Source organism: Leucoraja erinacea, chromosome 9 (genome assembly GCF_028641065.1).
Source record: "Leucoraja erinacea ecotype New England chromosome 9, Leri_hhj_1, whole genome shotgun sequence".
Lineage (NCBI taxonomy): Eukaryota > Metazoa > Chordata > Chondrichthyes > Rajiformes > Rajidae > Leucoraja > Leucoraja erinaceus.
Genome location: NC_073385.1, coordinates 35,160,390 through 35,232,478, shown reverse-complemented (window position 1 = coordinate 35,232,478; position 72,089 = coordinate 35,160,390).

Genomic DNA, 72,089 nt, shown 5'->3' with positions numbered 1-72,089 from the left:
TGGGATGTGGGAGGAAGAAGGAGCACCCGGAGGAAGCCTATGTGATCATGGGGAGAACATGCAAACTCCACACAGGCAGTAATGAGGCCAGGATTGAACAAGGGTCTCTGGCGATGGCTCTCTGCTGAGTGGGGAGACTGTAGCAATACATTTCACTGGGATAATGACTAGGGATCCACAAAGTTGCTGGATGAAATAGGTGAATGGGAGGAAGTGGAAGAGAGGCAACAATTCAGACTAAGTGTTCCCCCCCACTACTCAGGGCCATATCAGTAACAGGTTCCCATGCCATGTTTTTATATGACATACACAGTGCCGGTATCAAACCTGATGACTATGAGTGTGTAACTGAATGATTCCCCGGACACCCCGGACACTCCCTGTTTGAACTGTTGCCGTCAGGCAGACGGTACAGATCTACAAGGACAAGGACGAACAGACTAAAAAACAGTTTTTACCCCACTGCTATAAAAGCACTAAATGTAGCCGCCAAGGAACGCAGGGGCGAGACATACTAAGGGACTGTGGTACACTGTGAAATCGACAGAAGGGTGGAGGGTTGGGTGTTTATGCGTGCTATTTTCGTGATATTTATTTTAGTTATTTATCTTTTAATATTTTACCTTGTATGTATCGTTAGCTTTTAGAAATGTTTGAATGGTGCACTGACTGGCTGACTTTTTTAAATTTTGTTGTACATGGTTCATGTTACAATGACAATAAAGAAACTATTCTATTCTATTCTAACACACTATGCTTACAGTTACTATGCTCTGAGAGCAGATGTGTTCCTTAGATACCCGAGAGAGGAAAAGCAGCTTGAGTAGTTTATGAGGGAGGAGAGTGGAGAACTGAGGAGGGAGGATGAGGCAGGTGAGGGGAAAAGTGTGGGAGAATGAGGAGCTTGGAGAGACGAAGGAAGTGAGGGGAATGAGAAGAGTGTAGGGATGAGCAGGGTGAAGGGGATGAAGAGAGTGAAGAGTGAGGAGAGTGAAGAAGAAGAGGGTGAGGGGTGAGCAGGGCGAGAGAGTGAGGGGAGTTAAGAGGGTAAAGGAGATGAGGAGGGTGAGGGAGGAGAGAGTGAGGGGAGTGAGGAGGGTGAGAGGGATGATGAGAGTGAGGGGAATGGGGTTCAATCAATCGATCAATAGTTCATTCAATGGTTCTTTATTGTCACGCATGCACAGCACAGTGAAATTATTTTGCACAACCCACAAATGCACAATCGTCAGATGCACAATTGGTACCGTTTGCAAAGGAAAACTCTAAGTTTCAAAGTCCAATGTCCAGTCCACGTTCTTGATGTCCAGTCCCCGATCCAGGTGAGCTCAGGTAACCCCAGGCTGCTGCAGGCATGCGACCCGACGTCCCTCTCCTCATCCGACCGCCTTTGTGTCCCAGCAGCATCACCTACAGCCGACCGTGAAGGCAATACCCCAGTCCCCATCCTACTGGCCCACTCCTTGCGTCCGTTGCCACCAGCGGCTCCCTCCTTGACTCTCAGGTCTTCAGGGTGTCCGAGCTTCTTCTGCAGGCAGCAGCCCACCAGGGTCTTCTTCACTGCGGTGAACCAAGCCTGCAACTGCACGTGGCCATTGGTGGCCTGCTGGATCTTCGTTCTCGGTGGGCGCAGGACCGTCCTCGTTCTTGGCGGCTGGCGGTTCTTTGGTCCGCCTTTGCACATCTCCATGGTGCCGGAGTCATAGAGTGATACAGTGCGGAAACAGTCCGGTCGGCCAAACTTGCCTCCACTGGCCAACATGTCCCAGCGACACTGGTCCCACCTGCCTGTGTTTGGTCCATATCACTCCAAACCAGTCATATCCATAGCCTGATCCATCATAGCCACAAGGGCCACATGTAGATGTGGCCCTTGTGGCTAAGGGGATCAGGGGGTATGGAGAGAAGGCAGGTACGGGATACTGAGTTGGATGATCAGCCATGATCATATTGAATGGCGGTGCAGGCTCGAAGGGCCGAATGGCCTACTCCTGCACCTAATTTCTATGTTTCTATGTTTCTACCTGTTAACTGTTTCTGAAACGTTGGGATAGTCCCTGCCGCAACGACCTCCTCTGGCAGCTCGTTCCATACACCCACCACACTTTATATGGAAGGGCGAAGGGAGCGTGAATGGTGAGGGGAATTAGGAGAATGGATGGGATGAGGAGGTGAGAGGAATGCATGAAGCATGTCCATGTGATATGCATCTAGAAGTCAGAAGAGTTTGAGGAAGATGTGGTAGGGACAATTAGTCATGTGGATATTATTGCCTGGATTATGGGCAGGCTGTATCCTAAATGAGAAGTAGCAACATTTGGAGAATTGAAATACTGATCATATGCCGAGAATATGAGAAGCAGGCAGTTGATCATTGTATTACGTGTGTAGAATTGAAAAAGGATAACACCATCAGATTTTATCCAACCAGTCAATTGTGCTTTTCATCAAATTGTTGTGGAAGTAGTCAATGTTAACGCTGGATTCTGTTTACCATCCCGTTCCCTTAATTCCTTCACTTTAAATACACACTTTTGAGGCTCAGTTGATCCTCAGAGTTAGGGAATCATAGATCAGAGGCAAAGAATAAGAGAGAACAGGTAAGGTTTAATACAACGTAATCTTTACTAACTTAACTCGAGTAACTTAAACTGCATGCAAACAATTGACTTCTAATAACTTCTCATTTACTTTACTATTTCAACTTATCACTTCTTAAACTAAATCACAAAACTCATGACTTAGAGTCAGGTATTACCTGTATGAATGAATTGGCCAGATTCACTCTGTTGGTAGGGGGTAGTCTTCTCTGAGCTTCGAACTCAGGTCCATTCTTCTTGCCATAGTTGTTCCCTTGTTGTTGCCCCCCCCGATGTCTCGGACCGCCCTTCTTTTATACTAATTTTCCTTCATGTGTGAAAGGAAACCTTTGTTCTAACCCAAGTCTCTCATGATGTTAAAGTCAATTATTTCAAGTTGTCACTCCTCCAACACATATTTGTTCTTTATCAGGCTAGAGAGTTCTTCTGTTGCTTATTCATATTTCCTTCTCATTATAGTTATTTTGCAATATGTCCATTCCAGGCACCTTATCTTCTCGAGGCTGTATTGCTGAAGTTACCTTGAGCTCTGCTCCCACCAGATGTCAATGACGTGACTGTTTTCACTGCGCTCCTTTATTCTCCTGGCTCCAACATTTTGCTCTGTCTGTCTCTAGCTAGTAGCATCCTTCCAAAGCCTGTCAGGATACTTGACATCCAGTCCCTGGCTATATATCCCCCCTTTGATCCATTGAGCCTTGGCCATATTTCACCTCATAAATGTAAATATCTAATATTATGCAAATAGTAATTAAGATTATTATGCTACACTTAAAGCATAATTTCCCTCATCCTTTACCTTAATGCCCCTGTCCCACTTAGGAAACCTGAACGGAAACGTCTGGAGACTTTGCGCCCCACCCAAGATTTCCGTCCGGTTCCCGGAGGTTCCCGGAGATTTTTGTCAGTCTCCCTACCTGCTTCCACTACCTGCAACCTCCGGGAACCGCACGGAAACCTTGGGTGGGGTGCAAAGACTCCAGAGGTTTCCGGTCAGGTTTCCTAAGTGGGACAGGGGCATAACTATACATGTTTGACCCTGCTTGTTGCCTCTATAATTTTTCAGTTCACAACACTTGACGCTTCTGATCTTTGATCATGCATTTGAATGAACAGTTTGAAGTTTAGCTTTCTCTCCATTCCCACCTTCCAGTGTTTCAACATCGTCAATACATACATTTGATATATTACAATTAAAACCATCACAATGATAGCAATGTTGGAGACAATATTCACCCACGAATGAATTTGTACATTTGCACCCCAGTTCCAAATATCATCCCACCAGCTAGTTTCCTTCATTTTTTAATATTTATCTCAATTTCCCCAGTGTGCTGGATGACCTTAATGAACGTACTGTGGGCATTAATTAGCCATAGTAAATTCTCAGGCAAGAGCCTAACTTCAGTAATATATTATTGGAAATATTTGCGTAAATCTTCTTTTATTCCTTTAGTTACTTCCATCGTGATTTCATTACGTTTATGTATATCAATCAACTCGATTTTACCAATTCTGGCGGGTATTTGTGGGCTAATACAGATGGTTGTATTGGTAATAGGCAATGTCTGAACACCATACTGATATTCCTTTAAAGAAGTGGCTATGCATATATAGGGTATGGACAGACAACAATCCTGTCAGTGTTATGGCATTTAGTCAGGGCTGTACCTGCCAATCCTTTCTTTCCTATGGCATAAGGCAGGACTTCATGTCCTAGCCATATCCCTTCGCTAATAATGCCTATATTTTCTACTTGGTAAACTTCCAGCCCACGTTTATCCTGAGGGATTATTAGAAGTCGCAGTATCATTCCCATAGCTTTATTAGCAGCTCCCCTCAACCTTCCTTGAACTAGACTTTACTTATTTGGTGGAATTGCTTCCTGGTATCCTCGGATGTATTTCTCTGTTGGTTAAATTCCCCAATTGTTCATCACTAATACAAGAGGAAAAGCTTCCTTGGCTGAGCCACTCAAGATTTCTCTCAGTTGTTCTCACATCTAATTCCCATAGATACTGCAGAGGGCCCTGATTTGTGGGAGTTCGGCTTATCTTTGGTCTTTTCATTGATTCATTGTTTTTGCATGGCTTTCCAGAATTTGACCACTTGGTCTAATGCATTTTCACAGAATATGCTAGCATGGTCCAATCTCTGAGACACAACGCCTCAGTAAGGCTATATATCAGTCCGACACCTTGAGCTGTTCCAACGCTGATCGGTATCCCCTCTGTTATCACTGCAATCAACAATTTCACTTTGCAGAACATCAATTATCTGCAAAACACAAGTAATATCTGCTCTTATTTACAGTTCTTGGTACAGGCTAATAAGTCGGCATTTTAATATGTCTTGACTTTATTTTTTTGCTTGCAATGGATGGGAGTCAGAGACAATGTCTCACATGCATCCACCAGGATGTGGTGCTGGTGGTTCACTGAATGGTTTTAATTGATTGACATGATACCATCCACTTCACATGGAATCGTTCTGTTGGTCAGTTTTCTGAATCATGGTTTCAGGGTTCTATTCATTCTTTCAATTATACCATTTGACTGTGGATGATATGCTAGGTGGAGTTTCTGATTTATTCCCAATAAGGACATTACATTCTGCATGACCTGGGCAGTAAAATAGTGTTTTATGTCGTTATCCATACTTGGCCACCAGCACAAGGTTTTAATTCATCCAATGCAACCCTGTTGTCAATTGTTTTAGTTCATTGTCTGTGGTCTGAGTCTGTGTCAGATTTTCAATCTTAGCCTGATTGATTGCGACTGCATCTAACTGTTCACCTTCTGGTGGTTACCATGCCCCTCCTTCTTGGACACCTATCTTTGTCAATTCATCTACTTGTATGCTCCCTGCAGGGGAAAATTTATGGTGTGCTTTTATTTTAATGATACCATATTCTCCTCCTTGAACTTCCTGAATGATGTATTTGAAGAAAGAGATGCAGATGGTAAAGGTTTACCATCTGCATCTCATCTAAAGGTTTACCATCTGCTGACACAAACCCCCTCGCTTCCCATAGTGGCAAAAATCAGTTAGGCTGTTACATACATATTCTGAGTATATGTTGACTGTTGGAGAAACTTGTCAGGGTGGCTGACCATATAGGCTACTGCTGTTAGCATTCTAAGAACTCTAAGAACTCATTCTAGCTGGTAGTTTTAAAGCTATTTCTGTTAGCAGTGTGCCTTGGTCATGCCACATCCTGTCTTCCTGATTCCCTCCACTATCCTAGAAAATCCATCAACAAAAATGTTCAAAAAATGGTCCTTCCAGTGATAAATGATGCCTAGCCCCTTCTCTCATGCGCTCAAGTGAGATGCTCGACTGTCTCTAATCCCTCTCGACCACAATTGTAACACTGACTCTGTTAACTCGGACCCTCATTCCAATCAGCTCTCTGATTTTGGTTTTGTTCCCTCCCTGCCAGGGATCTGTATTGTGATGGCGAACCCCAGTAACCATTGCCACCTCTTTCTCTATCACTTCCCTCATTTTCCCATACTGGACCTCTGTTTTAATAGGATTTATTCTTCCCTCCTTGTTCATTTTAAACTTTGCAGCTTCTCTAACCTCCTTTCCCCAAGCCCGTACCAAACGTCTCAATACCCATGCGTCTGTGTGAGTTGGGTCACTTGGCTCAAAGCTTTCACATGCTTGTTTACTACCGTCTGCGCAATGTGTTACCAGGGTCCTGGTCCATCTATTATCATAAGTGTCGCCGGTCCAGACCTGGCCGGTATACTTCATTAAAATCTACCCAGAATCGGCTGGCATAAACTGTAGGGTGTTCCCCTTCTTTCTGTCTACATTTATTCAAACCCTCCACTGGATCTGTTCTATCACTGACAGAATGGCTTCTTTCATGACCTGCAGGCTACCTCCGCCAGTGTTCTGAGGCTTGGGTAATGCCGAATGGATGATAGGACTGAGACATGCAAGTAGGAGTTTTTTCTCTTCCTCATCATCTAGCCCATGCAGATCTTTTTGCTGGTGGACACGATCAAATAACTCATGACGGTTAGCAGAAATTTCGAATGCTTTTTGTTATTCCAGACAGTTGTGCTACTGTTAGTGATGTGCTAGTTGTTATTTCCCTGTGATCTGCCTGTGCCTGAGGATCTGTCCGGCGTGTGGTAAATGGATTCATAAGGACGGGTTGGATGGACGGTGTTATGCTCTGACCTTCATCACAGTAGGGCTGAGGTCCCAAGTCCCACTCTGGCTCTCCAAATCCCTCTCCATATCTCCGGGCTATCCCATCCAACTCTCCCCAATCTAGTTCATTTTCCTTTTCAACTTCTTCCGCAGTTCCGAAGGTGCGCATCATACCTCTAAGGACTAAGAGCTGCGCCTTTAACTTGCCAATTTTATGTTGGCACTTGGCATGATCAGCTGGTTTATACATATCCGCCCTTCCTACCTGGTGGAGGGCTTTTATTGCTACCTGCAGATTTGTGCATTGTTCTGCTGCTGCTGCAGTCTCCTGCTTAGCAGTCTCACACATTCAGACTGTTCTCCCCTTTTCCTGATAAATCTGATCAAACAACGTTTGAAATTGATTCTGGTGCATCAGATGCAGCTGATTCTTCTCTTCCTCCTCTGCTACCTTCTCACGTAACTTACTCACTTGGTGTTTTACAGCTAATTTCTGCTTTAACTGGAGCTAATTATTTTGTGCTCCTAATTCCTGCTTTAACTGGAGCTGATTCTCTTGTGCTTCTTGATTTATGATTTCTAATTCTTTCTTTAACTTTGAATTCTCAATTTCTTTTCCCCATAACTCACTCATACCACTGGCTATTGCTGTAGCCTTACAAAGCTTTGAGGCTTGTTTTGCTTAACTTTTCCTGGCTTCTTCCCAATACTTCTGTCCTACGGGTCACGGACCCTATAATATTTTATCTGCAAACTCAAACCACATGGGCCATTTATGATCTAGTTACTCCCGGAGCACTTGTTCCCAATCTGGGCACTCGCCCATTATTGTATTGTTTCTCGATCCTATCCAAAGAGCCAGGGAGGCGACTGGGGCAAGGGTCTGCTGATTCTGATGTGTAGTCAGGAAGGTGTATGGACGACCTTTGAAACCTTAGTGACCGTCTTCCCTGCTGCATCCCGCCCAGTCCCTCTACTGTTGTTCGGCTGTGATTCGGGCACAGTGGGATCACATAAATTGACCACCCAACCGTGCCCACCCAGGGACGCCAAAATATTGACCCTATTACCTCTATAGGGCATCAACTGACATGTCGAACAAAAGACTCTAAACCAAGGTTTAGTACAACTTAATCTTTATTAACTTAATTTTTATCACTTGAGTAACTTAAACATGCATGCAAACAATTGATTTCTAATAACTTCTCATTTACTTTACTATTTCAACTTATCGCTTCTTATACTAAATCACACAACTCACAACGGAGTCAGATATTACCCGTATGAATGAATTGGCCAGATTCACTCTGTTGGTAGGGGGTAGTCTTCTCTGAGCTTCAAACTCGGGTCCCTTCTTCTTGCCATGGTTGCTCACTCGTTGTCGCCCCCCGATGTCTCGGACCACCCTTCTTTTATACTAATTTTCCTTCAATGTTTGAAAGGAAACCTGTGTTCTCACCCAAGGCTCTCATGATGTTAAAGTCAATAATTTCAAGTTGTCACACATCTTTGTTCTTTATCAGGCTAGAGAGTTCTTAATCATGTGTTCAAGAAGGAACTGCAGATGCTGGAAAATCGAAGGTACACAAAAATGCTGGAGAAACTCAGCGGGTGCAGCAGCATCTATGGAGCGAAGGAAATAGGTGACCTTTCGGGCCGAAACCCTTCTTCAGACTGATAGGGGGTGGGTGGGAAGAAGGAATGAAAAAGGGGAGGAGGAGGAGCCCGAGGGCAGGGGGATGGGAGGAGACAGCTCGAGGGTTAAGGAAGGGGAGGAGACAGCAAGGGCTAGCAAAATTGAGAGAATTCAATGTTCAAGCCCGCCGGCCGCAGGCTACCCAGGCGGAATATGAGGTGCTGTTCCTCCAATTTCTGGTGTTGCTCACTCTGGCAATGGAGGAGACCCAGGACAGAGAGGTCAGATTGGGAATGGGAGGGGGAGTTGAAGTGCTGAGCCACCGGGAGTTCAGGTAGTTTCTTGCAGACTGAGCGGAGGTGTTCGGCGAAACGATCGCCCAACCTCCGCTTAGTCTCACCGATGTAAATCAGCTGACATCTAGAGCAGCGGATGCAGTAGATGAGGTTGGAGGAGATACAGGTGAACCTTTGTCGCATCTGGAACAACTGCTTGGGTCCTTGAACGGAGTCGAGGGGGGAGGTAAAGGGACAGGTGTTGCATTTCTTGCGGTTGCAACGGAAAGTGCCCGGGGAGGGGGTGGTATGGGAGGGAAGGGAAGAATTGACAAGGGAATTGTGGAGGGAGCGGTCTTTGTGGAAGGCAGACATGGGGGGAGATGGGAAGATGTGGCGAGTGGTGGGGTCACGTTGGAGGTGGCGAAAATGGCGGAGGATGATTTGTTATATTTGCTGGCTGGTGGGGTGAAAGGTGAGGACTAGGGGGACTCTGCCCTTGTTGCGAGTGTGGGGATGGGGAGAGAGAGCAGTGTTGCGGGATATGGACGAGACCCTGGTGCGAGCCTCATCTATGGTGGAGGAGGGGAATCCCCGTTCCCTGAAGAGCAAGGACATTTCCGATGCCCTGGTGTGGAACGTATCATCCTGGGAGCAGATGCAGCGTAGACGGAGGAATTGGGAGTAGGGGATGGAGTCCTTACAGGGGGCAGGGTGGGAAGACGTGTAGTCCAGATAGCCATGTGAGTCAGTGGGTTTGTAGTGTATGTCGGTCAGAAGTCTATCCCCTGCGATGGAGATGGTGAGGTCAAGGAATGGTAGGGAAGTGTCGGAAATGGTCCAGGTGTATTTGAGTGCCGGATGGAAGTTGGTGGTGAAGTGGATGAAGTCAGTCAGTTGTGTGTGGGTGCAGGAGGTGGCCCCAAAGCAGTCGTCAATGTAACGGAGGTAGAGGTCGGGGATGGGGCGCTGGTACGTATTGAACAAGGATTGTTCGACGTACCCGACAAAGAGGCAGGCGTAGCTGGGGCCCATGCGTGTGCCCATAGCTACGCCTTGTGTTTGGAGGAAATGGGAGGAGTCAAACGTAAAGTTGTTGAGGGTGAGGACCAACTCCGCTAGGCGGAGGAGAGTGTCAGTGGCTGGGTATAGGTTGCTCTTAATCATGTTGCTTGGTCATAATCTCCATCTCATTGTAATTATTTTGCAATATGTCCATTCCAGGCGCCTTATCTTCTCAAGGCCATATTGCCTTAGCCGTGAAGTTACCTTCAGCTCTGCTCCCACCAGATGTCAATGACGTGACCGTTTTCACTGCATCCTTTGTTCCCCTGGCTCCAGCATTTCGTTCTCTCTGTCTCTAGCTAGTAGCATCCTTTCGGCCCGAAACGTTACCTATTTCCTTCGCTCCATAGATGCTGCTGCACCTGCTGAGTTTCTCCAGCATTTTTGTGTACCTTAGCAACCTCCCAAAGCCTGTCGGGATACTTGACATCCAGTCCCAGGCTATACTATCCTCTGAATGTGTTCCCATTTGGGAATATAAGGAACCCAATAACTCTCGAGCTTGTATTGAAGACCAGATCAGATGTGTAGTTCTGAGGCAGATACCAGGAAACGAGGTGGTGGCGTTGAACATTGATGAAAGGTTAGCCTAGAATACAATATGCAGCACAGAGACACAGCTGGTAGAACTGCTGCCTCACAACTCCACAGACCCGGGTTCAATTCTGGCCTTGGTGCTGAAGGTGTGCAGTTTGTATGTTCTTCCTGTGACTGTGAGGATTTCTTCCAGGTGCTCTGATTTCTTCCAACATGTGAAGATGTTGAAGTTAAGAGGTGAAGATTTTAACACAAGACGTGAAGATTTTAAAGTTAATTTGCTTCTATAATTTCCCCGTGTATTTAAGGAGTGGATGAGAACTTCTTTACGCAATGTAATGTCGGTGACATCTGCGCTAGAGTTGTTTGGGTACCAATGAGATACCCACTCATTAATTCATCAGTGTGGACATTATTCACAAATTAGTGTAATTGAGTCAGAGTCATACAGTGTGCAAACTGGCCCTTCAACCCAACTTGCCCACACCACAATCTACAATAGTCCCACTTGCCTGCGTTTGGCCCATGTCCCTCTAAACCTGTCCTATCCATGTACCTGTTAAAGAAGGAACTGCAGATGCTGGAAGATCGAAGGTACACAAAATTGCTGGAGAAACTCAGCAGGTGCAACAGCATCTATGGAGTGAAGGAAATAGGCAACGTTTCGGGCCGAAACCCTTCTTCAGACTGAACTCAGGTACCTATCCATGTACCTGCCTGGTTGCCTCTTAAACATAGTCCCTGCCTCAACCACATCCACTGGCAGCTCATTCCATACATCCACCACCCTTTGCATGCAAATGTTACCCCCCAGATTCCTAAAAAAACTTTCCACCTTCACCTTAAACCTTTGGTTCTTGATTCCCCACACTGGGCAAGAGACTTAGTGCGTCTACTCGATCTATTCCTCTCATGATTTCATACACCTCTGTGAGATGACCCCTCATCTTCCTGCGCTCCAGGGAATAGAGTCCCAGCTTTATCTATGGCTCAGGCCCATGCGTCCTGGCAACAATTTCCTGAGATGCAGATGTTCAATCATGTTTGATTTAGGCATCCCATCATGGGAACAGAATCATGCAAAACTCACAATCCAGCTGGAATAGTGCAATGCAGCCAGAAATTAATGTACAAGTTTTTTTGCTGTCACATACTTATACCAATCATAAATCATTTTCTTCAGTCCTCGACACAAATTGACCTCATTAAATCTGTCAGAAAGATAAAAGGAATTTCTGGTGTAATGAGAAAGAATCCCTCTGGCAGTCAAGCCTGTTTGAGAAATGAGCCTGTTCTTTGCAATATTCTAATTTTGAGCTTAGAATTGCAGTGGTAATTTTGACACTTAGATGTTTCGCACAAAAGTTTGTATTCAAAGCCAAGTCAATGTCATGGGACCACCATCACATTGATCCCGGTGGCTCTTGGAATGCATGGGGGTGGGCAGGAGGCGTTAGCTTCACTAATGTATGAGATCTCACAGGAGCTCTTTCAGTTATAATGCCAAGCATGCATCGAGTCTATCGACCGAGGGTATGAGGTTGAACAGAAAGGCAGAGGAGGCGTAATATTGTTGGCGACCTTGTAGGTTGCGTAGAATTAAAAGAATCCTAGACGAGTTGCGGACCCGTTGGGCTCGTCCCTAAGGTAATATTCCAAAACAGACCCATAGCTCCCAACTTGCGCAGCTGAGGTGTTCCCGTTGTGACGCCAGAGATCCTCGTTGTGACGCGAGTCACGGCAACCCTCCCCCAAGTGCGCCTCGCCATCCCTCTTCCTACCCCTATCCTTCTCCATTCCCCCTCATCTCCTAACACTCCCTCCCCCTCCTCGTCACCCTCCCTTTACTTTCCCCTCTCCTCCTCCCCTCCCTCACTCCCTCCCTCACCTCTCCCTCCCTCTCCTTTCCCCTACCCTCAGTCACACCCTTCCTCTTCCCATAACCCCTCTCCCCTCCATACCACCCTCCTCTCCCTCTACCTCCTTGCTCTTCCTCTCCTGACCTCCCCCATCCCACTTCTGACTCTCACTCCTCACCTCCCCCACTGCCCTCGTCTTCCTCTATCCTCCACTCCCTACCTACCCCACTCCCCCCTCCTCCCCTACTCTCCCTCCTCACCTCCCCTAATTTCCCCTCTCCCCTCCCTACTGTAAGTTATTGGGGCAAATCCTCCAAAATTCAGATAAGGACATGGATATTTTAAAAGGACAGATTTGCTGGCTGCAACGGAAAAAACCCCAATCCACAGAAAGAAGCAGTTTCAAGTTTCAAACCTGTCTGGCCTGTGGACTTGGGCATCACACAACCAAGCGAATGGTGGGGACAGGAAAGGCTGAGACGGAGATAACGAGATTATCTTGGATACACAAAGGAAGGAACCAAGCCTCAGCAGATGGTGGTAAACAGGCCAGCACAAGCGCAATCACCATCTCGGATGACCCATCCATCGAGACAATAGGAGCCCATCCAGGCGATGGGATAACGATCAGGCTGAGGGATCATGACATCAGCAAACCCCTTATCATCGGAAGCCTATTGCTCATGCCAGATCGAAACTGGGAATCATCAAAAGAACCCTTTTATCCAGAGGACCACCTGGGGGTTTCAAAGGAAGCTCAGGTATAAAAACAGGAGTCAAGCCAGAACTCTTTCTCTTTCTGCTCTGCTGGGCAGCTCGTGGGCCTGTATCGACCTAGCTGTGAGTATCCCGGGGACCTGGTGAAATTCCCGAAATAGGATAGAGGTTGAGAAGATCAAGGGAAAGGGGGGTAAAATTGTGTAAAGTAAGTTTTATGACGTGCCTGATAGTTTTCCGTCCATAGTCTTAGTTTAAAGCATAAGTTTAGCCACATATTATGTAGTGTTGGTGAGATTCGATTTCTCATTGATTAATAAAGCCTGTAAATTTTAGACTTGCTTTGAGTCCATCTTGGTTTCTGTTTTCTCTCATCGACACACTCTGGTCAATTCAACCTTTTTATCATATCCCACAATAATTCCGAGGTCTAGAACCTAGGGGAATCCCTTTTGTTGTATTCTCTCTCTTGGAAACCGCTCGAGTGGAGTGGTGGCCGTTTGACCCTCCGACAAGGGAGAGAATAACTCGGGCAGTTGGGCCTGAAGTGGAGTAAAGGGAAACGCAAAACCCCTACACTACCCCTTCCTCTTCCTCTATCCCCCTGCTCCCCCACTCCTCACCTCCCTCCTATCCCACCCCCCCACAATGAAAATCGTGGTGTTTTTTTGAAAAACCTAAACACGATGTTAGCTGTTAATGAAAACGGAAGAATTTGATTAAAACTGATTTTTTATTTAATCACGATTTTTTTATGTAAATGAGATTCGGGATCCCATTGTGGCGTCATTGTGATGTTGAACTCGGGTGACAGGCAGGGCAAGGGAAAAGAGGTTTGAAAAGTGTTTTTTGTAAAATTTAAAATGTTAATAACTTGTAAAATATACTGTAAAGAGCTCAAACTCACACGGGTTGAAACACAAGCATCTTTTTTGTTCAGGTCATTAACTACACAGCAGGTCATCACACGTTCACACTGCTACTCAGACTGGCAGACAGTGGGCAGGATCTTATACTATGAATGTTACAATTAGGCGGGGTTATAATAACTAAGCATTCTAATTGGCTAACATGCTATAGCCAATGCTACACTCCTTCGTCTATAAATGAAAAGTAGATGCAGCGTTATCACTATGATGAGTAAATAAATTTGTAAATGCAAAACACTACATCTAAGAATAATGCAGTTAAACATATTCGCCGTATCTATCAGGCGGCTTACTAACCCACCCGGTCCGCGTACGGTAGTGAGCTGCCTCATCAACCTTTTCCTCGGAAAAGTTAAGGGCACGTTTGGGTGAAGCAACAGGGTTCTGAGGGGACAACATAGGGGAAGACAGTCGTGGGGGTACCGGTGAACTGGGTACAAGGGCGAGTGAGGGTGTAGACCAATGGGGGAGGGGGTGGCAGTTGCACGCACTGGTGCGACTGGAACAGCGATCACTTTAAAGTTCAACGGAGGAGCGTCAGGACTCTAGAACGCTGGACGTCGTTCTTTTACTGGAAGAATATGTTGACGGTTGCGTCTATAGATGGTGCCGCCGACATTGACAAGGTAGGATTGTGGTTCTTTTGCGGGGCCATGGATGAGCCCCAGTTTGGTATGTCCTTTGTTTGTCTATAAACAAACCACTTGGCCTTGGATTAATGGCTTAAGTTGCTTGCTGGTTTTGTCATAGGCACTTTTCTGCGTGTGTCGTTTGGATTGAACGCGCGTTTGAATTAGAGCAGGGCAGAGAACTTTAGGTTTTAGGTGATCCTGAGTCACGGTCAGTGGGGGTCTTGTTCGCCGGGACATCAGTCGTTGGGCTGGAGAGCCTTAAACACTGTCTCTGGCAATATTTCTCAGATTCAGCAGGTCTAGGTAGACATCAGATTTTGCCAGGAAGGAACATTGTTTAGCGCTGCAAACAGCGCGTTCGGCAAGTCCGTTGGACCGTGGGCACTCTGGGCTGCTGGTGACACGTTTAAAGTTCCAGTGTTTGGCAAAGTCTTTGAACATTTGGCTGGAGAATTGTGTCCCATTGTTAGTCTGAAGGCGGGCTGGAATGCCATATACGGAGAAGTGCTGAGTTTCAGGATGACTAATTCAGAGGAGATGTTTGGTAGAGAATCAATTTTAAACTAATTTGAGTACGAATCCACCAACACGAGATAGTGTTTCCCGTGCCATTCGAAAATATCGGTGGCCACTGACGACCATGGTAGGGGCGGAGCCGGTTGGGACAGCAACGGTTGTTTTTGCTGGTATGGCGTTTGCCTACTGCAGATCCCGCACGACTACGTTTTTTCCCAAATGTACCTGGTCATTCCGGGCTAGTAAATCATTTCTTTGACATGTTGTAGGGTGGCCTCAACACCAGGGTGGCCACCGTGGATCTCCTCTGTCTAGTGGTCACCGTGGATCTCCTCTGTTTAGTGGTCCCTCTGTCAAACAGAGTTTGTGAACAGCAAGCCCAAAGTAGACCAAACCCAGGTCATCAATGCCTAGAACTTGGCTGAACGATGTAAAATAATAAATCCTTGGTCTGTTCATTGATGGTACATTTGAGATCGGCTTTGCCCAGTGGGTGAAGAATTTCCCCTCTGTAAGCATGTAGAGTGGAGGAGTCCTTTCTCATGCACTCAGTGGTTCCTATCTTGTTGAACACTTTGTGTGACATGATAAGACAATTAGCAAAGTGGTTGGGTTTTTTGCAATTATGACATACTTTCCCATGAGCTATGCAAAATTGGCGCCCCTTGGGGTGGAAATAGTTATAGTTTGTGCATCTCATGTTAGGCATGTTCTGAACCTTGCTGGATGCATTAAGAATTTTTATTAAAAGCATATACATATCATGAGCAAAACACGATGTGTTTACCAGTTTCGTATATTAACACAGCTTCTGTTTATTTTTTATATATTTTTTTGAAAGATAGAGCTATAGAAAGAAGAGAGGGAGAAAAAAGAAAAAAAGAAAATAAATAACCAATAACACAATTTTGGAGATAGGTTCGTAGATTATAAAGTGTAATTATTCATCCAATCCTGGATTCAAGTTTCAGTCAAGCTTCCGTGCTGGGCCAATTTATCCTTTTCAGAAAATCAATAAATGGAGACCATATTCTAGCAAATAATTCTGATTTGTCAATTGACAAGTCTATTTTTTTTTCCAAATGTAAGGTCTCAGACATTTCCATAAACCACATTTTAATTGTGGGGGTTGTTGGGCTTTTCCAAAATTTTAATATTAATTTTTTCCCCAATTATTATACTATAATCAAGGACATTTCTTTGGTTTATGTAAGTTTTAAGATTTGTTCTGATATTCCTAATATTATTAGTTTTGGATCAGGATCCAATTGGATATTAACAACTTCAGAAATCATTTAAATAATATCCATCCAGAAATTTTAAATTTTAGGACAGTTTACAAAAGTATGAGTTAAATTAGCTTCTAAATATTGACATTTGTCACAGATAGGAGAAATATTTGGAAAAATTATTTTTAATTTTGTTTTAGAATAGTGCAGTCTATGTAGTACTTTAAATTGTATTAAAGAGTGTCTGGCATTTAACGAGCATTGATGTATATGTTGTAAACTTTCATCCCATATACCTTTCATTATGGGTTGAGCTAATTCATTTTCCCATGCTTGTCTATATGGTTCTGTCGACAGGACCTCACTATCTAAAAGAATATTATAAATGTGATATATTAATTTATCTGTGTTAGGATGTTTATTCAAACATTCGTCAAGGATCTCTGGCTCCCTAGATCTATATTCTTGTGTATGTGATTTAACATAATCTCTAAATTGTAAATATCTAAAAAAATCATTTGAGTGTCGTCCATAATTCTGTTGTAACTCCTGAAATGAAAGAAAAATACCTTTTCTATAAAGATGTCCCACCTTTTTAATTCCATAATTTTTCCATTGTACAAAACCTTTATCCAACACAGAAGGTTTAAATGAAGGATTATTTACAATGGGGAGAAGGAGTGATAAATTATCCAATAATTAAAGTCAATGTTAATTGTTTCCAAGTTCCTATACCACTATATATTATCGGATTTTCACTATAAGATTTTTAATTCAATTTTGTGGGGGTTAACAAGATCGAGCCAATTTCAAAAGGTAAACAATCTTTTGGTTAAAGATTGTTGTGAGATAAAGAAACTTTCACTACTTGTAATTAACTTAACTTTATTTAAGCTTTAAGCAACTTATTTCTGCAATACACAAACTCAGAAACGTCTGGCAAACATGGCTGATTCTGCAGGCTTTTTCCCGCCCGAAATACTTTGCACATGCGCACACTCCCGAAATGTCCTGCGCATGCGCACTCCGGAAATGTCCCGCGCATGCGCACACTCTAGAAATGTCCTGCGCATGCACACACACTAGAAGAGCTCCACACATGCGCACATGCGCCCACTTCATTCTCCCCTCCTATTTACGTTGAGACGGTCAGGAGGTTTAATACGTCTTGATGACCGTCGCAGCACTGGAGCCTCAGGAGATACAGGTGTTTCAATAGCCGAGGGTAGATATATTGCTTGGTCATCAACTTCACTCATATTGTTATTTAGATTTTCAATTTTAGAATTTCTTGTAGAAGTTTCCATAGAGGATGCTGGAAGTGTTGGAGGAAATTCCAGATTAGTGTTATCAAGAAGCGACGGAGCTGACAGAGGAAGTTCTCGATTAGTGTTATCAGGAAGTGACGGAGCTGATGGAGAAGATGGACATGGTGCAAGGTCACGAAGTGAGACAGTTGACTGACGTCCATCCCGATACTTGATAGTTGCATAAGAAGGGTTGACATCAGTCAGTTCAACTTCATCAACAAAAGGTTCATTCTTATTTAATCGGACATACCGACGAAGCAACACAGGCCCAGGGCTCGTCAACCATGATGGCAGAGAAGTACCACTAGAAGAACGCCGTTTGAAGTTAAAGAACCGCTCGTGTGGAGTAGTATTGGTAGCAGTTGACAGTAGAGATCTGATGGAGTGTAATGCATCTGGTAGAACACATTCCCACTGCTGATCTGGTATATCATTCGACTTTAAAGCCAGTTTCACTGCTTTCCAAATGATTCCATTATACCTCTCAACCTGACCATTTCCAATAGGATGATATGGTGTTGTTTTACTTGTTGCAATTCCTCTCTTAGAAAGGTAGTCCTTTAAATCTTTTGACATGAATGAGGTGCCCCTATCAGAATGTATGTAACTTGGAAATCCACAGAATGAAAACAGTTGATCTAAACATTTGATAACCATAGCAGCTGAAATATTTGGACAAGGAAAGGCAAATGGAAACCTCGAATATTCGTCAACTAAGGTAAGTATATAAACATTTTGAGAGGAGGATGGTAAAGGCCCTTTGAAGTCAATACTCAAACGTTCCATAGGTTGAGTAGCTTTGATCAATCTTCCTTCTTTAGGACGGAAGAACCTTGGTTTTAATTCAGCACAGATTCTACATGAAGCACACGTCATCTTCACATCTTCTGTAGAGAAAGGTAAATTTTTGGAACGAACCTAGTGTAACAGACGAGTGACTCCAGGATGACACAGCCCATTGTGAAGATCAGTGAGTGCAGAAGAATGAACAGAGGCACAAAATGCTCGAGTTAATGTGTCCGGAGCAACATTATCCTTACCAGGGTGGTACTCAATTGAATAACTATATGCAGATAATTCAATCCTCCATTCATGAATTTTACTATTTTTAATCTTCGTTCGTTTCCGATTATCCAGCATAAAAGCCACTGAACGCTGCTCTGTTATCAAAGTGAAGTGCTGGCGAGCAAGGAAATGACTCCATTTCCTCACTGCTTCAATAATTGCTGTAGCTTCCTTTTCGACAGAAGGGTAGTGCAATTCACTACCTTGGAGAGTACGAGACATGAAAGCCACTGGTCGTCCTCCTTGATTTAATGTAGCTGATACTGCTAAATCAGAGGCATCACATTCAACAACAAAGGGGAGATCCTCATCGATGGCGTGCAATGTCGCAATTTACTATGTGCTATGTGCTAAATCTTAACTTTATTTAAGCTTTAAGCAACTTATTTCTGCAATACACAAACTCAGAAACGTCTGGCAAACATGGCTGATTCTGCAGGCTTTTTCCCGCCCGAAATACTTTGCACATGCGCACACTCCCGAAATGTCCTGCGCATGCGCACTCTGGAAATGTCCCGCGCATGCGCACACTCTAGAAATGTCCTGCGCATGCGCACACACTAGAAGAGCTCCGCACATGCGCACATGCGCCCACTTCAAAGATGAAATCTGGTTTAACCCCCAACGCAACCCGTTTCCAACACTCACCCATTCCCCCAACGTAACCCATTGGGGGTTATATTGTGCAATATTCCACCGTTCACCCATAGCCCTGAACTGCCCACACCCTATCCCCACACGTGTGTGTGTGTGTGTGTGTGTGTGTGTGTGTGTGTGTGTGTGTGTGTGTGTGTGTGTCTCTTTGTAAATACCATGCTAAACAACAAAAGCAGATTAGTATGTAACATATAATAACAACCCAAAGACAAAAACAATGCTCATAAATCTACGTAATTCAGTGCTTATTCGGAGGTTGTAGTGTTTAATAGTCTGATGGTTGTAGGGAAGAATCTGCTCCTGAACTTGGACGTTACAGTTTTCAGGCTATTTTACATTCTTCCCCATGGCAGGAGTGAAATGAGAATGTGGTCAGGGTGGTGTGGATCTGTGATGATGCTGGCCAATGGTTCGACGAAGGCCAGGGATGAAAAGACAAAAGGCTGTGAGAAAAGGAGATAAGGATAGAAGGAATGTGAACTGTGAAGTCAGAGGATGGGATATAGGTGAAATAAGATGGGGGGTTGGGTCCAGGATTGTGGGAAAAATCAGTGTGCATTCAAGTGAAGAGCAGGGTCTAGAGGGGCAGAAAAAGCAGGGAGATGGGGGGTGTTTGTGGATTAATTACCAAAAATTGAAGAATTCACTGTTCATTCCATTGCGTTGTCAACTACCTAAGCGTAATGGTTCTGTAAATTAGGTTCTAATACTCACGGGGTATGAAATTTTGTCAAATATGTATGAAATATTGGATGTCACAGTTTTAAGATGGCCCATGAGCAAAGATCTCAGTTTACAATTTGAATTTAATAATGAAATTTGCTTAATCCTACAGATGGCATTGCTTAAACTAGGTCACATTTTGGAGTTTTTATAGGAGGCAAAGCTATGTATATTCATCGCCTTTCCTTGCGATTGAATGTTTAATTCAAATTTTGATTCAATTTGTTCATCCAAGCATGTGCTTGAAAGAACCACAACATCACGTGTGCAGATATTATTTACAGTTTTAAGTGAGCCATCAACAAGTATAATTATTGTGATACTAGATCAAGATGCTGATGAATATAAACCAAAATAATGCATTGTAGATGTCTTTTTGGTGAGAAAACAATCTTACATTGGCAGAATGCAACCTTATGCCATCAGATAACATGTATTTAACTAACAGCTTGGAGTTTCTGGTGTAAATTTGAAGATGTTGAGTGTTAAGCTGACGATTTATAAAAATCAATGAATGGCCAGATGTTGCCATGTCAAAGCCTTTAAATCAGATTATAAACATTAAAACTGCAGAACTCATTTTTATTAGAGTCCAATATTAAAGGGATGTAGTAGATGTAGCAAATTTTATATATTGCACAAAGAGATAGTGTCCCTCATTCTCACAGTTCTCCAGGCAATAACAGTTAATATTTTGGGCACCATATATTTTTATTCAGATATGCTCAGTTTAACTTTTTGATCTTGAACAGCCGGCACTGTAGAATTGGCTCACCTGTCTCTAATTTTGGATATCTCACTTTAGAATGCAAGGATTTCAAAAAACAATTGAAGCAACATTTACAGCACTTTATTAATGCAAAATATACAGTTCAGACTGCAGTTCATTAGCAGTTTCACACTCTCTAGTTACCCCAGATGTACCCAATTAACATTGTATAAGAATATTAGAAGCTCATGTTTATGGTTAGTATGTTTCTAAACCTGCTTTCATGCAGAACTATAACCAATGAACCATAACTAAAATTAGCAACCATTAAACTGGTGGGATCCTGTTGGAGGTGGCGGAGACTTGATCTCACAGTCTCCATCACAAGAAATAGACTATTGACTGACGTATATTACAAACCCACTGACTCCCTCAACTACCTTGATTACACTTCTTCCCACCCTGCTTCCTGCAAAGACTATCCCCTACTCCCAATTTCTCAATCTACGCTGCATCTGCACCCAAGATGAGGTGTTCCGTACTAGAACATCCAAAATGTCTTCATTTTCTCGGGTACGGGGGTTCCCCTCTCCCATCATAGATGAGGCCCTCACTCGTGGTCTCCTCGGTACCCCGCAGCTCCGCCCTTGCTCCCCCTCCCCCTCATCGCAACAGAGACAGAGCCCCCTAGTTCTCACCTTCCACACCATCAGCCGTCGCATACAACACATAATATTCTGAAATTTCCGCCACATTCAACGGGATCCCACCACTAGCCACATTTTCACATCTCCACCCCTTTCCGCCTTCCCTCCACAACTCCCTGGTTAACCCATCCCTTCCCACCCAAACCACCCCCTCCCCAGGTACCTTCCCCTGCAACCGCAGAAGATGCAACACCTGTCGCTATACCTCCTCCCTCGAGTCTGTCCATGGACATCGACAGTCCTTTCAGGTTAGGCAGAGGTTCACTTGCACCTCCTCCAACCTCATCTACTGTATCCATTGTTCAAGATGTGGTCACTTATACATTGACAAGACCAACCGCAGACTGGCCGATTGTTTCGCAGAACACCTACACTCAACCCGCCTGAACCAAGCTGATCTCCCGGTTGCTGGACACTTTAATACTGTTTCCCATTACTACACAGACCTTTCTGTCCTCAGTCTCCTCCATTGTCAGAGTGAGGCTAAACGCAAATTGGAGGTCCAGCATCTCATATTTCGCTTGGGCAGCTTACAGACCAGTGGTATGAATGTTGAATTCTCTCACTTCAGGTAGCCCCGGCATTCCCTCTCTCTCTATCCCTCCCCTACCCAAGGTGCACTAGCTTCTCATTTTCACCCTACAAACAGCTTACAATGGCCTGTTTCTTTTATCATCGTTACTTTTTGCATATCTTTCATTCATTGGTCTTTATATCTCCACATCACCGTCTATATCTCTCGTTTCCCTTATCCCGAACTAGTCTAAAGAAGGGTCTCGACCAGAAACGTCACCCATTCCTTCTCACCAGGGATGTTGCCTGTCCCGCTGAGTTATTCCAGCTTTTTATGTCTATCTTCAGTTTAAACCAGCATTTGCAGTTCCTTCTTACACAAAATAAAAACAGAAATATGTATAATAAGAAAAGTAATACAATTGTTTAATTGGTCATGTATACGTGTCAAGAATCTTGGAGCTGATTTACTTTTCAGCATTTCATAAGTTTAAGAAATACTTATTAAATTCCAATACGTCTACAAAGATCATCTGAATATCCTGTTTGATCTATTTACCCACTTTTTTTCAGGATCGTCTATATAAAGTTGATTTAAGTGGTAACTTTGTATTCTTATTAAAACGTGTATGAAGATTTCTGACCGTATTAAGTTATCACAGCGAATTCACCACAATTTGTTTCTATTTAATCTGCCTCAGCTATATGCACTCTCTGCTCCAAGGGCAGTCTCTGAAGAAAGGAAATGAATAGGTTCGGGAAAATAATTGCAGAGTATTTCTATTTTAAATTATTTTTTCTGCTCTTGCTTTATATTTGGTGAAGTTTAGTTTACAGATACAGTGCAGAAATAGGCCCTTTGGCCCACTGAGTTCGTGCCGACCAGTGATCCCTGCACACTAACACTATCCTACAGGCTAGGGACAATTTACAATCTTTACAAAAACTAATTAGGTCTTTGTAGTGTGGGAGGAATCCGGATATCCCGGAGTAAACCCACGCGATCACGGGGGGAACGTTCAAATTCCTTACAGACAGCACTCATTGTCAGGATTGAACCCGGGTCTCTGGAGCTGTAAGGCAGCAACTCTACCACTGTGCCATCATATACACGGGCTGCAGATAGAAATGAATACTTGAGATGGACTGTTTATTCGGTCAAGTTGGTGATGATGTTTGAAGTTCTTGTCACATTCACCCAAACAGTAACATATCCTTTTATTCCCTTTCCTTTCATCCAGCTGGCTACAGTACAAGCATGTTGCTTCCATGACATTCCTCTCACATCCCCCTCATTATAGCAACACAAAGTACCAATGTGCTGCACTGAGAGCAATCATCCTTTGTGAAATTGATCCTACCTTTATTTCACAATCTTATCTCTCCAGTTACATGGTAATATATTCTTCACCACAGGTTTGAAATTATCTGGATTTTCTTTGCCTTCTGCATAAATAGGAATGACTGGAGTCTCTCCAGGCCTTTCATAAATATTCTGCTAAATGAAGCCCTGCAGTATAATTTCCAAGTCCTTTGGAACGCTTCCCATTCAGAAGTGGTGTTAATCATACAGTGATACAGTATGGAAACAGGCCCTTCGGCGCAACTTGCCCACACCGGCCAACATGTCCCAACTACACTAGTCCCACCTGTAGGACCATATACCTCAAAAACCTGTCCTTATCCATGTATCGTGTTCTATCTTCAGTGTAACCATCTCATTTAAATTTCTATTTTAATTTTGCTTGTCATCAGGTCAAGTCAATTTTATTTCTATAGCACATTTAAAAACAACTCTTGTTGACCAAAGTGCTTTACATTGCAGGTGTAAAGGTGCAGGTACTAACATGCTACAAACAGTGCTACATAGATCAACAATAGTTACATAGTTACATAGATACATAGATACATAGATACATAGATACATACATACAGCGCTCCCTCAGAGGACCTCCAGAAAGGCTTGAGAGTAGAAATAAGTTTTAAGTCTAGACTTAAAAGAGTCGATGGAGGGGGCAGTTCTGCTTGCCCTCCACTATTTGAGGGTTCATTTCCACTACCATATCTATTTATTTGTTCAAGACCACTCTAATGTTATTTTAATCAGTAATTGACAGTGCTTTGCATTCCCTTTTCTAGTTCTCTTTTTGCTGGATAATCTGATATAAAATAATGTATTGTTACATTGTTTATCGTTTATTTTTTTGTTGCACACTGCCTCTAATGTTTTCTTATCATTCTTAACCTTTTGCTATTCTTCTCATCTTTTCTTTATATATATTATATAGGCCTACGAGGCCTTCACTTTTCTCTGCTTTAATAAGAGAAAAATTAAGTAATAGTTGTGAGTAAGTCAATCAACCTCTTGAACCAGCTTCACCATTCAGCTGGTAATCTATTAGCTCACAGCACCAGAAACGCATATACAATCCTGCTCTCAGATGCTGTCAGTGTGGGGTTTGCATGTTTTTACTGTTACTTATCATATGATGCCTGGATCCTCCTGAACAAACATACAGATCTTGACATTAAATTTGTAAACTGCTGAACAGATTAATTTGATATTTCCTTGCCAACATTACAAAGGAAGAGTAATTAGATAGGGAGAGAGAATGGGGGGGGGGGGGGGGGGGGGGGGGGGGGGGGGGGGGTAGACACATTTGGATATTGAAATATCAATAGATAGGGAGAAAGAGAGAAAAGGAGGAGGGGGAGTGGGCAAAAATATGGATTTTGATAGATTAATAGATAGGGAGCTAAGAAGAGGGAGAAGGGGAGAGCATAGAAATATGGATATTAATAGCTCAATATCCATAGATCTAGATGATAGGGAGAGAGAGAGTTATGTATATTATTATCATCATGTGCACCGTCAGATAATACTATACATAAATACAATCATGTTAAACTCAAGTACAGTAGGTCGAGCAAAGAGGAAGATATAGAGTTCAGAATACAATTCTCAGCATTGTTAAGCATCAATTCCATAAACAAAGTGGAATCTCTGCAATGGATTAGAGGATAATCTGGCTGAACCCTAGCTTATGGAAGGACCATTCAGAAGCCTAATAACAGAGGGGAAAAAACTGGTCCTAAGATGGGTGGTGCGTGCTTTCAGGGCTTCTGTATCTTTTGCCTGATGGGAGCAGGGAGAAGAACCAATGTTGGCTGCTTGGCTGAGGCAGTGTGAAGTGTACTGTAGATGGAGCCAATGACGGGGAGTCTGGTCTGTGTGACGGGCTGGCCTACATTTACAACTCTCTGCAATTTGTTTTGTTTGTTTAGTTTAGTTTATTATTGTCACCTGTACCGAGGTACAGTGAAAAGCCTCAATTTGCATGCTATTCAGTCAATGAAAAGGCTATACTATACATAAATACAATTAAGCCATTCACAGTGCACAGATAAAGGCTAAAGGGTACAACATTTAGTGCATTGAATCCATTAAAATCCAATAACAATAGTTCAAAGATCTCCGAAAAAGTAGATGGAAGGTCAGACCATACTCCAGCTGATGGGAGCACCGTTCTGGGTTGTGTGATGGTCTTCTTCAGACTGATGTCAGGCAAGTGGGCGGTACAAAGATAAAATGTAGTCGAAGACAGTAACACTGGTAGGAGAACTGGGAAGGGGAAGGGGATGGAGAGAGAGGGAAAGCAAGGGATACTTGAAGTTGGAGAAGTCAATGTTCATGCCGCTGGGGTGCAAGCTACCCAAGCTAAATATGAGGTGCTGTTCCTCCAATTTGCATTGGGCCTCATTCTGACAATGGTGGAGGCCCAGGCCAGAAAGGTCAGTGTGGGAATGGGAGGGGGAGTTAAAGTGTTTAGCAACCGGGAGATCAGGAAGATTTAGACGGACTGAACGCCATATATCTCGTTCATCCTATCCTCCCTGGTCCAATCCCTCCCTACCTATGTCCAAGACATCTCACACACCATTCATCTCTTCAATGATTTCCATTTTCCAGGCCCCAACTACCTCATCTTTACTATGGATGTTCAGTCAACTCCATACCTCCATCCCCCACCAGGATAGTCTTAAAGCCCTTTGTTTCTTCCTCGAACACAGAACCAGCCAATTTCCGTCTACTAACACTCTCCTCCACCAAGCAGAGCAGGTCCTTACCCTTAAAAACTTCTCCTTCGACTCCTCCCACTTCCTCCAAATCCAAGGCGTAGCTATGGGCACTTGTATGGGCTGCCTCTTTGTAGGGTACGTCAAACAATCACTGTTCCAGGTGTACACTGGCCCTATCCCCGAACTCTTCCTCCGCTACATTGACGACTGCATCAGTGCTACTTCCTGCACCCAAGCAGAAATCACTGACCATCAACTTCACGACTAATTTCCATCCTGCACTCAAATTCACTTTGATCATCGCCGACATTTCACTACCGTTTCTGGATTTCACCGTCTCCATCACAGGAGACAGAGCATCGACTGACATCTATTACAAACCCACTGACTCCCACAGCTATCTAAACTGTACTTGTTCCCACCCTGCTTCCTGCAAAGACTCTATCCCCCTATCCCCTACTCCCAATTCCTCCGTCTACACTGCATCTGCGCCCAGGATGAGGTGTTCCCTACCAGGTCATCGGAGATGTTCTCATTCTTTAAGGAACAGAGGTTCCCCTCTTCCATTATAGATGAGGGTCTCACTGGGGTCTCTTTGATATCCCGCAGCTCTGCTCTTGCTCCCACTCCTCCCATTCATAACGAAGAGCGTCCCCCTTGCCCTCACCCTCCACCCCATCAGCTGTCGCATACAACACATAATCCTCCAACATTTTCGCCACCTCCAATAGGATCCCACTACTAGCCATATTTTCCCCATCTCCACCCTTTTCTACTTTCCACAGAGACCATTCCTCCGCAACTGCCTGGTCAACTCGTCCCTTCCCACCCAAACCACCCCCTCCCAGGTACTTTCCCCTGCAACCATAGGAGATGCAACACCTACCTCCCTCCTCGACTCCGTCCATGGACCCTGACAGTCTTTTCAGGTGAGGCAGAGGTTCACTTGCACAGTTGGATTGGTATTTTGCTGCACAGTCGTGAGTGTATAAAGAGTATAATAGGGGACTGAGAATGAATCTTTGCAGAGCACCAGTGTTGAGAATTATCGTAGAAGATGATTTGGCACCTATCCTCGCTGATTGTGGTCTGTTGGTCAGGAAGTCAAGTATCCACTTGCAGAGGCGAGTGCTGACTCCAAGTTCCATGGGTTTGGAGATGAGCTTGGATGGGATAATGGTATTGAAAGCAGAGCTGGTATTGAAAGCAGAGCACGTATTACATCAAGCGTTTAGTGTTCTGAGTTACAGTGAAAAGGTTTGTTTTGCATGCCATCCAAACAGATCAAATAATACCATACATCAATACAATCAAGTCCACCTCAAGTACAATAGATTGACCAAAGAGGAAGATACAGAGTGCACTATATAGTTCTTTGCATTGTAGCATACTATTTCCAGAGACAAAGTCCGTAAGGGGGTAGAGGTGATTAGGACAGTATCCTAGCTAATGGCAACTGAGGCCTGATAGCAAAAGGGAAGAAGCTGTTCCTGAGTCTGGTGGTGTGAGCCACCAGATAGGGAAAGAAAGAAAAAGGGCATGGAGAGGGCAGATATATGGGAATAAAGGACACAAAGTGCTGGAGTAACTCAGCAGGTCAAGCAGCATCTGCGGAGAACGTGGATAGGTGACGATTCGGGTTGAGAAAAAACGTCTGATTATGGGGGTGGTTGGGGCTGGGGGAGAAAGCTGGTAGAGAGGAGGGGCAGTAATAGGTTGATACAGGTGAAGGGGCGTTTTGATATGCAGATGGTTGGCAAAGGCCAAAAAGGAAAAAAACAGAAAGTGTGGGACATAAGGATTGAAAAGTTACAAATTGTGCTGAGGAAGGAATGTGGGTGAAAGGGGAGGGGGAGGGGGAGTTGCGAAGTCCAGGTGGGGCACGGGTGATGGGGAGGGAAGGAAGGTGGGAGGGTTTGTGGGAAGAAGGGCTGTGGTTTGGTAGTAACTGTAAATTGAGGGGAGAGAGAGGGAGACTTGAGGGAGGGTTGGAGGGGAGAAAGGGAGAGGAGGAGGGAGGGGGGGGGGGGAAGAGAGAGAGAGGGAGAAAGAGAGGGAGAGAGGAGGAGGGAGGGAGAGGGGGAGATGTAGAGGGAGAGAGAGAGGGAGAGAGAGAGAGAGAGAGAGAGAGAGAGAGAGAGAGAGAGAGAGAGAGAGAGAGAGAGAGATCGAGGGAGAAAGAGATTAGATAGATGAAGGGGATTAGGGGGAATTTAGGGGAGGGCACCAGAGAGAGAGAGAGAGAGAGCTTTGGATTGAAGAGAGAGAGAGAGAGAGAGAGTGAGAGAGCAGAGAGAGAGAGAGAGAGAGAGAGAGAGAGAGAGAGAGAGAGAGAGAGAGAGAGAGAGAGAGAGAGAGAGAGAGAGAGAGAGAGAGAGAGAGAGAAGTCCAGAGAGAGAGAGAGAGAGAGAGATGGAGAGATGCATAGATAGCATATCCTTTATTGTCATTCAGATACGGTCTGAACGAAACTAGTTGGTGCAGTCATACACAGAATCAATATAACAAAATGGTACAATAAACACCAATTTAAACATCCACCACAGTGAGTTCACCAAGCACATCCTCACTGTGATGGAGGCAAAGTCTTAGTTTCCATCTCTTCCCTCATTGTTCTACCTCTGCGCTGAGGCGGTCGATCCAGGCCGGAGATGCCGCTCTCCAGTCCAGCGGACCTCCGTGGTGATGTCGCCGCTGCCGATAGCCGGAACGCCATCCCCGCTCCGAGACGGCCCGCCACAGTATCAGCTCCGGGCCGCCGCCCCAGCTCCAGGTCGATGCCCCAGCTCCAGGTCGCCGCCCCAGCTCCAGATCCTGCAGTCTCCGCACCGGGCCGCTGCCCCAGCTCCAGGCCGATGCCCCAGCTCCAGGTCGCTGCCCCAGCTCCAGGCCGCCGCGCCAGCTTCTGGTCCCGCAGTCGCTGCTCCAGGTCCCGCCGTCTCCGCTCCGGGCCGCTGCCCCGGCTCCAGATCCTGCAGTCTCCGCTCTGGGCCGCTGCCAGATAGTATGATAGTAACCATAATTAAAGCACAAATGCCCAATATAATCATGATTTGCCCATGTTATAGTCATGATTTTGAAAGAGTAAATGCTGTAAAGGAAAGACTAGTGAAGGTTAGTATCTAGTAAATAGATACATGGATTGTGCTAATGTGGTGCCAGGGAACCACAGGGAGGCCAAAAGGTAGTCAAATGGAATGCAGCAGTGATGACACCCAAGTTTCAGGAACTTCATTGATTATGTTATGGTGCGCACCCACCATTGTAACAGAAAATTGGATCTATTTTCCACTAAGTTAGACTTGTGCATAATTATTTTATTCTATAATCAAGTCCTAGTTTGTTACCTATTAAGTCTTTCTGTAACCTCCATTTTATAATCAAGACCTAGTTTTCATGCAATCGCCTGGTAGCCAAACATTTGAACTTCCCTTCCTATTCCCACCTTTCTATCCTGGGCCTCCTCCACTGTCAGAGTGAGGCCACACGCAAATTGGTTGAACAGCATTTTATATTTCACGGGCCGCTTATAACTCAGTGGTATGAACATTGATTTCTCCCATTTCAAGGATTATTTACCCCCCCCCCCACCATCCCCTCCTCCCCCCCACCTGGTCGTCCTAATAGTTCCATTGTTCGCATTGTTGTATCCCTGTCATTAGCACATCTTCCACAGCCAATAATGGACCATTAGGGACTCCACAATTCCTGAGGTCATCTGTTGCCGGCCATATTTTGTTCTGGGTTTTTCTCCCCCCCACCTCTATCTTCTTGTCTGAAGAAGGGTCGCAACCCGAAAAGTCACCTCTTCTTTTTCTCCAGAGACATTCTGCTACAGAAGGTTACACTGATTCTCTGACGACCTGCTGCATTTCATCATTGATGCCTACCGTCATTGAGTGGTGACGGGCAAGTCTTGTTGTTAAGTGGACCTTGTTTGCCAGGGTCTTACCTTGTCCACTGTCAGAGGTCAGTGATGTAGATCATGAGCTTGGTAGAGGACCTTTGTTCAGTGAATGTTGAAAGTAAGACTCATCCTCACTAAATGAATCAAAGGTAGCTCACCCTTCGAATGCAAGTGCTCTCTGCATGCTGTGACTACCATAGTTGGGCAGCTTACAGCCCAGTGGTATGAATTTTGATCTCTCTAACTTCAAGTAACCTCGGCATTCCCTCCATCTCTATCCCTCCCCCACCAAAGTCACACCAGCTTCTTGTTTTCATCAAACAAACAGCTAACAATGGCTTGTTTCCTTTATCATTGTTGCTTTTTTGCATATCTTTCATTCATTGTTTATCTCTCTGCATCTTCGTCTATATCTTTCATTTCCCTAACTAGTCTGAAGGAGGGTCTCAACCTGGAACATCGCCCATTCCTTCTCTCCAGAGATGCTGCCTGTCCTGCTGAGTTATTCCAGCTTTTTGTGTCTATCTTTGGTTTAAACCAGCTTCTGTAGTTCCTTCCTACGCATTGTTGGGAGGAGTTTGGTTCTGGACTGCAGGTGGAACAATTTTCAATTAATCTTATGGATTAATTTTACTCTGACAGGAATTGTTGTGAGAAAGATTGGTGTCGTCAGCATCATGACTTGCAGGACATCATGAAGCAAACATAAGATGGAGACGAAACACTAAATGCTGGAGGAAATCAGCGGACCAGGCAGCATCTGGGGAGGAAATGGACAGGCAACATTTCAGGTCTGCACCCTTGTTCAGACTGAAGAAGGATCCTAACCTGAAACATTGTCTGTCCAATCCCTCCCCTAATGTTGCCTGACCCGCTGAGTTCCTCCAACACTGTGTTTTGCTCAAGATTGCAGCATCTGCAGTTGCGTATGCCTCCATTAGGTGGAGACACCCTTTGTAGGCAGCCAGGCTTGAGGATGCTGTTCCTTGGTCCCTTCTGATTGAGGAGTCAAAGGCTTTTGCGTGGTCAATAAGATCATGTATAGCTGTTGCTGTTTCTCTCTGCATTTCAGCTTGAATTGTTGTGTGAAAACCAAGTCAACCTCTAAGGAGATGGAATCCCCAATGTTGATATTTGTGGAGTGGCTCTTCAGCCACTGAGAGGAGATGGTTCACAGAAAGCCTGGTGAAACATTTCCCTGTGGCTGACAGAAAGGAGAAACTTCTCTAATTACCACAGCTGTTTTTGTCTTCTTTCTCAAAGACAGTAATGGCCTGCTAAGCTCCTCAAGCTTTGTTTTTTAATCAAGATTCCAGGTTTTGCAATCTCTTGTGTCTTTTGGGTTGCCTCAAACTTATACAGATGCGTTATTGAAAGTGTTCTGGTGGGATGCATTTCAGCCTGGTACGGCAGCTGCTCTGCTCTTGACTGCCTGAACTGCAGAGAGTAGAACAGAGCACAATCCATCACACACTCATCAATTCCTTCCATCAGGGAGGCTGCAAGTATTGGCAGGGATGCCTGCTGCCTTTCCCCTCTTTTACCTTCTGGGAGAAGATATAGTGGCATAAAAGCACGGGCATCCAGACTAAAGACCAACTTCTCCCCCACAGCTATCAGACCCCTGAACCACTTACCTCTTTCACACCCCCTTCCTGGAGGTGTTGCCATGTACTCTTACACTTATGCCCCTGTCCCACTTAGGAAACCTGAACGGAAACCTCTGGAGACTTTGCGCCCCACCCAAGGTTTCCGTGCGGTTCCCGGAGGTTTTTGTCAGTCTCCCTACCTGCTTCCATTACCTGCAACCTCCGGCAACCACCTGCAGCCTCTGGGAACCGCACAGACACCTTGGGTGGGGCGCAAAGTCTCCAGAGGTTTCCGTTCAGGTTTCCTAAGTGGGACAGGGGTTTTAACATATCAATTATTTGGATGAGAATGGCATGATTAGTAAGTTTGCAGATGACATTAAAGCGGGTGGTATCGTAGATAGAGAAAATGGTTATGAAAAATTACATCAGTACCATATGAAATGGTTAATGGAGTTTAGTGCAGATAAGTGTGAGGTGTTGCATTCTGGGAAGTCAAACCAGGGCATGACCTTCATAGCGAATGGCAGAACCCTGGGGAGTGAAGTGGAGCAAAGGTATCTCGGTGTGCAGGTACATAGTTCCTTGAAAGTGGTGTCACAGGCAGATAGGGTGGTCAAAAAGGCTTATGGTACATTGGCCTTCATCAGTCAGGGTATTGTGTATGGTCATCGGGATATTATGTTACAGTTGTACATGATGTTGTAGCAATGTGTTCAGATGTGGTCATCCTACTATAGAAAGGATGTTGTTAAGCTGGAAAGAGAAGATTTACAAATGTTTACAGGGATATCAGCCAAATGCGGGCAGGTGGGGCCAGTGTAAATGGGGTATTTTGGACGCCATGGGCACGTGGCACCAAAGGACGTGTTTCCATGCTGTATGATTCTATGACTTAACCCTACCTCATTAGTTGTTTGGTTATTGTACTTTAATTTTTTTGCACTATTCAAACTGCAGTAGAAAGTTGCACTATTCTGCTGTTTTGTCCTCGTCGTTGCATTGATGACATATCTTGTGCACTGATTACTTTGTGAGCTTCATGGAAACAAGGAATTTAATTGCACCCTGGTGGAAATGACAATAAACTAATCTGAAATCTGAAAATAATTAATTGTATTTTTGTACATTTTCTTACCATCTCAGCAAAAATGTGCACCGGTTTTCCTTTAACAACTTGCTGTCCTTGTAAATAATTTGATTCTGACAGATTTACTCTGCTAGTCACTATCTAATAACTGATTATTCAACATCACATTGATGGGATCAACTTTAGATGTCATATGTATTTCATTACAGATGACTGTAAATTGCTGGTTAGATCCTGCATCTGTGATTAATTATGCTGGTGCGTTCCTGAATGCAATGTAAACCAATGGCTTTTTTCTTTATTTCACCAGTCAAATTATTGAGCATTCCCACTGCTGTGGAGGAAAAAGACAGTACAGGGTATTACTAAAAATGACAATGTACTGACTGCCGAGAGTAATGATGCATAACATAAGCTAGGATACTGTCCGATTCACATCTAACCCATTGCAGACATTAGACTTTGTCCATGGAACTGGTTTGCTACAATGCGGAGAATTATCTTCTGCACTACGTACCCTTTGTCCCCTTGTCTATATATTGTACTTGACTTTGACTTGATTGTATTTATGCATAGTATTATCTGATTGGTTTAGATAACATGCAAAAAATTGCTTTTCATTATACCTTGCTACATGTGACTACAATAAACCTAAACAGCACCACCTGTGACAATTTATCTTCAAAACTGCAATAATGATTGGTTCAAAGGCTCAAAGGTTATTTTATTGGTCACATACACCTATGTGTAGTGAAATGCTTCTTGCCAATGCAGCACATAAAGAAAGAATACTGACATAACAGCAATAAAGAAATTTAAACATAAAAACATCCCCCCACAATGGTTCCCATTATGAGGGAAGGCAAAATGTCCAGTCCCCATCCCATGTCCACCCATAGTCGGGCCTATTGAGGCCTCCACAGTTGCCTTTACGGAGGCCCGATGTTCCAGGCCGTTCTCGCCGGGTGATGGTACTCCGGCCTCGGGAGAATCCTCACAGCGGCTTGGGAAACCTGGAACGGCCGCTTCCCTTACCGGAGACCGCGGCTTCCGAAGCCAACAAGGCCGCGCCGGATGTAGCTCCACCACTGGCGATCTCGGCGAGAGATCCCAGGCTTGATTGATTGAATGATTAATTGAAAGATCCAACATGGAATCTGGCCCTTCTGCCCATTGTGTCTAGTGACCATTGATCATCTGATCACACTACATCTATGTTATTCCACTTTCAAACCCACTCCCTACATTCTTGGGGCAATACAGAGACCAATATGTCTACAAACCCGCATGTCTTTGGGATGTGTGAGGAAAATGGTGAAAATAGGGAAAATGGAGCACCGGAAGCATCCTACGTGGTAACATAGATAACGTGCAAAGTCCACACATCAGTATGGGACCCTGGTTTCTGGCACTGTGAGACAGCACCACTACCTGCTGCGTCATTGATAATTTTTAGCTCAGCAAATTAAACTGGACAGATCTGTTTTTGGTTGACAGCAATAATCATATTAGGAAAAAGTGCTTCACAGTGAGTGAATATGATGACAGAATCTCTATTTATAGCTTCACCAATTTCTTTTTATCATAAGTTGCGCTGTGTTGATTGCACTGATGTGAAATTTCACTTACAATGGCCCACCTCCAGTTTAAATTCCATTTGGAATATTTTGGAGGACCAAGAAACCAAGATTATAACCGCTGTCTAATTTTATATGCACAATTTGGAGAACTATTCATAAATCCAATTAGCTAAAATAATTAAATACTAATTGTTTTGCAGGCAAAAGGTAGTGTAAATTTAGAATTTGCTTCAACAATAGACTTTGGTTTTGGGTCGTGGGATGAATGAATGTTTTCAAGAGAGATGGGGATTCATATATGACAGGCAAGGATATAATTGGACATAGAAAGGAAGTGTGTTACTATGCGATTGAATATCAAAACAGGTTTGTAGACAAAGCCAATGGGCCTGGTGCACTTGTATCTGGGTCAGCTTTAATAGTAAGATTAAACGAGTACTTACCAGTACGAAGTTTGATCAGTATTTTATGAGGAGTTACGGTGAGGGATTAAGTGAAGACCCCAGCTCCAGTGCGCATGCGGCATACTTCGAAGCAGCGGTGTGAAATCACAGAATAGACACAATATTTGAAGTAAGATAGTAAAGATCACGAGACATCAGTTTACTAGTTTGATCTGTATAATGAGGGTGGGAGCGGCGGGCACTTAATCCCTCACCGTAACTCCTCATAAAATACTGATCAAACTTCGTACTGGTAAGTACTCGTTTAATCTTACTATTTTACTTCGGAGTCACGTGAGTGATTCCGTGAAGACTTCAAAGGTCTGTGATTTCAAACCGTGTAACAGTTTTTATTTCACTCACTGCCGAAGTTTATGAGGGAGGAAGTGTTATCGTAATCACCAGTTGATCTGCTTTCAAAAGAAACAGAAAGGTATTTGTTAACAATAACAACATAAAAGAGCTCCTCTGAGCTTAAATTAATATTGCAGTTTGTAATATTCTCCTGCAATTAAATCAGGTTTATCAACGGTTTATAATAAAAAATGTTCTGAACGCCGTTTCCTTGACCATTCTGTTGTATTGAAAATGTGGTCAACTGGAACGTCCATTCGTTCAGCCGCTGATACCAATGCTGCCCTAGTGGAATGGGATTAAATGTATTATTATCTATTCCGGCAGCTTTCAGTACCTGTTTGAGCCACCTGGAGTGGTTTGGCTCGTACCCCGTCTTGGGTTACTGTGGTTGACCCATAGGCTTTCATCTCCCTCTAAGATTGTGGGTTGTGTCTATATATAGTAGTAGATGGGTCACCACACTCAACCTGGACTCTGGTGGGTAGGCCCGGAATCCCACCAGTGAATAGGGCGTTCCTGGTCCATATAGCCATATAACGACTACAGCACGGAAAACACAGGCGATCTCGACCCTACTAGTTCGTGCCGAACTCATAATCTCGCGTAGTCCCATATACCTGCGAGTTAGATTTTACCAGACCTAAATATGAACGTGATGCGTCTGGGGTAATCACCATGTTATCCAGTCTAGTTTTGGATGGAGTGACCGGAATCTAGAGCGTGTACGAGAGCCATAAGCATGAGCGTTTTTTAAAACATAGATTAAGCAAGCTGAGGGATCTGGCTGGTGCCATTCTCTGAGATATGTCAATATCACACCAATATCCCATACATGGGTATATACCTGGGTGTTTGGGGCTTATATCATAGTTGCCCTTCATAAGTTTACCTTCAGTGGATGGGATCCCATGCTCTGTTGACATGCTGTTTTAGATAAGCAGATAAGGCGCTCCATGCTGTATTTACGGCACTGTAACTTACTTTTTAGTCATGGTGTAGATGTTCCAGGAACTTCAATACGTCAGTGGTTGAATAGTTCGGGATGTTGTCCCTGCGTCGTGGCAGTATTTTACCCATGTTAACTTTTAGTGACTGTTCGCAGGGATGCCGACATGGTGGTAATGGTTCCTTTGGATAATCCCAGTCCCTGGTAAGGTCTATTCAAAACCTGCACCCAGGAGTTTGATGTTCCCCTGGCATGGGTGGCTTGTGCCTGATACTGGGTTGAGTCAGCAACCATGGTCCACTAGGGAAATCCATAGGTGACTCGCCCACCGTGTCGTAATGAACTGGGAACCATGGCTGTGTAGGCCGGTCGGGCACGATCAATATCTCGGAGACAGATCCCATCTGTATTGTAAAGTGCCCGTCTGATGAGGCAGAAGGGAGGAAGGCAAAGCAAAATTCCCCCTTCCAGCGTGTAGGCATCTATCGCTGCTGCCTCTAACCTGGTTCCTCAGTCACATACATAGGTTACTGGTGATTCCGTCTTGTGCAACCAATTGATATCTGGCTTTCAAACTGCTTAATAACTTTAGCAGATATTTTGGGTTTGACATCTATTCAATGTAATCATAAATTTTACCCCGTGACATGGTGTCTCCCACTGTGTTCTAGCTTCCTAGGACATAGGCAGCTGATAGTTAAAATGTCTTTTGACACACCATTGCCAGATTTGTTTGACCAATTTGTTGCACAATAATGATTATTATGCTCCCCATATGGTTGATATAAGCCACCACCATAGTATTATCAATCCGTAACCACATATGTACGTGCTGCATTTGAAATGGATATGCTTTTTAGCCCAATAGGCGATCACCAATCCCAAGAAGTTGATGCCCGGTATGTGTAGTAACGATGTTTGTGACTTGGTCCATCTGTTACCTGTGCTGGATATGGAGTTTAGTTGCTCCCCAGCCTAAAGTACTGGCATTGGTTTTTAAAATAACCAAGTTGGGATTGGTGATGATAATAGGGCTGAAAACTATGCCAAATATATGTCTGCCCACCACCTTAATTGTGATATAGCTTCAGTGGGTACATTCATGATTTGATTATAGTGACCCAAGTATCTTGGCAAAGTAACAGTCATATGGACGGAATTATTATTGAAGCCCAGATAATCCTTGGTAGTAACGCTTCAATTCTGGTTTATCTGGGCGTGGGATGAACCTCAGCTTAGGGAGCTGTTTCGTAGCTAGAACTGCTCCACAGCTAATTCCTTTGTTTCCCCTAATATGAGGATATCATCCAATATGTGCCATGATTATGCTTGTTTTCTTAATATTTTCATGGCCATTTATAATAGTTTAGGGCTGAGGTTTAGACCATATGAAATGCTATATGCTCCCATGGTTGCCCTAACCGGGATATCCATGATCCAGGTAAATATTTTTAGGTATCTATAATGATCCTAGTGTATGGGTATAAGATAGTTAGCATCTTCCATATCAATGCTCCCCATAGGTATCCTTGGGAGATCAGATGTCTGGCAGTGACAAAACCCCGTCTCCATCTTAAAGTGGATATACTCAACAGATTTATTTAGTGATATTAGATCAATGATGATGCTACATTCACCATCTTTTATAGTTTTGGTGAATATATTCGATACAAATTCCAATGGTTCATTTTTACTCCCATGATCCGTTTGGTAATGAGCCTTTTTTAGTTCAGCTTGCCTTCTCACTTCTCTTTTATTAGAGGGAGAAAATGCCCTTTGGGCGCATTGCTGAACTGGCGGTAATATGCCCAATTTGAATTCGTTTTTATCCTCTAATACTGTTGAGTATATTTTAGTTATTTGTGACAGCATCCCATGCTTTATCCACAAGTGTAAATGCCCCCCCCCCCCCCATGCAGTTAGTAGAACACCCTTGTTTTAGTGTAAACTGGGAGGAACCAGACTACCTACCTCCATGCTTGTTGTTTTTCATGAAGGCGTAGTTTGCTGGTATGCTGGTGCTGTCGGTGGGGCGGCGCATCTTCCCACGGCTCCGCTCTGGGCCCCGTCTAAAAAGAACTATGGGGGATGTGAAGCGGTCACCAGGCTTTCACCAGTCCTTGTTTGATATCGCTGGTGGATGCCGAGGGGTGCTGCCAGCTGGGTGTTGGATGCGATGTCCTGCTCGTCCCATAGCCTGCCTTCATGAGGCGCACAGGTTTAGCTGCCTCTCTTCCCGCAGCAGCGGTTTGCATAGCCCCATATATTCGGGGTTGCGGGCAGGTCTATATGCACCATTGTTCAGTCGAGTATCCCAAATATGGGAACATCTTAGGCGTCAGCACCCTGGTAGTGCAAAGGGATAGTCCTTATCCTGGGAGAATATAATCCGTGGAAAAGGCGAGCAAAGGTGGTAACATCTTGACCTTCTGTAGAATTCGCTGCTTGTCTGCGAGTCTACTAGACCCAGCTGCCTGCGGATTTGCCTCTGGAAAGGCCTGCTCCTGCAGGGCTTTTGTTGGGAAGATGGTCGCGTGGAGGAGCCATGTAGTGGCCCACGACACCCAGTAGCTCTTCCTGATCCTGCTCCCCTGGCATACTGCTGTTCTCGTCCGCCTGCCCAGCACTTAAGCCAGCCCAGCCCTGGCCTCCTTAGCTAGCCTCTAAAAAGGGAGCAAAAGGGTGCGCTAAATTGGAGGAGGCATAGCTCAAACTCCGCTGTTTCATCAATCCCTCGACAAGGGAGATGGCTAGTGCAATAGCACTGGGGTAGGAGTCAGCTCCCTTGGCATTCAGCCAGTGCCCCTTTTCTCCTGGAGGTAAATTCCATGACCTCCTCTGGCTTGGGGAGACAGATACTCTTATTCTTGCTGTCTTCAACCTGTGCCAGTTTTGGAGGAAGTTGGCTCCTGTGGAACCTGTAAATTGGTAAGAATTTCCCCTTACCTGCATGTAGAGGCTGCCTGCCGTTTTTCAGGCGGCATTGTGGCGGTTCCCGGGCGGTGATTCTCCTAGTCAGGAGTCTGCAGGGCTGCCGGTCGGGTTTTTAAATTTCCCGCCGGTCCGCTGCTGTTACCAAACAGCTGTTCAGCGGACCGGCATTAGCGCAGCTCCTTGCAGCGGTCCGCAGCGTTTGCGGTCCGGGTAGCGCCTTTTCCCCGTCCACTGTCGGCTCCACGCTGGAGTCGAAACGGGGGCCGCTCACCATGCCTCACTTTGCTCCCCCTGGAGCAAAAAACACAAGGCCCGATTAAGGTAAGTACTTACCTTTCGTCCCTGGATGCGGGAGCTACCCCCCCCCCATGCGCTGGCCGCGTTCTGCACGCTGTGCGATTATGCCGCATGCGCACTGGAGCTGGGGTCTTCACGGAATCACTCACGTGACTCCGAAGTAAAATTCAGGTATCTATTGAGCTTGCAGTATGGCCTCATCTCAATGGGGTCACCTGCCATCATTTCAAGTAATATTAAAGTTGTCATTAACTTTTGAGGATGATGTTGAACTGGTGGCAGGATGGGTCAATGCCTCCTGGAAGTACTGACACAAGTAGAGAGAGTGATAAAGAAGGTGTAAGGTCTAATTGCCTTCATTGTTCGGGCTTTAGAGTCAGTATAATGGGCCTGTCCCACATAGGCGATTTTTCAGCGGATTGCCGGTGACTGTCAAGTTGCCGGCAGTCGCCTGAAAAAACGGCAACAGGAACGGTGACTGTCAGAGTGGGAACACACACACACACACACACACACACACACACACACACACACACACACACACACACACACACACACACACACACACACACACACACACACACACACACACACACACACACACACACACACACACACACACACACACACACACACATCGCTTCCTTCACCAGCCCATGTGAATTTTTTTATACAGCGCTCCCTCCGCTTGCCCTGTCTAAATAATTTGCAAAGCCAAGGTAGTACAGACACACACAGCTATGAACAGGAAGGTTGGCACTGTAATTAAGATGGCTAAAGCACAATGTATGGAAAGTGCTTTAAGAGGTGGGAGAAGGGGAGAGAAGGAGGGAGAAGGAGGGAGAAGGAATGGAGACAACTTTTAAGAAGCCAGAGAAACATGGCTGTGAACCTCGGCAGACATTTAACATATCCTTGGTTCTGAAAACTACTGCTTACCTTTTTTTTCCCAATGAGTCAATGAAATTCACCGGTCAGTGCCGGCTACAACCTCCGAGAACCTTCTACCACCTGCCGAATTCTCGTTAATCGTGAAGGATCTTTGTGCAAGTGACGATCCCTCTAGCAATACTTCACATCACACTGAAACTTACAGTAATTCCCAAATAATAAATGGTCTCACGTTAGTATATGGAACACAAGGATACGTGATTGATTTAAGCTGCTCGTGTTATGAAGTTACTGTTCTTCTGAATTGATGTGAGTGAATTTCAACAATTTTATCTTTGTGATAACCGTATGAAAGCAACTGTTCACCAAGAGTAATTATCTATGCTTAGCCTATTAACAGCCTGTGATTAAAAAATATGGCTGGGATTGTGAAACGAAGAAATCATATTAAAATTAAAGGTGGTGATAGTCTGATATAAAACAATAAAGAAAACCAAAGGGGGGTAGTTGGAAAAAGGGAAATGGGAGATGAGGGGATATGAGATGAGGGTATGGACCACTACTCTTTTGATTTGGTCTTGAGTGCACATAGAAACAAAATTAAAATGTTACCCAGTAAAGTTTAATTGAAATATCAAATCATGCTGATTGCGTGAACTGTTTTTGTGCTAATAATTTAAAAATGTGCTACAATTATATTTATAATTTACAGATAAAGACATATTATTGAGAAAGTACAAGTAATGGAGTCCAAGCTAATTTTGTCTCATGATAATCTGAGATATCTCATTACCCTTATTTATAGAATCTTTAGTCTTTTGCACCAAGGTGATTTGAACCTCAGAGTTATTACCTCCTATAAATATGTCAATGTAGTAACATTGCAAGAAATTATTGTGAATCAGAACAAGTGCAGTGTTTATTGTCATTGAGGGGCTGAATTATGCATTCAAACTAGCACCGCTGGCAATAGAACTTCACTGTGATTTACTGTCAGTTTATTGTGCGCTATGTGTATGTTTGTCATTGGCAATGGAACGGACATTAAACATTTAAAAGCAGATTGGAACTAACTTCTAAATGTGTGTCATTAGTCAGATTTATTATCATTAAAAAATAGAATGTAATGAAAATTGTTTTTCTGATATTTTTAATGCATCATTGTCATTATTTCACCTGGAACTTGATGCAGTACAACACAGGAACAGGCCTTTCAGCCCACAATGCCCATCTGAACATGATGCCAAGTTAAACTAACCTCCTTAAGGGCCTGTCCCACGAGCATGCGACTGCATGCGCCAAGCGCGACCAAACCGGAAGCGGGGGCCGTACGGGGGTCGCGCGGAGGTCGAGTGATCCCCATACAGGGCCGGTCCCACCAGCATGCAACTGCATGCAGCGAGCGCGACCAAACCAGAAGAGGGGGCCGCATGGAGGTCGAGTGAGTGACGTGAAGTTCAAGCGAAGTCTGTGCATGACGTACGGCGTCAAGGCGCTGCGTATGCCCGTCGAGGCGGTGCGTACGGCCTCAATGTGGCTGCGGGCCGGCAGGCTGTTGCCGCGCGGAATTTTTGAACACTGTCAGTTTTCCGGAGCCCCGCGCGATATCGGGACCTGCTCCGCACAACTCCATATGGCTCTGGCGATTGAAGTGGGACCGGCTCCGCGAGGCCGTACGGCTCAAGCGACCACGTTAGGCATGCAGTCGCATGCTCGTGGGACAGGCCCTTCAGCTTGCATATGATCCATATCCTTTCATTATCTGTATGTGCCTTTTAAGATGTGCCTATCTAAAAGCCTCTTACATGCCCCTATTGTAGAAGAAGGGTCTGAAGAAGGGTTTCGGCCCGAAACGTCACCTATTTCCTTCGCTCTATAGATGCTGCTGCACCCGCTGAGTTTCTCCAGCATTTTTGTGCCCCTATTGTATCTGGCTCTACACTTAGCCGAGCAGCTCATTCCAGGCACCCACCATGCGCTGTGGAAAAACTTGCCTGCACATCTCCTTTAAACTTTTCCCCTCTCACCTAAGAGCTATGGCCCTCTAGTCTATGATATTTCCACCTTGGGGGAAAAAAGATTTTGATTTTCTACCCTATCTCTGCCTCTCACAATTTTATATACTTCCATCTGCTCTCCCCTAAGCATCCAATGCTCCAAGGTACTTGCTAATTATTGGTGAAGTGGCTTGTTTCCCCTCAGTGATATCTCGTGAAATCTGGTGATTTATCTATTTGGTTCCTTATTTGGTTCCTTGCTGTGATTCCTTCCATTGGTGTTAATTGAAAACTCTTAATTCCCACAAACAAAAAAAAGTTCTGTACAAGAAGAATGAACTTTCACCTAGTTCATTTTAAAGGATGCTCACAGTTAAAATTCGGGAAGTGTGGCAGACAGTTTGTGCAAAACAAACTCCTGAAAATAGAAATGATCAGAAGATCTGTTTAATGATGTTGGCTGAGAAAGAATACTGGCTGGGATAATGTTACCTTGGAGGTATCTTGTTGTTTGCAGATTCGATTTAATACATTCCTTTTCTTTGTCTTCTAATTTTACAAGGCAGATGGGGCTCGTCAGCCTTGGAAGGCAGTCCATCTAGGAGAGGGAAAACTAAGATTTAAAACCTCCACAGCCTTGTGGCCATATCCAGTCATGGATAAGGCTCCTGGAGTAAACCTCAAGAAAACCTGGAGTCGCAGCCCCTAAGGCAGTTCTACAACCTCACTCTGGCAGCTCCTGCGATGGCGCTGGTGCCAAACTGTAGCGGCCCTGCTGTTCCTTTGGATCGGTCAGCAACGTGGAGAGGGGGGACGTGCTGCATGGGCAACAACAGCCTGTCCTCCATATGACATCGCCCAGGCTTGCATCCGACCACACATCACCTGCAAACTAGGATGCATCACCCATGGTCAGTCATGACCGAGGGGGGCCTACTATTACTAATTTTATCAGCTTTTCCTCTGTTAGAATCTGCCTTTGGTACACTTCTTAGTATTTGTATTGATATTCGTTTATTATTTTTCACTGCTATTGAGATGCAATGTAAGATGTTGTGTGTTGTCCAGTCAAATCATACATCCTTGTGCAAATTAATGGAATCAAGCCTATGTTGCAGGGCTACCTTTTATTTATTATCATGTAGTACATTATATGTCCACCATGGGTCTTTATCAAGTGTTTGACACACAATGGAATTGACCAGATTCTGACAGTTTACGAGAATGTTTTCATCTTTATACCACAGCTGAATTATGGCCTCATTGAGCTTCTGCCTCGTGGTACAGTCCTTTCCTTTCATTCTCTCCTTGATAATTGACCACAAATTATCAATTGGATACAGGTCAGGTGAGTTAGAAACATAGAACATAGAAAATAGGTGCAGGGGTAGGCCATTCGGCCCTTCGAGCCTGCACCGTCATTCAAACATGATCATGTGAGTTACCAGGCCAGTCCAAGACAGATATCCCCTTCTGCTGGAAAGATTGGGTCACCATCTTTGATGTGAGGCACGTTACAAGGTCTTGAATAGGCTAGAATATCCAAGAGCTACCTGTAATTGTCTGTTTCATCTCCACTACCACTATTTGCAATACATCAATATGTTGTGGTGATATTGTTCTGACTCGGCGTGCTGCCTGTAGAGTGAAGCCACCAAGCCGGTCCCTGCTTGTCCCCAGAAGACCAGAGACCGGAAAGAAGTGAGCTAGTGATGACGGACATGAGGGTCAAGGCTGGTAAGAGAGTGAACCGAGTAATGGCCTTCCACGCCTTCAAGATCGGCAGTGGGAGGTGCCCCCAGGGTGGATGGGTGAGGTGAGGGATGTCAGTTTGCTAGACGATCTAGACATCCAAGGAAGTCTGCAATTTCTTCTGGTTTTGGACCGAGCTTGGACTATATTACCTGTCATGTGCCGCAGAGATCAATGCTAGGTCCAAGGTTATTCATCAACTTTGAGAATAGGGAAGATTCAAACAAGAGGACATGACTTCAGAATTAAGGGACAGAAGTTTAGGGGTAATATGAGGGGGAACTTCTTTACGCAGAGAGTGGTAGCGGTGTGGAATGAGCTCCCAGTGGAAGTGGTGGAGGCAGGTTCATTGGTATCATTTAAAAATAAATTGGATAGGCATATGGATGAGAAGGGAATGGAGGGTTATGGTATGAGTGCAGGCAGGTGGGACTAAGGGGAAAAAAATTTGTTCGGAACGGACTTGTAGGGCCGAGATGGCCTGTTTCCGTGCTGTAATTGTTATATGGTTATATGGTTAACTACATTAATGATTTAGATGAAAATGTAGTTGGCATGATCAATAATTTTGTGGGTGACATTAAAATGGGAGGCACATTGTACAGTGAAGGTTTTCTAAGGTTACAATAGAATCTAGATCTACTGGGAAATTTGGTCAAGGAATTTAACATCAATGCGGGGTTGCTTTTTTGTACTCTAAACCAGAGCAGTGGTTGCACAGTAAAGGGCAGCGACTGGAAAGTGTTGTAGAACAGAGAAACTAAGGGGTAAAAGTCCATAGTTCCCTGAAAATTATGACATACGTGGACAGAGTAGTGAAGAAGGCTTTGGAACACTTGCCTTCATTGGTCAGGGCATTGAGAACAAATGTATAACTATTCAAGACATTTATGAGACCTCACTTGCAGTATTGGGTGCATTTCTGAAGCTATAAGAAAGGTATTACTGGGAATGAAGGGCTTGTGTTATAAAGAGAGGTTGGATAAACTGGATCTTTTTTTCCGCTGGAGCCTGGGTTGCTGAAGGGAGACTTGGTGAATGCACACGGTCCTTTTTATTTTACACAGAATGGAAATCAAAACACTATAGGGCATAAGTTTAAGGTGAGAAGGCAAAAATTGTTAAAGTGAGAATTAAGGGTCAAATTTTTCACAGAGGGTTGTGGGTGTATGGAATGAGCTGCCAGAGGTAGAGGAAGGTATAATTATGACATTAAAAATGCTTGCACTGGTACATGTGCAAAGGTATTGAGGGATATGGGGTAGGTGCAGGCAAGTGGGAGTAATTTGGTTGGCAAGTTGGTTGGTATGGATGAGTTGGGCCAAAGGGCCCATTTCCATGCTGCATGGCTCCAAGACTCCATCTGTCAGCTGCAATTTACACATAAGTCCCTGCTCCCAATCTACTTTCACCAGGTCCTCTCTTATGCTATTGAAATTTGCCTTACCCAACCCCAATTCTAGACTTCAACTTGAGAACCTATTTTATTTATTTCCACAATTACCTTGAAACTTCGAGAATTTAAGGTTTAAGCTTTAAGTCTAGGTTTATTATTGTCACATTCCAAAAAGGAAGAAAAATTCTAAGGGGCGTAGGGGACAACTGTGGCTGACAAGAGAAGTTAGGGATAGAATAAAACTAAAAGAAAAGATATATAACACAGCAAAGAGCAGACGGAAGCCAGAGGATTGGGAAACTTTCATAGGGCAACAGAAGGAAACAAAATTGGCAATACGGGCTGAAAAGATGAAGCACGAGGGGAAGCTGGCCAGGAATATAAAGAAGGACAGTAAAAGCTTCTTTAGATATGTTAAGGGAAAAAGAGTAGCAAAGTCAAATGTGGGTCCCTTGAAGGCAGGGGTGAAATTATTATGGGTAACAAGGAAATGGCAGAAGAGTTGAATAGGCGCTTTGGATCTGTCTTCACTAAGGAAGACACAAACAATCTTCCAGATGTACTGGAGGACAGAGGATCTAAGGAGGTAGAGGAACTGAAATACATTTTTATTAGGCGAGAAATAGTATTGGGTAGGCTAATGGGACTGAAGGATGATAAATCCCCTTGGCCTGAAGGTCTGCATCCCAGGGTCCTCAGGGAGGTGGCTCTAGAAATAGTGGACGCATTGGTGATCATTTTCCAATGTTCAATAGATTCAGGGTCAATTCCTGTGAATTGGAGGATAGCTAATATTATCCCACTTTTGAAGAAAGGAGCGAGAGAGAGAAAACGGGGAATTACAGACCAGTTAGTCTGACTTCGGTGGTGGGAAAGGTGCTGGAGTCAATTATTAAAGAGGTAATAATGGGGCATTTGGATAGCAGTAAAAGGATTATTCCAACATGGATTTATGAAGGGAAATCATGCTTGACTAATCTTCTGGAATTTTTTGAGGATGAGACAAGTAAAATGGATGAAGGGGTGCCAGTGGATGTAGTGTATCTAGACTTTCAGAAAGCCTTTGATGAGGTCCCGCACGGGAGACTGGTGACTAAAATTAGAGCACATGGTATTGGGGGTAGGGTGTTGACATGGATAGAAAATTGGTTGACAGACAGGAAGCAAAGAGTAGGAGTGAACGGGTCCTTTTCAGAATGGCAGGCAGTGGCGAGTGGAGTGCCGCAAGGCTCGGTGTTAGGGCCGCAACTGTTTACCATATATATTAATGATTTGGAAGAGGGAATTAGGAGCAACACTAGCAAGTTTGCGGATGACACAAAGCTGGGTGGCAGTGTGAACTGTGAAGAGGATGTTAGGAGGTTGCAGGGTGACCAGGACAGGTTGATTGAGTGGGCAGATGCGTGGCAGATGCAGTATAATATAGATAAATGTGAGGTTATCCACTTTGGCGGCAAAAACAAGGGGGCAGATTATCATCTCAATGGGGTTAGGTTAGGTAAGGGGGAGGTGCAGCAAGACCTGGGCGTCCTTGTATACCAGTCACTGAAAGTTGCCGTGCAGATACAGCATGTTGTGAAAAAAGCTAATGGAATGTTGGGCTTCATAACAAGAGGATTTCAGTTTAGGAGGAAAGAGGTTCTTCTGCAGTTGTATAGGGCTCTGGTGAGACCACATCTGGAGTATTGTGTGCAGTTTTGGTCTCCTAATTTGAGGAAGGACATCCTTGTGATTGAGGCAGTGCAGCGTAGGTTCACGAGATTGATCCCTGGGATGGCGGGACTGTCATATGAGGAAAGATTGAAAAGACAAGGATTGTTTTCACTAGAGCTTAGAAGGATGAGGGGGTATCTTATAGAAACATATACAATCATAAAAAGGACTGGACAAGCAGGAAAAATGTTCCCAATGTTGGGCGAGTCCAGAACCAGGGGGCACAGTCTTAGAATAAAGGGGAAGCCATTTAAGACTGAGGTGAGAAAAAACGTTTTCACCCAGAGAGTTGTGAATTTGTGGAATTCCCTGCCACAGAGAGCAGTGGAGGCCAAGTCACTAGATGGATTTAAGAGAGAGTTAGATAGAGTTTTTGGGGGCTAGTGGAATCAAGGAATATGGGGAAAAGGCAGGCACGGGTTATTGATTGGGGACGATCAGCCATGATCACAATGAATGGCGGTGCTGGCTCGAAGGGCCGAATGGCCTCGTCCTGCACCTATTTTCTATGTTTTTATATTTACTGAGATACAGTGAAAAGCATTGTTTAACATGCTTTCCAATCCGTTCAGATAATACTATACATAAATACAATCAAGTCAATCTCAAGTACAATAGATAGAGCAAAGGGTAAGAAACAGAATGTAAAATATTGTTCCCGGCATGGTTGCTCCACAGTTTCCATTGTCAAAGTCCAATGTCCGCAATAGTGCAGAGATGAATCAGACTATGCTCCAGCCTATGGAAGGGCTGTGCAGAAGCCTGATAGCAGAGGTGAAGAATTATGGTCACTGTTGTCCATGTTTTCCACTTACACCACCAACCCAGTTTCATTTCCTAAGATAAGGTCAAGTATGTCCCCATCTCTAGAAGGACCATCTACACGTTGTCTCAAAGATCTTTTCATTGTTATGATTACTGCTGTCAAGAACATAAATCATTGGTTTCCTTACTGATCATGACATAGAATGGTGGACAAAAATGCTGGAGAAACTCAGCGGGTGACGCAGCATCTATGAAGCGAAGGAAATAGGCGACGTTTCGGATCGAGACCCTTCTTCAGTCTCCTTGCAAATTCCCCTTTCATTTGCAGTCGCCTGAATGGTCCTGATCCCAAACATCGTCTACATTTCCCTGCACAGGGATCCTGACCCGCTGAGTTTCTCTAGCTACACGTCACTGTTCTGCTCAGTGTCAGATCATTAGGATCATAAGATCATAAGAGTATAAAATCATAAGATCATAAGTGATAGGAGTAGAATTGGGCTATTCGGCCCATCAAGTCTACTCTGCCATTCAATATCTCTCCTAACCCTATTCTCCTGCCTTCTCCCCATAACCTCTGACACCCATACTAATTAATTCGTGCAATTTGCGCAATTGGTTTCTTCCTTATTTGAAAAATTCAGTCACATCCTCAAGAAAGTAAAGCGTTTTGGATTGATTTTTATTAATAAATCTATGTCAACTTTAAGTGAACATATGTATCTCAAATAGGTAGTCTTGGCCTGTGTCCTTTATAATGCCCTGCAGTATATTTGCTAAATTTAACTGCCCTATAATTATCAAGGATGTTAGAATATTTCTAAAACTATGTACAATATCCATCACTTTCCAGATCTTACTGAAGTTTGCTGCTTTTGAAGCTTCCCTGTGTTCTGATTTTTTTTCTTTTCATGAGCTGCATGCATAACATGAAATCCCAGTGACTTTCTAGTGAAAGTCTGTGGCATTTTAATAATATATTACCTTTATTATGTAAACAGAAGTCATTTAGATTGTCTCTTAACATTTATTATTCAGCACGTTTCTACCTTGGTCGTGCGCAAAATACTTAAATATTAATAATTTTTCAATGGCTTTCTAACTTTGGCAGTTATTTTTTGCCCTCTCCTAATGTTGACCTAAACTATCATGCAGTCATAGAAAATGTCTCTGTTGTTTAAATTCTGCTGTAATATTGCTCTCAATGGCAGATGGTCTCTAGAATCTCTAGACTCCCTCTCCCCTGACTCTCAGTCTGAAGAAGAGTCTCAACCCAAAACGTCACCAATTCCTTTGCTCCAGAGATGCTGCAGAGTTACTCCAGCATTTTGTGTCTATCTTTGCTGCATCACAGCGCTAGACACCCAGGTTCCATCCTGACCTCTGCTGCATTCTGTGTATAGTCTCTCTGTGACTGCATGGTCTTCCTCCGGGTGCTTTGGTTTCCCCCTCATATCCCAAAAACGTGCGGGTTTGTAAGTTAATTGATTGTAAATTGCTCCTAGGATGCAAGGAGTGGATGAGAAAGTGGGATAACATAGAACTGGTGTGAGCGGGTGTTTGATGATCGGTGTGGATGGTGGCTGTTTCCATGCTGTATCTTTCAATGATTCAATCAGCTTAAAATTCTCTGGTGACACCAAATCCCTCAGTAAATTTACTGGCATCATTTCAGAGAAAATAAATATATATTTGTGTGCAATAGAATAAGTAAAAATGAAGAACATAAATAATAAACCTTATTAACTGCCTCTTACATGACCAAGAACACATTCCACTGCATATGGGAAGCCATTTTCATATGCCTACAATACGCCTTATTGGGAGGAGCAAATAATTTAAAGTGAACTAGGAGTGATTCCCACAATAATTGGTTAACACTTGTGACTGAAAGAAGCGGAAGCCTGTTTAATACTAGACTAAGTGGGACCTGTTGGGTCCCAGCATCACACAGGAGGGCTGGTCATCCAACGCAATATTCCACCTCTCCACCAATTCTAATATTGGTGGCCAGTTGGGTGGGTGGGGGGGGGGGGGGCTTTCTGGAGCGCTAGTATGGGTGTTGTGGGCTGAAGGGACTGGTTTCCAGAGGGCTAGTATGCAAATTGTGCGCCAAATGGATTCTTGGGCTGGCGTCTCAGTCAATCAAGCCTGTTGTGCTGGCAACTCACTCACTCACGGCTGGTGGGCTGGTAGTTGACTCACGGCTAATCCTTGAAATTCTATTTCAAGCAGGGTATAAGGCCACCAAATTCAAGTGCAGTTTCTTACCACTTCTAGCAAGGTGCAAGGCCACCAAATTCAAGTGCAGTTTCATACCATTTGAAGTAGGGTGCAAAGCCACTAAAGACAGCGAGTCGTGACCTCTCCCTCCTCCATCTTGCAGAGACTGAGCCACACCCACATTTCCGGGTTTTATAACCCCTCCCCCCCACCGGAAAAGGTGTGGCTTTCATGGAGTGATTGACAGGAGAGAGATTCTCAACATTTAAAAAAAAACTAATAACACTTTTATTTTTCATTGATGAGAAGAATTCTCTGCATCGGCTCAGCAGAGGGGGACTGAGTAAGATGGCCAAAAATCACAGCCGTAAGTGGTAGCGTTTAATCTAAAATCAATATACAGTGCAAACAGGAAGTAAGTGCATTTACAGTAGTGCCTTTTAACTTCAAGCCAAAGCACCCAAGCCACCATTTGCAGTAAGTAGTGCATTTCAACCATGCCACCATTTGCAGTAAGTGGTGCCTTTCAACTTCAAGCCAAAGCAGCCAAGCCACCATTTGCAGTAATAGTGCCTTTCAACTTCAAGCCAAAGCTCCCATGCCACTATTTGCAGTAAGTAGTGCCTTTCAACTTCTAGCCAAAGCAACCAATCCACCATTTGCAGTAAGTAGCGCCTTTCGACTTCATGCCACCATTTGCAGTAAGTGGTGTCTTTCAACTTCAAGCCACACCCAAGCCACCATTTGCAGTAAGTAGTGCCTTTCAACTTCAAGCCAAAGCAACCAAGCCACCATTTGTAGTAAGAAGTGCCTTTCAACTTCAAGCCAAAGCAACCAAGCCACCATTTTCAGTAATAGTGCCTTTCAACTTCAAGTCAAAGCTCCCAAGCCACCATTTGCAGTAAGTAATGCCTTTCAACTTCATGCCACCATTTGCAGTAAGTAGTGCCTTTCAATTTCAAGATACACCCAAGCAAGCCAACCAGGGGAGGGGGGAGAAGGGCGCTTTCTGGAGCACTAGTATGAACCATTTTTGAGGGGGGGGGCGCTTTCTGGAGCGCTAGTATGAACCATTTTAGAACCAATAGAGTTTTTTTTTGCAAGCTTTAGAACCAATAGACATTTTTTGCAAGCTTTAGAACCAATAGAGACACTTTTTGCAAGCTTTAGAAACAATAGACATTTTTTTGCAAGCTTTAGAACCAATAGACATATTTTTGCAAGCTTTAGAACCAATAGACATTTTTTGCAAGTTTTAGAACCAATAGATTTTTTTTTTTTGCAAGCTTTAGAACCAATAGACATTTTGTTGCAAGCTTTAGAACCAATAGACTTTTTTTTTTGCAAGCTTTCGAACCAATAGACACTTTTTTTTACAAGCTTTAGAACCAATAGACACATTCTGCAAGCATTTTAGAACCACTAAGGGCACTTACATTTGAGTAGACATGTGTTCAGTGTTATTCACAGCTCAGAGAAACATGGCCCTCTGCCTTCCATCTTGAAGAGACTGTGTGGCACACCACTTCCTGGTTTTATAGTCCCTCCCCCTGCCGCCAGCGGGGCAGCAGAGAGAATGGGGAATTTTGTAAAAACATTAATATCTCTGTCATTTTTAATCGACGGTAAAAATCCTCGGCACACATGCGGCTGAGGGGGGCTCTGAGCAAGGTGACCAAAAATGACGGCCGCAGGTGACGGCGTTCTCTCGGAAATCGCAGCACAGATGGCATAAACCGGTCCAGCTATTGACTTGCTACCTGACATTATATTAATGGACTAACCAGAATGCAGACTCTGACAAATACCATTGATATGAGTCACCTGAACCAGTGATCTTGGAAACTGTGTGGGGCTGGGAATGGATCGTCTGAGTAAAAAAATATCCAGTCCATTTGTGTAATTTGCAACTCTTTCTCATCTAATAAAGGATTCGTTAATTTTTCGCACCCCCACCCCCCCCCCCCCCCCCCCCCCCCCCCCTTCCTCGCCGAACCCACCCCCGCCCCCCACAATGCCCCTATGACTAATACTAGACTATTGAAACATTGCCATGAGATGGGGGCAATGGATCATAGTAACCACAGTAAGCAGTCTGTTAGCACAGCATTTTGAAAAGTCCATCATTAATTTTATCTGCAAGTAGTGTGCAAATTTATTGGAATCACATAAATAATATTGCTCCTGCATGAAAAAAAATCATGATAGCGCTACGATTTCTCATCAGTTCAAAAAGGACCTTATCAGCAGCAACAAGTGTGACACTTTTGTTTCAGTTTATTGTCACATGTACCAATTAAGATACAGTGATATGCAAATTACCATACAGCCATACAAAAAAAAACAAGACACACAACTACATAAAAGTTACAATAAACATCCACCACAGCTGATTCCACACATTCCTCACTGTGATGCAAGGCAAAAAAGTCCAAACTCTTGCGTCGGAGCGGTTGAAACTCCCGCAATTCGGAGTTCCCGAAGTCGGTCTCTGAGTCCGCAAGTACCCAAGGTCGACCCCTGGTACAGGGCTGGCAAGCTCCGCGATGGTAAGTCCGCAGACGACCGCGGTGGAGCTCTCAAAATTGATCTGCAGTAAAGGCCGCCAACTCCTCGATGTTAGGTCATAGCGCGGACAGAGATACGATACAGGAAAAAATTGGATCTCCGTTGAGATAAGAGATTAGATAAAGTTTCCCACATCCCCCTCCCCCACCCCCCACATAAAACAAGTTAAAGAACACTAAAAACATACATTTAACACATACAATTAAAACACAAAGAAGAAAAGGACAGACAGACTAGAACATAGAAATGTAGAAACATAGAAAATAGGTGCAGGAGTAGTCCATTCGGCCCTTCGAGCCTGCACCGCCATTCAATATCATCATGGCTGATCATCCAACTCAGTATCCTGTACCTGCCTTCTCTCCATACCCCCTGATCCCTTTAGCCACAACAGCCACATCTAACTCCCTCTTAAATATAGCCAATGAACTGGCCTCAACTACCTTATGTGGCAGAGAATTCCAGAGATTCACCACTCTCTGTGTGAAAAATGTTTTTCTCATCTCGGTCCTAAAAGATTTCCCCCTTATCCTTAAACTGTGACCCCTTGTTCTGGACTTCCTCAACATCGACAAGACAGTTGGCAAGGCAGCCATTGCTGGCACCACCCGGTGGTTAAGATACCCACTGAGCTACAATTATAGAAACATAGAAACATAGAAATTAGGTGCAGGAGTAGGCCATTCGGCCCTTCGAGCCTGCACCGCCATTCAATATGATCATGGCTGATCATCCAACTCAGTATCCCGTACCTGCCTTCTCTCCATACCCCCTGATCCCCTTAGCCACAAGGGCCACATCTAACTCCCTCTTAAATATAGCCAATGAACTGGCCTCAACTACCCTCTGTGGCAGAGAGTTACAGAGATTCACCACCTTAAGCTGTGACCCCTTGTCCTGGACTTCCCTAACATCGGGAACAATCTTCCTGCATTTAGCCTGTCCAACCCCTTAAGAATTTTGTAAGTTTCTATAAGATCCCCTCTCAATCTCCTAAATTCTAGAGAGTATAAACCAAGTCTATCCAGTCTTTCTTCATAAGACAGTCCTGACATCCCAGGAATCAGTCTGGTGAACCGTCTCTGCACTCCCTCTATGGCAATAATGTCCTTCCTCAGATTTGGAGACCAAAACTGTATGCAATACTCGAGGTGTGGTCTCACCAAGACCCTGTACAACTGCAGTAGAACCTCCCTGCTCCTATACTCAAATCCTTTTGCAATGAAAGCTAACATACCATTCGCTTTCTTTACTGCTTGCTGCACCTGCATGCCTACCTTCAATGACTGGTGTTCCATGACACCCAGGTCTCGCTGCATCTCCCCCTTTCCCAATCGGCCACCATTTAGATAATAGTCTGCTTTCCCTTTTTTTGCCACCAAAATGGATAACCTCACATTTATCCACATTATCTGGGACTTTATCTGTCCTGTACAGCATGATGAAATGAAATGAAATGATTCAATTTATTGTCATTGTCAGTGTACAGTACAGAGACAACGAAATGCATTTTTTAGCATCTCCCTTGAAAGGGAGACACAGGGCGTCGCGGTGTGCCCGCGCCTGCCGCCGTAATTACATTCCATTACAGGCAAAGGTGGGTGAAGTGTCTTGCCCAAGGACACAACGACAGTATGCACTCCAAGCGGGATTTGAACCGGCTACCTTCCGGTCGCCAGCCGAACTCTTAGCCCATTGTGCTATCTGTCGCCAATACTGATAGGTGTCTAAGTACCTAAAAGATTTCAGAATTTCCTTGGTGTCTCCTTCCATGATTCTTATCATCCTTTAGGGTTCATTATATTGGTTCTTTTTAAACATAAATCTGTATTCTGTACACTGGAATCATTAGTCATCACAGCAAAGGATATCCCTGCTTATCAATTAACCAAGACGATACATGGCTTTGAATCAAAAACATAGAAAATACGTGCAGGAATTGGCCATTTGGCCCTTCGAGCCAGCACCGCCATTCAATATGATCATGGCTGATCATCTAAAATCATTATCCCGTTCCTGCATTTTCCCCATATCCCTTGATTCCTTAAGTCATAAAAGCTAAATATAACTCTCTCCTGAAGACATGATACATGGCTTTGAATCATCACTGGGTTGTCATATGATAAAAAGTATTGTGTTGTGTTTTCTAGCTCCAAGCACCAAAGGGAGGATGAGCTTCTAGCGAACCAACGGCCATCCACACTTCAGTAGAAGTTACGATCACTGACGTACATGGCATTGTAAGGAATGATGATAAAGCACACACACCAAAATCCTATACTTCCAGCAGCAGAAGTCCGCAGGGTCCAGAGGACAGAGATCTGTGGTGCATCCATCACTGTTCCCGTTGGAAACCAGTACCATTACGTCGCTAATGTTTTCAACGATGATGAATGAAGGAATGAAGCACCAAATATGTGGGATGAGGTGATCGACGTCACACTCTGAATGCTGAAAGGATTTATTATTTTTGAATAATTGAACTGAAATCAGATTGTCGTGTGGCCCATCAATAAGAATCGGTGGATCCTAATAGCCTGCAGCATATAATTGCTGACAGCAGACACATCACATGAAGTGCAGGGAATTGTACATTGTTCATAAATAGTGACATTAATTGAGGTGGGATTTGGGGAAAATATGAGGAACAACAAATACTGAGTCTTTTGTTTCTCAGGTTTCTCAGTTGGCTAAACTGATGTGATGGATACTTGTGAACAAAACTTGCCAGCATTAAACATTGATTGGGGCATTATTTTCTCCTTGGAAGTGTGTGTTTACTTTAGTTTAGAGATACAGCAAGGAAACAGGCTCGTCGGCTCACTGAGTCCACGCCGATCACTGATCACACATCCACAATAGTTCTATGCCACCCCACATTCTCATCCACTCCCTACACACAAGAAACAACTTTACAGAAGCCAACTAACCTACAAACCCACATGTGAAACCTAAACACGCACATCATGGTCACAGGGAGAACGTGCAAACTCCACATAGACAGCAGTGGAGGTCAGGATTGAACTGGATATCTGATGCTGTGAGGTAGCAGCTGCGTCATTGTATGCATTGGGCACAGGGCATGAGAAGCCTTTTCTATTGCAACAGTGAGCTGATGCTGACGAAAGTGTCGATGAACCTCAAATGCTGCCTGGGATGATAGTGTGAAATCAAGCAGGCAGCAACTTCCTCCCATTTACACACCATCCTCTTTCCTTCTGTTTTTGGAATCTGGATATCTGTGGCAAAGCCAGCAGTAATTTTCTACCACTCATTACCTCTGCATTAGGTTGTTTGGTGGGTAATTATAGAGGATATTAAAGTGTGAGACCTATTGGTAGGTATTGAAGTCACATTTCAGCCAGACCCGACAAGCCTGCCATATTTCCTTCCATGAAGAACATCAGTCTGAAGAAGGGTCCCAACCCAAAGCAATGCCTACCCATCCCTTCCATAAATGCTGCCTGAAGCACTGAGTTACTAAAGCCTTTGTGTTTGGCTCAAGATTCCCGCATTTGTAGTTCCTTGAGTCTCCATTCATCACATTCTGGTAGTTTCATGTTACCATTATTGTTGTTACTTTTTAGAATTCCAGATTTATTTAATTAGCTGAGTTTAAATTTCCATGCTACTAATATGGAATTGAAAGTAATGACTTTGGAGAGATAGTTCACTGTACCTTGGTACATGTGCCAATAATAAGCGAAAACCAAGACTGAAACTTAGCTATTTCCTCCACAGATACTAATTCACTATCCGAATCATGATGCTACCACCTCCTTCTATGGTTCAGCAACTCGAATGCCCAGGAATGAAGGAGATTACACAGGGTGGTAGGCACTGCCCGGTCCATCACAGGTACTGACTTCCCCTTCATTGATGGTATCTATTGGCGATGCTGCCTCAAAAAGGCAGCCAATACCGTCAAAGACCTACACTACCCTGGCTACACTCTCATTTCACTCCATCAGGAAGAGGGTACAGAAGCCTGAAACCCATAACCACAAGGTTCAAGAACAGCTTCTTCGCACCAACCATCTAATTTTTCAACACTACACAATACAAACTTCAGCAACAATGAACTTCTTCAGACTGCTTTGTTGGTTGTATGAAGGATTTCAGTTTTATAGTATCACAGTTGTCGATATCATGAATTTTTAATATCTTATCTGTGCACCATTTTGGTTCCGGGTCTGTTAAGCTACAGCAAGTAAGAATTTTATTGTTCCTTTGTCGGTACATATAACATTTGAACACCCCTGATTCTTGAAATTTCCAATATCTGCAAGTTTTTGATTTTCTTTTACCCTTGATTTTTATCCGCTATCACTTTGTCTGCAATCTCAAACAGGATATAAAATGTAGTCTGTCATCCAAAGTTATGCCTCCTTTGAATATCACTTTTACCTGCATCAAATTGTACTTGATTCTTGCTTTGTTGACACTATCATAATCCTTCTCTCATTCATTCGAAGCACCAGATAGCAGCACATATACCTACACACTCTTTCCTTGAACTCTTGGTTCAAGAATAAGCAGATTTGTCACTCATTTTATTAAATTGTGCCTTTTTATTACTTTGGCAGTGTTGCATTTATTAACATTAAATCACCTGTATATTTAAATGATTCATGTGTCTGGATTCACACAAATCTGCAAATGCTGGAACCTTGATCAAAACACAAAGTGCTGGAGGAACTCGGTTGGTCAGGCAGCATCTGTGGAGGGATTGGACAGACTATGTTTCGGGTTGGGGCCCTTCAGACCTGAAACATTGTCTGTCCATTCCCTGCACAGATCCAGCCTAACTTGCTCATGTGTTGTGATTTTTTACCTCACAAGCAGTATTGCCCTTTTAATGTTTAAACATTTATTGCAAATGCAGGTCTTTCCAACTTACATGCAGAAATGCAAAATTCTATGTTGCAGTGTCGATAAATAAGAAATTGATGCAAGAGTAAGCAAAAAATGTTTCCTCCAATACTTGACGAGGAACGCACGTCAATGCTGTACCTTCAGATTGCTGTATGGCCAAAGGCAGTCTTTCAATTGACACCCTGAAGCCTGTGGTTCCTTTAATTACTTTAAAGTATAAGATTAAATTTCTCCTTGGTTTCTCAGTATTTTTCATCATTGGCTAAAACAGATTATCTAGTCATTATCACATTGGCGTTTGTGGTGCATCACTGCATGTAAATAAGCCATTGTGTTTCCTATGGAACAGAGGTAATTACTCTTAAGAAGTTCTTCATTAGCTGTGAAATGCTTTGGGGTGCCCTGGGGGTCATGAAACACACTTACATATATCTCAAAGGCTATTAAAATCAAGCCATACCGAAGAGTCGGTTTTATAGACATAACTTGCAACAGATGTAAGATTTCTAATTGTACACCCACAGGGAAACATTCAATATCTATTGGGTTCAAAGGAAATCACAGACAAGCTTGATTTTAGAAGTATGTATGTGTGCACACACACACACACACTCACACACACACACACACACACACAAACACAAACATAAACACAAACACACACACATATACCCATACACTCACATAAGCATATTGATACACACAAGCACACAAACCACAAACACACAAACATACACATCAATGCATGCATATTTACATGCACATAAACACACGCAAGGACATGCACATAAATGCACACGCCCTGATAGGAGCAGAATTATGCCATTCAACCTATCAAGTCTACTCCTCCATTCAAGCATGGCCGATCTATCTCCCTCCTAACCCCATTCTCCTGCCTTCTCCCTGTAACCCCTGGCACCCATATTAATCAAGAATCTATCTATTTCTGCCATAAAAATATCCATTGACAGCTCCACAGTGTTATGTGGCAATCGATTCCACAGATTCCCCACCTCTGACTAAAGAAATTCCTCCTCTTCTCCTTCCTAAAGGAACATCCTTTAATTCTGAGGCTGTGACCTCTGGTCGATGACTCCCCCGCTTGTGGAAACATTCTCTCCACATCTACTCTATCCAGGCCTTTCACTATTTGGCAAGTTTCAATGAAGCGCCCATCATCCTCCTAGACTCCAGCGAGTAGAGGCCCAGTGCCATCAAACGCTCATCATATGTTAATCCAATCATCTTTGGGGTCATTTTTGGATGATGGCTTGGACATAAATGTCGGTTGGTTAGTAAGTTTCAATAGGCAATAGTGCTTTTATTGTGTCAGATATTAATTATCAACACAATGAAATTATTTTCCTTATAAACAGTCCAGTAGAGTATCACAATACTCCTGACCCACGATTAACAAGTGTACAGGAATGTTGAGCCGCATACTGAGCCGCATACAGCAGGTGCTATGTTTTGGCGCCAATTTTCAAAGTCCACACACTAGTTCTTATGAGCAATGCCTGTATCAGGCAAGTCCCAGGCTGTTACGGCCCTCCTGCCATCTCCTTTCTGAGATACCACTTCCCACTCCTCGCCCGTCCTTTGTTCCACGGAGTGCTGCCCGCAGCTGACCACGACAGTGCGGTAGGCGAGACCCTGGTTTCCTCTCCTCTCCTGCGGGTCATGCTCCTTGCTTGGACGTTGCTACCTCCATCCTCCTGACGGACGAGCAGGGGCACAAAAACTGGTGGCGTTGTGGACAATCTAGATCACTTACTGATATGGGCAGAGAAATGGCAGATGAGGTTTAATCCAAGCAAGTGTGAGTAATGCACTTTAGGAAGTCAAATATAAGGGGACAGTGTACAGTAAATGGCAAAACATTCAACAGAATTGATGTGCAGAGGGATTTTGGTGTTCAAGTCTGAAACTACCTGAAAGGTAGATAGAGTGGTAAAGAAGGTGTATGCTATGCTTGCTTTCATCGGTTTGGGGCTTTGAGTATAAGAGTTTACTTTATGGGACTTTAGTTAGGCCACAATTGGAGAATTGTGTGCATTTCTGGTCACCATTACTAGTTGACAGTAGCAATGTTACAAAATTTTGAGATTTAAAAAATCAAGTCTGCAATTTATCCCATCAGATAAAGCATAACAATAAGTTTAATTTGACACCTAATTCACTTTCATATCTCAAGTAATAAAACAAGTTATGGCCATTTTCATACTCGGAAATTAGCATCTTGTTCCCTATTGATTTTCTTTGGACGTAACAAAAAAGCTGTGATCGAGGACAGTCAAAAGCCCATAACCTTCTTAAAAATTAAGAGAACTGAATGAAATTTTCAGTTATCATAGATTGAACCATTCTGAAACAAATATAAAATAATCTTACTTGGAGGACCTGAAATTAAAGCATATAATTAGTTAGTTACCCAATTGTAGCTAATTTCAAACTTCAATTACTAGATCTAAACATCTATCCATTTCTTAATAAATGATTAACATTTTTAAATAGCCTAAGTGTCCAAATAATATTCACAAATAATTCACAATAAAACATGATTTTTAAATCTCATTTACATTAATTTATAGGCCAAATGGAAGGAATTGCTGTAAATTAAAGTCATTTTAAATCGGCTTTCTAGTGGGTTCCTGTGAACGCGCTGGTTTAGAACGTTCACATTGCAGTGGATTTGTGCCCTCAAATGCTCAGAAAAATACTGCGGGATATAAAGATCCCAAAATGAGCTACTCGCTATAGAAAACTTTATATTACAGGGTTCTTAAGAAGCCCCTTTTAATGTAAAAATAAGCTACATACCTTTAATTGTTTGCTTTATAAAACCCTGGGGCTGCGAGAGGTCTCGGGTTTAGAGAGTGATTTTTAAACTACTATAACTATTATACAAGGCCATAAAAACTAATAATACCTTTTGCGACGGGGTCTTTCAGTGATTTTCCGTTAATGATTTACTAGGCTGAACATTTTCGATTGCAACAGCCTAGTAAAAATCGCGTTTTAAACCCGCCCCCTCTAAACAGCGCCAAAATCACACACACGGGGCTGGGACAGATTCTCAATGACGATTCAGGTAGGTTTTGTAACATACCTATTGACAGCAGATGCTTTCTCAATGGCTCTCCACTCTGCCCTGGACCATCTGAATAACAGGAACATATGCACCAGGCTGCCATTCATTGACAACATCTCAACGTTAAACACACTCCAACGTCATCACCAAATTCCAAGACCTGGGCCTCTGTACCATTTTTTGCCACTGCACTCTTAACTTTCTCATCAGCAAATCTCAATCAATGTGGATTGATAACAACATCTCCTCCTCACTGACCATCAAACAGGAGCACCTCTAGGCTGTACTCTCTTTACACCTATGCTCGACTCTCTTTACACCCATGACTGTGCGGCTACGAGCAGCTCCAATGCCATATACATATTCATCCATGATACCACGGTGGCTGGCCGAATTGCAGGTGGGGTGATGAGCCAGCACACGGGAGAGAGATGGAACCCTGATCGACTGTGATTGCAACTGCAACCTATCTCTCACTGTCAACAAAACCAAGTGTCTAATGTGATCGGCATTGCTGCTGCTTATGTGGAAGGTGAGCTTGTAAAAGTCAGTGAAAGTACCAATGAGAATATTAAGCACATTTCAATGTCCTTTGTCACTTCTGAATTATTAATGAACGCAACTAACATCAATAATGGAAGATGATATTAGAACTTTAAATTTTTGTTCTGCTGTGGAAATATCTAAGCCACTGTGAGGTTTGATGTGTTTATATAAAATTGCAATTCACTTTTGAATGTGTTATCCACTGTTTGATTACTGACAGCATCATGCAGGGATAATGTGCTTAGTTACAAAACAAATAAAATTGAGTCACGGCGATTCCTAATGATATTTATATTTACGGTGATTCAATTTTTTACTCTTTGAATCTCAAACTGGCATTTCAATGAGGGTTTTAAAAGAATTGGGCTATTTATTTATTTATCATTGCTGATTATATAGTCCTTGCAACAACATTGTTTATTCTCTACATCTTTGGTAATATTTTCGCATTATATTCCATTAAGTTATCCCTTCTGATACTACCTTTCCCTCTATGACTCAACATTTTCTGCTGTGAATCCGAATCTGATTCATCGAGTTTAGTGGGATGAACATGCATAGAACAACTGTGCAGAACAACTGTGCACAGAACATGCACAGAACAACTGTGAGACCCGCAGTCTCAGGTTCATGGTCCTGTGATTGCCTTCGGGCCAAAATGAATTCTTTACCTGCTCTGCTCATAGACAATGAATTTTAATGCTTTGAAAGGATGGACAGTACCAGAATTTAGCTCTGAATTAAAAAAAATATTTGTAACTAGACATGTTCACATGGGAGGGCTGGTCCCCCAATGCAATATTCCACCTCTCCACCAATTCCAATATTGGTGGCCACTGGGGGGGGGGGGGGGTTTCTGGAGCGCTGGTATGGGTGTTGTGGGCTGAAGGGGCTGGTCTCCAGAGGGTTAGTATGGACATTGTGGGCCAAATGGATTCTTGGGAGCTCAGTCCCTCAAGCCTGATGTGTTGGCAGCTCACTCACGGCTGGTGGGCTGGCAGTTGACTCATGGCTATTCTTTGAAATTCCATTTCAAGCAGGGTGCAAGGCCACCAAATTCAAATGCAGTTTCCTACCATTTCAAGCAGGGTGCAAGGTCACCAAATTCAAGTGCAGTTTCAAACCATTTAAAGCAGGGTGCAAGGCCACCAAATTAAAATGCAGTTTCATACCATTTCATGCAGGGTGCAAGGCCACCACATTCAAATGCAGTTTCATACCATTTCATGCAGGGTGCAAGGCCACTACATTCAAATGCAGTTTCATACCATTTCAAGCAGGGTGAAACCACCCATAAAACCACACAAAACACCACTCACAGTTCAGTAGACATTCAGTGTGTTCAGTTGATTCACAGCTTGGATTGAGTCGTGACCTCTCCCTCCCCCATCATGCAGATCCTGAGCCACACCCACACTTCTGGGTTTTATAATCCCACCCCTCCCACCAGAAAAGGTGTGGCCTTCATGGCGTGATTGACAGGAGAGAGATTCTCACCATTTTTTAAACACTAATAACACTTTTATTTTTAATTGATGGGAAGAATCCTCTGCACTTGATGAGCGGAGGGGGACTGAGTAAGATGGCCAAAAATCACAACCGTAAATGGTAGCGTTTTATCTAAAATCAATATACAGTGCAAACAGGAAGTTGTCAAGTTTAGACCACAAACCATTTGCAGTGCTTTTTACTTCAACCCAAACCCCCACCAACCATTTGCAGTGCTTTTACTTCAAACCAACCACATTTTCATTTTCAAACCACATTAAGGGCACTCACAGTTTAGTAGACATGTCTTCAGTGTTATTCACAGCTCAAACTGAGAGACGTGACCCTCGCACTTTCCCCATCTTGCAGAGACTGACTGAGTTTTATGGTCCCTCCACCCTCCCACCAGCAGGGGCAGCAGAGAGAATGTTCACATTTTCTAAACATTAATTACTCTTATATGTTTCATCGATGGGAAAAATCCTCTTGTCCTGTGCAGCGGAGCGGGGCTCTGAGTAAGCTGGCCAAAAATCACAGCCGTAAGTGGCATCGTTTTTTCTAAAATCATGAAACCGAAAAACAGGAAGTGGTCAAGATCTTACTTTTAGTAATATAGATTAAAAATTGACAAAGAAACATTTTTTAAACATTAATTACTTTTATGTTTCATCGATGGGAAAAATCCTCCTGTCCTGCGCCGCGGAGGGGAACTCTGAGTAAGCTGGCCAAAAATCACAGCCGTAAATGACATCTTTTTTCTAAAACCGTGAAACAGAAAAACAGGAAGTGGCCAAGATCTTACTTTCAGTAATATAGATTAAAAATTGACAAAGAAACAGATCTATAGGCACAAGGAATTGCAATTGCTGTTTTACAATAAATGACACAAAGTGCTGGAATAACTTGGCTGGAATGGTGGTGGAGTTAGATAGAGCTGTAGTGGAGTCAAGGGATATGGGGAGAAGGCAGGCACGAGTTGTTGATAGGGGACGATCAGCCATGATCACAATGAATAGCGGTGCTGGCTCGAAGGTCTGAATGGCCTCCTTCTGCACCTATTTTCTATGTTTCTATGTAACTCAGCAGGTCAAGCAGCACCCCTGGAAAACATGGGCAGGCGACTTTACAGGTTGGGACTTTTCTTCAGACTCTGTATAGCTCCAATGCAGCCCTGAGTTTGGGGCTCCTCCTTCAGTCTGAAGAAGGGTCTCGACCCAAAACGTCACCTATTCCTTGCCAGAGATGCTGCCTGACCCGCTGAGTTACTCGTGCTTTTTGTGTCTATCTACAAACCTGTACATCTTTGGAGTGTGGCAGGAAACCGGAGCTCCTGGAGAAGACCCACGTGGTCATTCCATACAGACAAAACCCAAGACAGGATCGAACCCAGGTCTCTAGTGCTGAAGGCAGCAACTCAACTGCTGCGCTATAGTGCCACTAATTCTGATATTGGAGCCTGAAAGGAAGTAGACAAGGCTGGAAATGAGCTCTGAGCTAGGGTTAGGGGCACGGCAGTGGTGGCTGGAAACGTTGGTGGGCTTGCACTGACTCAAGGCTACTTTAACTGCAAGGCCTCTGTACCATTGTCTAAGTCTAGCATTTGAGCCAAAGTGAATGAGAATGTCACAAGAGGCTGGTGAGGAAGGAAGGGAGGATGGGTGTGGTGAGAGAATTCTTATGGAGCTCTGGCAGGAACTGTTGCCCATCCTCATAGATAGGTGATCTTACAAGAAAATAATCAGAAATGTTTACTTGACTGGAAACATTCTGATCCTAGAGCCTTTTAATTACCTTTTTTCCTCAGGGTGGAAATGTCAAGGTGTCGACGGCATACCTTTAAGATGAGAACCACAATATTTAAAGGCGATCTGCTGTGCAAATTATTTTACATAGAGGGTGACTGGAACATGCTGCCAGGGGTGGTGGTGAAGGCAAATATGATGGTGGCATTTAAGAGGCTTTTAGATAGACATTTGTTTTTACATGTAATGGAGGGATATGGATCACGTGCAGGCCAAGAAGATTGGTTTAAGTTGGCATCATGTTCAGCAGGGGCAATGGGGGCTGAAGGGCCTGTTCCTGCGCTGTGCTAGTCTATGGCCTATGTTAATTATCTCACCAGAGGTTAAAAGAAAATCAATCTTTGAATAGTACCAGCGAACCACAAGTTTTGAATCTAGATTTCGTCACCCTTCCTGACAGATAGGAATTCAAAACAAAATGTTCCCAAACTGTGTGGGACATGAAGAGCGCAGGATAAAAACTGGAAGAATGAAAACAAATAGGATTAGATATCTGCATTGCTGTATTTCACAGCAATCTGTACCCACTGGTATTTCTGAATAAAAAATATGTATCATTTTTTAAAAATCAGATTAGATTGTAACCTGTAAATCATATCTTCAGTTTAACCCAGGTTGTTAACAAAAACATATTAGATTATATTTAGTTAATAAAAAAATATGGTTGACTTTTTTCATGATTTTTTAATGACAACGCCAGCTAGATATTGTGTTTCATTCTACATTCAGATTCTGACTTTAGTATTGCTTAATACAATAACCTATCAGATCACCATCACTGTATCTGAACACAGATCAGTACTGCCAAAAATATTGTGAGATAAAAATATGCACTGTCTTTACAATATCTTTTTTACACGGTCAGACCTAAACTAAACACTTGTAAACTGACATAAAATCAAATTAAGACAGAGACACCAGAGGCAGCAGATGCTGCATTCTTAAGGAAAACACAAAGAGCTGGAAAAACACAGCGGGTCTGGCAAAATATTTGGAGGGAATGGACAGGCGACGTTTCAGATCAGGACCCTTCTTCAGACTGGTGGGGGGTCCCGACCCGAAATGTTGTCTGTTCATTTCCTCCACAAATGTTGCTTGACCCGCTGAGTCCCCCAGCAATTTGTGTTTTGCGTGAAATCAAATGACTACTGTTACTGGGAATCCGAAATAAAACCAGAAAATTATCATCTGGCCAGCCAGCATCTGTGAAGAGAGAAACAGGGTTACACATAAAAAATTGATTTCATTCTTTTTTGTGGGTTACACATAAAGTACTAACATCCACTTGAACGTCCGAAAAGATTTTGCAAAAGAGTTAGATTAGAAGTAGTGTAGAAGTATTTTGCTAGTTAATCCATTAAAGTGGGAGGCACTTGGCATCCATCAGCAGTTGTGTGCACAGCTCACATCTGCCAAGTTATAAAGAAGGGCCCCGACCCGAAAAGTAATCTACCCATGTTCTCCAGAGAAATGCCTGACCCGCTGAGTTTCTCCAACACATTGTTTCTTTCTTTGTAAGCCAGCATCTGCAGTTCTTTGTGTCTGCCAAGTTATTGCTGTTCTGACTGCTGGGAAGGTAACCAGAGTTTCGAGAACCTCTCTCCTTGTCTGAATCACTCCTTGAGTGGACTGATCAGTTTTGTAGACATTGCAGCCTCTTTCACTGAGATGGAGGCATTGTGATCATTCAGGCAGCAAGCATCTTCAAATATAAAGAGCTATGAAAAATGAGCCTGGTGGATGTTGTGAATTTAAAATCAATGACTCCTGGGGAAACCTCTAATTTACGATTCTTTGCCGATCTGCTGCATTTTTTTGTTTTTCTGGGACTTGATATCAATCACCCAACTTAAATGACCTAGGGAAAGCGCTGCTTAGCCTTAGAGAGTCGTAGAATCATACAGCACAAAAACAGGCCCTTCAACACAACTCACGCATGCTGACCAAGATGTCTTATCTAAGCAAGTCCCATTTGCCTGCATTTGGCCCATATCCCTCTAAACCTTTCCTACCCATATTTTAGACAAGAAATGTTGTTCTTGTGCCTGCCTCAACTATCTCCTTTGGCAGCCTCTGTGTAAAACATTCCTCAAGTTCCGATTCAATCCTTCCCCTCTCACATTAAACCTATGTCTCTAGTTCTTGATTTCCCAATCCTGGGAAAATGACTATGTGCTTTCATCCCATTTATTAATCGCATGGTTTTATAGAAAGACTACTCTTCAGCCTCCTGCACTCCAAGGAATAAAGTCCTATCCTATTCAATCTCACCCTATAGCTCAGGCCCAACATCCTTGCAAATCTGCACTCTTTCCAGCTTAATGGCACCTTTCCTATAACAGGGTGACCAAAAATGAACACGATACTCCAATTGTAGCATAGAAGTGTGGCAACTGTACAACTGTAACATAAATACTATAAGGAAAGGTTGTGCAAACTAGAATGTTCTTCCTTGAAGTGCAGGAGGGTGTGGGGTGATTTTATAGATGTGCATAAAATTATGAGGGAAATAAATAGGGTGAATGCACAGTCTTTTATCCAGAGTAGGACCCAGGTTTAAAGTGAGAGAGGAAAGATTTAATAGGAACCTGATGGGGCAACTACTTCACATAGAGGGTAGTAAATATATGGAACAAGGTGCCAGAAGACATAGATAAGGCAGATACCATAACAACATTTAAAATATATTTGGACAGGTACATGTACAGGAAAGGTGTTGAGGGATATGGGCTAACCATGGGCTGATGGGATTAGTATAGATGGGACAAGTTGGGCGGAAGGGCCTGTTTCCATGCTGTATGGCTCTATGGTTCAATGTTGTGAGTTATGTCTATTATAATCTTACTTATTCTTAATTTGCTAGAGTACTATTTCTTGCAACCGGCCGGCACTTAACTATTTTCATGGGGTCTGCCGCCCATTTAAATTTACGTGGACATCAGTTTCACGCAAGTCTATCCGTGCACCGGGTATCTGCCCCTGCCCTCAGTATGTCAGGGGTCCGATGCTGGGTTCTGTGATGGACAGAGTGGCCACCTGACCAGCCTTTGCAGTTAGTTGAGTTTGCGTGGAACCCTGAGACGAGCCAAGATGTTATTGACTGACAGCCCACGGCTCTTTGGTTTAAACCAGCATCTGCAGTTCCTTCGTACACAAATCCCAAATAAACCACTGGCTGTCAGTCAGCTTAATCCTGCTCTTTATTTGATCTTTGGAAAAGCAGCATGAAGATCTTAGTCAAATAATAAAAGGCCCCAGTTGCACAAAGTCAAAGTAAAACTAAGATAGAAATATTATTGTTAAATCCCCCCAGAATGGTTTTTAAAGACGACAGGCTCACCTAGACTTCCAGTGAGGATGGGCCTGCAGAATATTCTCCAAATTATTGAAGACTTTTAAAATTACTGCAAAGCAGTTGAAAGAAGCTATTAGATAAAAACTAGTGGAGGCAATAACACTGTTGCTGTGCTTCAGATGAAAAACTACAGCAGTAGATCTTAGGTAAAGTTAACAAAGATTTGTGTGAATAGCATGCAAGGGAATTAACCTGAGATGGTCTTTGGGGGCAAATAGAGCAATTGAAAGCTAGGATGAATGTTTGGATGAAAGCTAATTAACCATTTTACTAGCAGAAAGCATAAGACGAGTTTTCTTAGCTTACGCCTCGATTTAAAACGGTGTTTCAGAAGCTACCCTAAATTTAAGCTGCATATGTCCCTCCTGTAAATATGTCCTTCCTTAGAGATCATTTTTAGTTTACCTGGAGGCATGAATATATAACAGATTGAAAAAAAACTTTCTCCTAAAAGCCAAAATAAGGATGTAGACTCAAGGATCTGCTGATGTTCTCCAGAGATTGAAATGCTCTCTAGAGATAGACACAAAATGCTGGAATAACTCACCGGGACAGGTAGCATCTCTGGAGAGAAGGAATGGATGACGTTTCAGGTCGAGGCCGGGTTTGAGGAAGGGTCTCGACCCGAAACATCATCCATTCCTTCTCTCCAGAGACGCTGCCTGTCCGCTGAGTTACTCCTGCATTTTGTGTCTATCTTTGGTTTAAACCAGCATTTGCAGTTCCTTCCTATACATGTTCTCCAGAGATGCTGGACCCTGAGTAACTTTGTGCTTATTTTGGAATTATATATATTATCTTTACTTTCTTGTAGATTTTTTTTATGTTTCACTTCTGGCATTGAGGTAAATTGTGAGCTGCATTGAGTTAAATGTGTAAGACGCTGACTTACAGACAAATATTGGAACAAATAAAATTTAGCATTCTTAATTATCAGAAAACAGAATGCAGAAGGACTCGGTGAGTCAAGCAAGATATATGGAGCTAAAAGGTTAGGTTCATAGTTCAGCCCTGAACTACTGCCAATAATTTTCAGCTATACAATTTAAATATGAAGGTTGAAGATCTTTTTAATCTTTATTAACAAAAAGAAGAAAGACTGTTGCTGGAAATTAAAAATCCAACGACAGTCGAACTGCATTCACTCTGAGAAATGGAGATATTAATAGCAATTTTCTGTCAGGTACAGGCAGCTGATAGCCAAGGACAAACCACGGTTGCTATGGGATCAGCAGAGCCAACTGGTACAGGCTTGCGATATTTTTAGTCCATTGCTGCCATCGATGACGATGTTGTTACAAATCTCCTCGGTGGTTATGCATGCGACTCGGAAGCTCGAACGTCGATGGACAGAGTTAACTGTAAATGACGTGGGAGGTTTCGAACTGTGGTGTTTAAAGACAAAGCCCTGATCACTCTGGATGTGGTACTATTGATCATCTCCTTTCTGATTGCATTTAAGAGTATTTATGATGGACATTGAATATTTACAGTGGGGGGGAGGAGGGGGGGATGGGGGGGGGGGGGGGGGAGGGGGGAGGGGGGGGGTGGGACGGGGGATATTTAGCACAGTTAGTAAGAAGGGATTTTCCTCTTCTCTCCATATCTCACGACCTTTGTCCCTTTTCTTCCCTTCTCTGGTCTTTGCCCATCCATCTGCCAATCAAAACCCTCCTCACCTGTATCCACCCATCACTTGCCAGGCTTTGTCCCACCCCATCACACTCCAGCTTTATCACCTCTACTACCCCTCCAATAACGATGGCCTACAGAATATTCCCCACTGTTGGATACTCAGAAATGATTGGGAGGTGCAATGTACACTTCTGAGGTCCTGAGACCCTCTCTGCATAATTTTCCCTTTCCCTTCTATAGGGATTATGCTGGCTACGGACTTTTTAGTTGTTTTTTTTTTATAGAGATACAGCATGGAAATAGACCCTTCCGCCCAGTGTGCATGCCGACCATTGATCACCCGTTCGTACTATTCTATGTTACCCCACTTTCACATCCATTCCCTACATGCTAATAATAATTTACAAAGGCCAATTACCCTTCAAACCTACGCATCTTTGAGATCGGGTGGGGTGCAGGGACTAGAGCCTGCTTAAAAAGCCCATGCAGTCACAGGGAGAAACTACAAACTCCACATAGACAGCACCCGAGGTTGGGATTCTTCTTCTTGCGTATGGCGTGCACAGCCTAAAGTTGTAGGACAACTTGTTCTATTTGATCTTATTTGATTGTGCACGCGGGGTTGATTGCATTCGTCAAAACAGGGCGGACCACGTGAAGGTTGCAATCTTCCACCCCAGGTCGGGATTGAATCTAGGTCTCTGGCGGCGTGAGGCAGCTGTTTTACCAGCTGCCATGGCGCTGCTCTCAACTTTGGGAGTATTGATCCAGATCTGAATATTTTCCGGACTACTTTCAGAGCAAGTCAACACAGCTAACAGAGACCACTGGGTGCAGTCTATGAGATGTGAGGTTTTGTGAGTAAGACATTAGGTGAGGAGAGGCCAAAGATGCAGCTTTGTGCATTGTTCTATCTGGGATGCATGCCAATAAAACACTCTTGACTCTCTTGAATCTTGACTCTTCACTCTTGGTAAGGCCAGGGCAAAGATGCAACATTAGGTTTATAGAAGTTAATCAATTGTCAATTAAATGAGGAAGGGAATGGCAAGCTGATTGATGTGCTGCTTTTGTAATATGTGGACCTGGTTGATATCCATGGCCACCACATCTGCAGTAAGTGTTTGCAGCACAAGGAATTCCCACTCGGACTCAATACACACAACTCTGAGATTTGGTTGAATTGGGATCCAACAGGGATGGGGAAGATCACTTGCAAATTTATTCCAAATGGCAGTCGCAACTCTCAGATGAACCCTTGGGAAGCCAGTAGTGGGTGTGTCTATAAGAGAATGGGGAAGATAGCAGTCATTTTGTGTTATCATTGTTTCTTTCAGTCAGGTCAATAGGTGAAATAGTCAGAGAACAGCATCGGTGAATACAGCTGCCTCACAGCACCAGAAGTCCAGCTTTAGTCCCAATCTTGCTGTCTTTGTGGAGTTTGCTTGCTCTCCGCATTACTGCATGGGTTTCCTCAGTGCTTTTTATTTGTAGACGAATAGGTGCTGGTATATAATGCCGATTATATGCCGATTAATAAATGTACATGCCATGTGGCCAGTAAACAAAATAATAAATTTTAACTACCATCACAAGAATAGCACTGGGTTTCCTCCGAGTGCTTCGGTTTCCTCTCATGTTCCAAAGATGTGCTTGTTGGTGGGTTAATTGGCTACAGTAATTTGCCCCTATTTTGCAGATGACTAATAAAATCTGAGAGGAGTTGAGAGAATGTGGAGAGAAAATATGGGATTAAAGTATGATTAGTGTAAATGAATGGTTGAAGGTTGTAGTGGACTTGCAGACCTGATGGGTCTGTTTCCACGCTGTATCTCTTTACGGCTCTAAGATAAATTTGAAGTCAATGCTGCCATTATGGATCTCAACATTTCAGTAACCACCAACCTTAGCCTCAGACAGAAACAAATATTAAAGCCATAGAAGCATACAATACAGGAACAGGCCCTTCAGCCCACCCTGTCCAGCCAATCTCTTTGTCCATCTCCACTGATTCTAATATAATGAATCTAAACCTAAATATCCAGGTGAATCTCCAGCACATCTTCCTATCGTGCGGTGAACAGAATTGCACCCAAAACTCCAATACGTTCAGTTTCACTAACAATTCCCCCTAATGATCTTTAAATTATTTTCAGAACTTTGCTGGAAGTTTGAAGAGGAGGATGGTGATAAGGCCATTTACGTTTTGGCATTTGGGGAGTTATTCACCTGAGTAAACATCAGTGCAGGAGAGTTCAGTCCCCATTGACATCTGCCAGTGTAATGGGTCAAGGCAGACAATGAGTGGACACAAAGTGCAGAAGTAACTTAGCGGGTCAAGTGACATCTCTGGAGAACATGGATAGGCAATGTTTCGGGTCAGGTCTCTTCTTGAGATTGTGGGCTAAGGCCGATCAGCCCAAGATGTAAAATAATCTTCAAGTCTATATGAGGGGCCTCACTAAAACCTGTTTGAAACTGGGTCCTCCCATTCTGAGTGACCATTTGCAACTAAAGTAACCTTAAGTGAGCCCAAGCTTGGATGCTGCCTAGCAACCACTCCACAAACTCTGAGGGAGGGGAAATGTAGACAATGGGTGTATGCGTTGCATCTGTGAGCATCCGCCCTAGGACAGGAGAGAATCTGTCTGGGGATATGTGTCTTCCAAGGTGGCCAATTTGTAATAGAGTTTGTTTAGTTTGGTTTAGAGATACAACGCAGGAACAGGTCCTTCGGCCCACCGAGTCCGCACTGACCAACGATCCCCGCACATTAACACAAGCTTACACACACTAGGGACAATTTACACTTATACCAAGTATACAAACCCAAGCCAATTAACCTACAAACATGTATGTCTTTGGAGTGTGGGAGGAAACCGAAGATCTCGGAGAAAACCCACGCAGTCACGGGTAGAAC